Genomic DNA, 72,089 nt, shown 5'->3' on the forward strand with positions numbered 1-72,089 from the left:
AGGGAACATAAAGAACACTGCCCTTCTGGTTTCAAAAAATGCGACAAATGTTCTCAAAAAATGTCATTGACTGACAGTCACACCATGCCTGTCCTTGGCATATTAGTGGAGCGGCGGTCCTTACCCTGCTTTTTCTCTTTATATGTGCCCTTGCTGTGCACCCTTGTCAGTGTCCACCCATGCTTTATTTCAGGTAAGGTAAGACTGTCTTCTGCTGTTCAGACGTTTACAGAATGCGTTCCTGCATGGCTTAATGCACAGGGTCGGTGGATCTACAATCTGCCATAACGGCATCACAGGGGAAGATGTTCACCTGTTCAGAAGGGATGGCATTCACATAACTGAGGAGGGCATTGCGTTGTTCTTGACCAACTTCCACAATGGCGTGAGGAGAGCCATGCAAGATTGCTAACATGCAGCTTGTGAGAAGAATGGAAGACACCCATGACCAAGTCGGACCAGTATAGTAAGTAAAACACTATTATGAAATGTGTTGTGTAAAATTCATTTCTCTGAGCTTGGCAAATAACTGTTACGGAAATTATGATTTTTTTTCATATTTTGGTAAATAACTTTGCAAGGGAGCATCTGAATGTGCCAAGTAATATCTCATTTTGAATAAAGTATTGATGGCTCCAGCATGGTAAAATAATCGTGTCTGTATGTTTGACACGTGCAGATATCAAAGTTTGTTTGGGACTTACGGTTATGGAAATTTTGATTTTTTTCATATTTTGGTAAATAACTTTGCAAGGGAGCATCTGAATGTGCCAAGTAATATCTCATTTTAAAGATAGTATTGCTGGTTCGAACATGGTAAAAGAATTGTGCCTGTATGTTTGACGCATGTGCAGATATCAAAGTTTGTTTGGGATTTAGGTTATGGAAATTATGATTGTTTTCATATTTTGGTAAATAACTTTGCAAGGGAGCATTTGAATGTGCCAAGTAATATCTCATTTTGAAGACAGTATTGCTGGTTCTAACATGGTAAAAGAATTGTGCCTGTATATTTGACACATTTGCAGATATGAAAGTTTGTTTCGGACTTAGGTTATGGAAATTATGATTTTTTTTCATATTTTGGTAAATAACTTTGCAAGGGAGCATCTGAATGTGCTAATTAATACCTCATTTGAAAATATTATTTATAATTCTAACATGGTAAAAGAATAGTGCCTGTATGTTGTACTCCTAGGCAGATATCAAAGTTTGTTTCGGACTTAGGTTATGGAAATTATGATTTTTTTCATATTTTGGTAAATGACTTTGCAAGGGAGCATCTCATTGTGTGAAGTAATACCTCATTTTGAAGACAGTGTTACTCCTTACAACATGGCAAAAGAACTGTGTCTGTGCACTGTACACACGTACAGATATCGCAGTTTGTTTAGTCTTGTACGAATATGAAAATTATACATTTACAATACTTCTCATTATTATGCCCATATCTTTGCGAGGGAGCATGGTAATCACACAAATGATGCATCATTTTGAAGCTGACATTCAGATGCACAACTTCTACACTGATATGTAGGCTCTGTCTGTTACAGCTGATGAGATATTATGCTTTGTTTATTTATCAATTATGAGAAATAATATATTAATCATATTTCTGTGAATATCTCATGAAAGGAGTATCACACAGTAATGGTTAAGGTATCATTTTAAAGCTGAAATTCATACTAACAAATTAAATTCAAATTGTATGGGTCTGCATGGTACATAGACCAAGATATTGTGCTTTGCTTTTCCAAAAAGGTAAAAAATATGCACAATATCAGCATTCCTTGCCAAATATTTAATAATGACTTTGATACACACTATCAACATTTACACTGTTGGAAAGGTCAGTGTCTGCTGAACAACTTTCGTGTTTACATTTTTAGTGTAGCTCTTATATTTAAAGAGTTATGAACATTTGTTTTCTGTATAGTATTACAAATGGATTTTCTGAAAATGAGCTTAGGCTGCACTGTTGTTCCTATGGTGGCATTAAGCAGGAAGCTTTTTCTGAGCTGCTCCGGAGTGAATGAGTTAATATAGTCCCTATTTGTATTTCATGTACAATGCCTTAGTCCAGTTGTCTTATTCTGAAAGTTTGGCAGGTATGGTTACTATCTTGGTCGTACGCATGTCCATCCATGATAATCGCCTACATGACACTGATATAGGTCCCTAAGTCTTCCCCCAATGGTTTACACAATATCCAGTAGATTTATTTATTTATTTATTTATTTATTTATTTATTTATTTATCTGCAGTTGGTTTACCAGGATAGTCCATTGGGCCAAGATGAACCCATTTTCAATGGAGTCCTGGGGAGAAAAGCTCCAGAAACAAGGTTACATAGTTTTTGGATATGTATTACAATATTTACAAAATTACATAGTTAAGCATATTTCAGATGGTACATACTATAGAAGCAACTCATATTACAGTATTTACAAGATTATATAGTAAGAGTATAACATTTAGGTGGGATTACTGATGAAACTGATTAGGAGATGAAAACATTTCAGTAGAGATACTGAGAGCCATTTTGAGTAAGGAAGTTAGCTAAAAGGATACAGAGTAATACTATAGGAGAGGCAGAAACAAGGAAATTGTAGGTAAGGAGGAGGAAGGAGGTAAAGGCAGACATGAGTTCTTGTTGGTATGTAGGAAAAGAGAGGTAAAGGCAGTCTTGATTTATGAAGGGTGGGTGCAAGAGCATTCCCACTGGGTTAGTAGATGAGAGTAAAGGGATTTTTTGAATGTGAAATGGTTGAAAGTGGTATGAATAGCTGGAGGTAGGGAATTCCAGAGATGAGCTAGACTATAGGATAGGAGATTTTTACCTGGGGGTCGAATTGGTTTGTATAATTCAATTAGGTTTTGGTTGTTAGTTCTGAGTACTCTATTGGGCATGTGCATTTTAAAGGCAGAGGAGAGAGATGGACAAAGGAAGGGATTGAAAATGAGCTTATGAGCAAGAGTAAGTTGAGAATAGATAAGTTGGTTGTGTAGTTCTAGCCATTCTAGTTTGTGGAGAGAAGAACAATGGTGAGTAGATGCTTTATGACTAGTAGCGAATTTGGCTATTTTATTGTAGCATGAGGAAAGTTGTGTTTTGAGTGAAGATTGTAGGTTAGTCAGGAGTGGGGCTCCATAAAGAAGAGAGGGAATCAGGAATGTGAAAGAGAGAGTGATTTTAGTAGAGGGTGTAAGGAAACGATTTTGTCGATAGAGCATGCCTAGTTTTTGATGAGTTTTTTTTATGTTAAGTAGTATGTGGGAGTTGAACTTAAGCTGACTATCAATTTGAACCCCAAGTAACTTAGCCTCTGGCACCAATTCCAAGGTTGTGTTGTTGTTACGAGTGATTAAAAAAGAGTTTGGATTGATAGAGGTGTGTTTAGAGGGTGTAAATACCATTAGTTTGGTTTTAGAAACATTTAGTGCTAGGTGGTTTTTTCTCATCCATTGTTCAGTGATTGAGAATGTGTCTTGTGTAAGCTTTTGGAGTGCAGGGATGGATGTGGCCGAGCCGATAATAGTTGAATCGTCTGCATATTGAGTAATATTAGAGAATGGGATGAAATTACGGAAGTCATTTATGAAGATGTTGAATAGAAGAGGACCCAATATGGAACCTTGGGGGACCCCAGTTGGGGTATTAAGGAATGAGGAGGTGGCTTTTTTCCATTTAACTGCTTGAGCTCTATTAGATAAGTAACTAGAGAACCAGTTTAATGAGGAAGGAGATAAGTTAAGTTGGGAGAGTTTCTTTAGGAGTAGTTTGTGAGAGATAGTATCAAAGGCCTTTGAGAGGTCTAGTAGAAGGGTAGAAACAATGTGTCCAGAATCCTGGGCTTTATTTATAGTTTCTAGGAAGGAGAGGAGGGATGTCATAGTACTATGGCTGGGTCTAAAGACGTGCTGAGTTAGAGTCAGCAGGTGATTGTCTAAGAGGTAAGGTAGGAGCTGCAAATGGATAAATTTTTCTAGGAGTTTGGAGATGGGAGACAGAATAGCTATGGGACGGAAGTTTGTAATATTGCTATAATTGTCACCTTAATGCAATGGTATGATAAATGCCTTTCTCCAAATTTGGGGTACAATGCTTTCTTGGATAGAGCGGTTGATTAGAATACTAATAGGGTAGGCTATAGCTTCTGCGGTTATGCTAAGGAAGTAAGAAGGAATATTGTCTGGGGCATTAGAGCATGGCTTTACTTTCTGGAGGAGTTTTTTTATGGTAGATGTGGGAATAGGTTTAAGTGAGAAAGGTTGAGAAAGGGGGGTAGGGTATTTGAGGGTTGTGGTATTGGAGAGGAAGTAAGAGTGGTGGTGGGAGTGGAGGGAAAGGTAGAGGTGGATGAGGGTGAAGTTGAGGATGTAGTGGTATCAGAGAAAGAGGAGGTTAGTTTGGAAATAGAATTAATGAAAAAAGAGTTGAATTGTGTAGCCAAGTCCATATCAGAAACATTGGGGTCTGGGCTGGGGTTGGTTATTTTGCCAGGATTGATAAGGGAAGAGATTCCTTTCCAGAATTTTTGAGGATTTGTGTTGTTAGTGTTTTGGAGTATGGAAAAGTAGTTTTGCCGATCAGTGATGACAAGCCTTTTTACTTTGTTTCTAAGTGTTTTGAATTCATTGTGGGTGAGTGGAGTTTTATTTTTCTGATAAAGTGTCCAGGCCTTGTCTCTGTGTCACATGGCTCTTAGTGTGTCTTTGGTTAACCAAGGGCTAGTTTTTAGTTTTATTCTTTTAGTCCTTATAGGAGCATGGTAGTCTAGAAGGTTCAAGAAGGTTGTGTTTAAGTGGGCTATGGCATTATCTAGAGGTAAAGTTTTTAGAATGTTCCAGTCAACTACTTTTAGAGAGTTGGAGAAAGCTATTGGGTTGAAATTTTTATGGTTGCGGGTAGTAATATAATTATGTGTTCTCTATAAAGGTGCTGGTATTCGATATGTGATGATAGGTAGGTGGTCACTAAAGGAGTCTGGAAGGGTACCACTGTTGGAGAAATAATGAGGGTGAGAGACTAGAATCCAGTCTAGAATGCTACCCTTTGAAAGAGATTTTGAGGGGCGGGTAATATTATTAATTAGTTGTGAGAAGTTGTAAAGGTTGATATTAAGTGGGTTTGAGGAAGAATGAATGGATGACCAATTGATATTGGTGTCACCCAAAATTATGATTTCATTGCTAATGTTGGAGGAGAGCCAGGATAGGATATTCTCTAGTGTGGTAATATTATCTCCGGGGGGAATGTAAAGGGAGGCTATACATATGTGCTTGTATTTATTGACTTGAAGTACTGATAGGAGTAGTTCAGCATTATTGAAACTGGGAATGGGTTTGTTATAAGGGGTGACTGACAAGGAGGATGAGTATAGTAGAGCAACCCTGCCTCCTTTTTTTTTGGTTCTATCTTTTCTGATGATTGAGTAGTTGGGTGGTGTTGGGTGGAGTTAGCCTCTGGCACCAATTCCAAGGTTGTGTTGTTGTTACGAGTGATTAAAAAAGAGTTTGGATTGATAGAGGTGTGCTTAGAGGGTGTAAATACCATTAGTTTGGTTTTAGAAACATTTAGTGCTAGGTGGTTTTTTCTCATCCATTGTTCAGTGATTGAGAATGCATCTTGTGTAAGCTTTTGGAGTGCAGGGATGGATGTGGCCGAGCCGATAATAGTTGAATCATCTGCATATTGAGTAATATTAGAGAATGGGATGAAATTACGGAAGTCATTTATGAAGATGTTGAATAGAAGAGGACCCAATATGGAACCTTGGGGGACCCCAGTTGGGGTATTAAGGAATGTGGAGGTGGCTTTTTTCCATTTAACTGCTTGAGCTCTATTAGATAAGTAACTAGAGAACCAGTTTAATGAGGAAGGAGATAAGTTAAGTTGGGAGAGTTTCTTTAGGAGTAGTTTGTGAGATATAGTATCAAAGGCCTTTGAGAGGTCTAGTAGAAGGGTAGAAACAATGTGTCCAGAATCCTGGGCTTTATTTATAGTTTCTAGGAAGGAGAGGAGGGATGTCATAGTACTATGGCTGGGTCTAAAGACGTGCTGAGTTAGAGTCAGCAGGTGATTGTCTAAGAGGTAAGGTAGGAGTTGCAAATGGATAAATTTTTCTAGGAGTTTGGAGATGGGAGACAGAATAGCTATGGGACGGAAGTTTGTAATATTGTTATAATTGTCACCTTAATGCAATGGTATGATAAATGCCTTTCTCCAAATTTGGGGTACAATGCTTTCTTGGATAGAGCGGTTGATTAGAATACTAATAGGGTAGGCTATAGCTTCTGCGGTTATGCTAAGGAAGTAAGAAGGAATATTGTCTGGGGCATTAGAGCATGGCTTTACTTTCTGGAGGAGTTTTTTTATGGTAGATGTGGGAATAGGTTTAAGTGAGAAAGGTTGAGAAAGGGGGGGTAGGGTATTTGAGGGTTGTGGTATTGGAGAGGAAGTAAGAGTGGTGGTGGGAGTGGAGGGAAAGGTAGAGGTGGATGAGGGTGAAGTTGAGGATGTAGTGGTATCAGAGAAAGAGGAGGTTAGTTTGGAAATAGAATTAATGAAAAAAGAGTTGAATTGTGTAGCCAAGTCCATATCAGAAACATTGGGGTCTGGGCTGGGGTTGGTTATTTTGCCAGGATTGATAAGGGAAGAGATTCCTTTCCAGAATTTTTGAGGATTTGTGTTGTTAGTGTTTTGGTGTATGGAAAAGTAGTTTTGCCGATCAGTGATGACAAGCCTTTTTACTTTGTTTCTAAGTGTTTTGAATTCATTGTGGGTGAGTGGAATTTTATTTTTCTGATAAAGTGTCCAGGCCTTGTCTCTGTGTCACATGGCTCTTAGTGTGTCTTTGGTTAACCAAGGGCTAGTTTTTAGTTTTATTCTTTTAGTCCTTATAGGAGCATGGTAGTCTAGAAGGTTCAAGAAGGTTGTGTTTAAGTTGGCTATGGCATTATCTAGAGGTAAAGTTTTTAGAATGTTCCAGTCAACTACTTTTAGAGAGTTGGAGAAAGCTATTGGGTTGAAATTTTTATGGTTGCGGGTAGTAATATAATTATGTGTTCTCTATAAAGGTGCTGGTATTCGATATGTGATGATAGGTAGGTGGTCACTAAAGGAGTCTGGAAGGGTACCACTGTTGGAGAAATAATGAGGGTGAGAGACTAGAATCCAGTCTAGAATGCTACCCTTTGAAAGAGATTTTGAGGGGCGGGTAATATTATTAATTAGTTGTGAGAAGTTGTAAAGGTTGATATTAAGTGGGTTTGAGGAAGAATGAATGGATGACCAATTGATATTGGTGTCACCCAAAATTATGATTTCATTGCTAATGTTGGAGGAGAGCCAGGATAGGATATTCTCTAGTGTGGTAATATTATCACCGGGGGGAATGTAAAGGGAGGCTATACATATGTGCTTGTATTTATTGACTTGAAGTACTGATAGGAGTAGTTCAGCATTATTGAAACTGGGAATGGGTTTGTTATAAGGGGTGACTGACAAGGAGGATGAGTATAGTAGAGCAACCCTGCCTCCTTTTTTTTTGGTTCTATTTTTTCTGATGATTGAGTAGTTGGGTGGTGTAATTTCGTGGTCCTTTATGTGGGGTTTTAACCAAGTTTCAGAGATAGATAGGATATCAGGTTTATTATGTGAAAGCCAAGCATGGAGGTTTGGTACTTTGTTGACTATGCTTTGGGAGTTTAGAGAGGTGAATAGTATAGAATTATCGGTGTTGGTAGAGGTGGAGGGGCCTGGGTTGGGATGGATACCTCCTGATAACAGAGTGGTTATTAGATATAGGGTAAGGTTGGTGAGGTATTTGGAGTGCTTAAAGTTTAGGTGGGGCTTTATTATGTAGGTAAAGAGTTTGTTAGTTACTATGGTGGTATGGTTAATTTGAGTGTTGATGAGTTTATAAGTAAAGAGTAGATGGCTTTGTATAGGGTAAAGATGGGGAGATATTTTGGTGTGTGATTTTAAAGGAGTTGAGTTGAGATGTATTGTTATGTGGAAGGCCTGTGAGTGGTTAATGTAATTGGGCTGGGTGAGATAGTAAATGTATACTATATTGAGGAGAAGTAGTAGTAGAGTGGAGGAGGACAATGGTTTTGGGCGCATTTTAAAGATGGATCTGAAAAGCAAAGTAATGAAGATGAATAGTAAAGAGTTGCTAAGTTGTTGCAAGTAGAGTTAGGAGGGTTCTGTCAACTGGAAGTAGGTTTGTCTCTGAATAATTGTGGGGGGAAGTATAGAGTAAGGTTATATGGGTGGAGTTAGGTAGAGGGTGTAGGCTTGAGTAGAGGAGACTGATTAGTGAGGTAGGGTTTTCTAGGAGGATGAGTGATGATTAGAATGGACAGGGAAGGGAGTGGATATACAGAGAGTTGGGAGTGTAATTGGATAGGTGATATAGTGGGTGTGGTTATGGAGGTATAAGTGTAGATGTAGTGGGGGCGGGTGGGAAATGGGGGCAGGGTAGGGGAGCGGAGTGAGCCCGTAGGGCGAACGGAGTGGGAAGAACCAAGGAAGACAGAATGAGGGCGAGAATCTATCAGTAAACAGATGAATGGAGAAGGTGAGTACAAGGGACCAGAGATTTAGTGGGAAGGAGTTGGTAACAACGTTTAGAAGAGGGAGAGAGAAAAAGAAAGATAGAGGAGTTGAAACATGTATGAGATACTGGCGAGTAAAGGAAAATATATGGGAAGTCAGGAGTAGTGGGGAGAGTGTGCCACCTAGTGGACAAATGCTGAATGCACTTGTGGTTTCCCCAAGGTAGATCCCAAGGCTGGGTTGTGTAATAGGTAAAGAGTCTGGTAGAGCAAAAAGTGGCCTAGAGGAGGGCTAGTATTGGAGGTACAGGGTTAAATTAGCATTTGGCTGCTGGGTTTCCTGGCAAGGGAGCGTACTGAATACCTAGCAGGGCTTTAAGATTCTTTAATAATAATACAAGGAGTAGCAGCTGTTGTACATACTTTCTAAGCTTTTCTATGAGGAGCTTAGTCCTATTCCCATGCAGGGTTGAGGCAGTTTAGTTTGTTATGTTTTAGGTTAGATGTAGGCATCCAAGCCAGGAGCAGTCAGAGTATTGCAGGGTAGGAAGGCTGGAGAAGAGGAGAGAATGTGGAGAGAGAAAATTGCACTTTAGATACACAGTTACCCAAACACATTGGCTCACAATAGAATATACTTTAAAATATAACAGTTAAAACACAAGTATTCTAAATCAGCAAAGGCATCCCACTTCAAATAGTCTATAAAATAGATGGGTTGAACCTTTTTGGAGAATATAGGCGTGTGCTATACCCACATAGGTATATTGATCACTCCCATGGGGCGTACCTAATAGATCTGTGCCAACCAACACCTAGGCCCATTTCTGCATACCCATGATTCCCATACCTGACATCCCTCCACAGTACCCATTAGACATGTTTAATGTGAGCGATAATAAAGTGTGAAGACACTTCTAAGCACTCCCCACTCTCCGGATATCAGGTCGTATGTCATACATTCTATCGACCCATGTGTTATTACCCTTGCACCTGCTATTGTTGCATGTACAACTATATCATAGTTGCAGCTGTGACTTCTTTTGCGTCGATGATGGTTCGCACTTCGTACGGGATCAATTTCTGGGGTCCTGCAAAGGACATCTATATTCATGTTTAACGTGTAAAACTTGCAGGCCCTGTCACACTGGTACTTTCTGGGCAATGGTTTGGAAAACAGCAGTGTATTCACCTTTCATGCATGTCTGTCTGTCTATCCATAATAGCTATACCGTGACCTATTTATGTACATGTGTTATATCTACAGGGACATATGTTTGTTGTGTATATATCTATTCATGTATCGTGTGTGTATATATATATATATATATATATATATATATATATACATATATACATATGTCTGTACATTCCTCATTTCATAATTTGCTTTGGTTTAAGTCTGTGGATATATGTGTATATATATATATATATATATATATATATATATATATATATCCATATCATAGCTTTCAACTGTACAGATTTTCGCTGAATGTACAGCTGTTTGCCTCTTATCTTTGGTCCGTTTTTCATAACCTTGTGTCTATCTGGCAATTTAGTGGCATATCATTAAAGACTGACGTTGGTAAATAATGACAAGCATTTCAGGTTACGACTTCATACCCTTCAGAGAATCCATGCTAGTGACACACCTGTTATTCTATCCACTTTCTATGTTTGTTAGGGCAATATCTGGGGATTGTCCCTATTTGTACCAGTTGTTTTCATGGCTTTGTCCGGTTTCGTACTTTACGAGGTTAACAGGTATGAGCCATGTATATATAACGTGGAGAAAACAGCATTCATTTGCTATGCTGTGAGCGGATTACACACGCGCAGGCGCACTTGCATATCCTTATTGTGGGTTACATATGTTTAATAGATATTTGTGCTTACGTGGCCTTTCATAATTCTGACCGTAACAGTTACATATTTGTATTCCGGTTTACGGACTGATGCGAAACACACATTCACCTTTACATATTTAAATGTGTGTACAGCACGAACGCATTCATTACACTTTAAAGTTATATGTGCAGTGGTCATAGGTCAACCGGGACTGCATTCACGTTGGCTGGATGCCGAAACCACTATTCTATTGGTGTTCTGCCTCATTGATATGCATACCCATAGTACTTAGCTATATCAACATATGTCTCACCGCTTCACTTACAACATTGGCATCCATTCTCCAGCTGGGAAAAATGAGGTGCTACATATTACACATTCCCTATTGCCTACTGCTGTGGACCCCAGCTGCATTGTTAATCACTCCAAGGATATACAGAACACCAAGGCATATAGTCCTGACACATACAGGTCTTTGATTGTCAGAGCGTTCATGTAGTGATCTGGGTTTAGGCTTGTCCACCTGGTGAACGGAACTTCCCTGGCCGAGTACAAATGTCAGATGAAGCATATGGACAGGGAGTTTCTCCCTATTATGAATTTTTACCTGTGTTTATAGACACAGGTGTTTGGGCACCTGTCAGCAGCTTATTCTGTTGACAATACATATTATGGGTGGGGTTGTTACAGTCCATACTCCACAGTGAGGGGTGTTCCCATTCACATTTGACTATTACCTGTATTCAGTCATATGGAGATTATTATTTTGGACATGAAGTGACTACAGGTATGCAGTTGTATATTACACAAACGTGAAGGGTTGTTACTGTAAATATGTACAGACCATACCTCTCAACCTCTTAGAGCACCAAATCTGCGCAAAACCTACATGATGGGGGGACAAATAGGAACACATTTTAACTATTGCTCTTACAAGCTTAGAACGTTGATAGAATACTAGGTTTTGCATTAGCATGACTTTTCTGAAGGATGTGGAGTCTTAAACTCAAAGTATTTCTCATTATTTAGTGATGTCAATCCACAGCTATTTACCAGACAGCTGCAGATTGTCGGAGGCACACAACAACAATATGAGGCAAAACTCTGGTCATTCTGCGAATATCTGGACAGTTGAGTGGTATGGTACGGACCTCTATAATACGCTGTTGCATTCTTGCACAGCAGTAGCTCATCATTAAAGACTGAAGTCAGAACGTGCTGACAGACAGTTGGGTTTCAGACTTCATACTCCGGACATTAATGCCAATGTGCAAACTGTTATTCTATCATATTTCTATGTTTCCAAGAGCTATCTTTACAAATTGTCCCTGCTTTTGGACCTTTGTCTCACTTGTATTCACGGCTCTGTCCAGATATCTTGCTCACACAGGTTGACAGATATGGTCAGTCATGCCTGCACACAGTCAGTGTCCCTCACACTTGATCAGGGTTATCCTGTTTACATCAGTGTCTTCCTCACCCTCATGCCGTTTGCCACTATGCAAATGTGTGCATTATATTCTCCCTCCTATTCGTGTCGGGACACGTGCATCACTGGAAGGTGTTTTATCCTGGGTAGTAGGTTATGCATGACCACTTAGGGCTGGACAGTGTCATGGACCTCTACTGCACGTTCTGACTTGTGTCCAGATATCTACAGGATTAGACATCATGTTGTTATACCCATTCTACTATTTACACAGGTTGGTTATCCCATGAGGGATATCCCAAAAATTGGACAAGACCAAAACAAGTCAGATACCGAAGATTTTTGTGGCTTTATGAAAATGTGCAGGGGGGTTTACATGCAGGGGATACATGGTTTGCAATCCTGACACTGCCTAGGGTGACAATACCTACTACATATGCGTAGGGGTCACTGTGTGTAGCTGTGTCTGCAACGAACCAGTAGGCCAAGTACAGCTGGATTTGGTGGACGTTCTGGTATGGAGGCGGGTTGTGTGATGTGGAGGGTATGCTGGGTAGACCATTATGCATCCAGGTGTGTTGCATTTGTTATGGCCAGTTCCATCAGGACTCATCTGTGGGTATGTGACAGTGACATAACTATACATTTGTATCGCACATTTCCATATTCATATGTTTGTGGGATTGTGTTCTACACTATGGCCTGTCTGCTTGTCTTGCAGCTGTTTCTATATGTGTTTGTGTTTCTTTCCACTTCACCTGCTGCCCCCTCGTACACCTCCGGTTCACCTTTTCTGCATATGACACAGTGTCGCCTTTGAGGATTTTACCATTACCCACCCACTTCTTACATGCAAATTCATCACACCCCATAGATCACTACTTTGGTTGTTGGCCCATGACACGGCCGGAGTAACACACTGACTACCCTACATGTGTCAGGTACCTTTATGGTTGTGTGGACTACCCTGCCGTGTTTGCTTTCCACATGCTATACCTCACACACATAGGTACATGCCCATACTTCACTTTCATTACTTGGTTGGTATACCCGGGAACTACCCGTTCGACTGTGTCACATACAAGTTCAGATTATACTGCTGACTTCCGGATTTTGCCAGCTTGTTGTACTCATTGGTAGGATGGCACATTTTCCTATGTCCAAGCTATTCCTTACACATATCCGACTGCTGTGGACAATGCCTCCCCACAGTCGATGGTTGCGTTTCCACCTTTTCAATTGGCCACAGTGTGACATTTGCGGTGAACACAGCACATTTTACAGGCCGACACATACCCACGGTCAGTTCGGCAGATAGAACTTACAATTCTTGCCTATATCTAAGCTTATTCTTGTAGCATTTCGGTGTCTTATTCTGTTTCTTATGACATTTATGTAATATACTTACAGAAGAAAACTGTTTAATGCAACTATTACATGACGTCTACGGAATAATTATGTCCTATAATCTCTGGACATTTGCCATTTTTACAAGTTTGTGTCAGGACACATCTGCCCACAGAGGGACTGTCGCTCGCAAAGTGGGACAGGTGGTAATCTTAGTCGACGGTATGAATCATACTGTTCCTTTCGGCCTACATGTGTCCTTATTGTTGTAGCTGTTTATATGCCCCTTCTGTTTTGTTTACATGCGTATTCTATTTCTTATCACATTTGGTATGTGAAATACGGACATACCTTTTGTATGTGACTATTACATGCCTTGTGGGATATGATTCAGACATACGGTCACTACATATATCTACATTTCTCCTCGTGTATTTTGTTATGGACACATCTGCACAGCTATGTACCCTCCCTCACATTATGGGTCAGCTGGTGACCCTCTCCATTGGGCTGGACGTACCTACTGGTGGCGCGCTAACATATGATACATTTCACTTCCACATGGTATAGCTATCAACACTACGTTGGACTACGGGCACACGGTTTTCATGTCATTTGTTCAAGGGTAGGGACCCGTTATTCCCTACTGTGCATTTGTGTTTGCTTCTTCATTTTCTTTTCACAGGGACTATCTTGCATGCTTTGCATACGTTTCAGTATCCACGGACACTGATAGGTGCGATTACTATTGCAGGCGGAATATAATATTCAGCAGTTTAGGTTGCTCATTGACAGCCGACATTGACACGCCTCCATGCGCAACTTCGATACTCCCCATGCACTCGCGCACGTGGCTGTGGTGGCTGTACGCCTTCATTAATATGCATATGGCACGACTACTCCATATATACGCCACACGGCCGGTGCAAGCCTTACGCCGGCCTTGCGCCGAGCATCATGAATCCTGGGGATCATCTACAAATCGACCATAGTATAAAACCTTATCAAAAAAAGGATTAGATGAGTCAAAGACATAGGTAGCCTCCCAATATGCAAGCACCATGTTCACATAACTATTAGTGCACATGGTGCCCATAGCTACCCCTATCTTCTGAATAAATAACTTATCTCCAAAAACAAATGCATTAGTATTTAAAAATAACTCTAAAGTAGAACATAGACTAATTCTACATGTTGAATAATCGGTGTGCTGACTAAGAAATAACCTCACAAACTCAATTCCGATGTCATTCGGAATTACAGCAAATAAAGAAGTAATGTCCATGGTTACTAAAAGAAAGTCAAATGAAGTAGATTCCGCAGACCATTTAACCAGTCTCTTAAGGTATTGCTTGGTATCTACCAATATATTCTTAACCTTCTGCATAACTGGACATAACTGTTTTTCCACACATATATGGAGAGGGGTTCTGTAGCCCAGCCCCTTCCTGACACAATAGGTCTCATGGGAGGATTGTTCAAAGTCTTATGGACCTTAGGGAGTCCATAGATCGTCAGTAACAAAGGATGTTGAACTATAAAGTAATCAAATAACTCCTTCTTGATTGACCCATCTAAAAATATATCATGCAATGAGATGTTCAATCTATGTAATAAGTAATCTATATCACTCCTTGCACATTTAAAATACATAACTGAGTCTGATAACATACTTAACATAGCATTCACATAGTCACTAGTATTCATAATGACTATCCCACCCCCCCCTTTATCTGCTGGGTGAATGTACAGATCATCACGTTGAATCAATAAGTTCAAAGTTTCAAAGTGTGCCCCGTCAAAATTATAGTTGAAACCACTATGCCACTCATTACACAACTAATATAATTCTTCCTCACATAATTTCGTAAGGACTTCAACTAGAAGTGAGTTTAATTGTATAAAATGACTCTGTTTACTCAAATGAGATATACCTCCATTATTACCAAAAATCAGTCATAATGCTATATGTTGTACAAATAGCTCTAGATCCAATAAACATCAAAAATATTAGCTCTTTTTGTAGGTACAAATGAAAGTCCCAAATTCAGTACCTCTCATTCTATTTCAGTCAGTTCTATGCTGGAAAGATTAACAATTAAGTCCCAGGTATTTTGGGATGTACAACAGGGCCGAATTCCAACTGCCCCTTTATCTGCAGTTGTTTCCTATTCCTGCTCTGGGAACACCCCCTCTCTTCCAGCCTGCCTAGGTTCACACCCTTTCGTAATTTCAGGTGTAAAACAGAAGAATGATTGGTTGGCACTAAAGTATCACTATTTCGTTGTGAGGGATGAAATACATTCATTACAGATATAATATTAGTAAATAATGGTAATACTTTTATGTTTAAAATGTCTAGATTTCATTCCCTGTATCACACTATTCCTAACCAATTTCAGCAATAGTACAGAGGGAACTTCATATGAATGGTAATAAGAGTTGCAAAAGCGCTGGTAATAATTTACATAAAATTGAAAAAAAAAGCATTGTTATCACTAAAATAATGACAATATAATGATCATGCAATCAAATATGGGTTGGGCAGTCATTGTATGGGATGTGTAAGAATATGGTACAGACATATTGTGTAAATTAAATGACATTTTTTGCTATTTTAAGCTAATTTTGGCCCCTGAGATGGATTGTATGGGAAAGGTAGACATGTTTGCTAGGTATTCAGTATCTAAAAGTATCAGTTGACAGTTAGAACTGACAGTAGAAACATCTAAATCACAAAGCTTCTATGTATTTCCTAAGATAAATAAATCAATACAAAATTCTCCAGTACAGTAAAGAGAAAATGGCCAAAGATATATGATAGAACCTCGTTCAATCATTGTGAAAAAATAATCTGAAACCTGTTTTACCTCTTCTAACATGTATAATTAAGAACACAACAGACTCCTCAAAATTAATGGATAAAGTATACATGGATAACACATTCTAAATTAGTATTTTAGATATACAGTTTTTGATCACCAGTATATCAGCTAAACAAGGTATAGGAGCTGTAATGCACATGTTGGATATATTGAAGCCATGTATACCAGAATGTAATATTTATTTTTACAATTGCTACAAATAGTGTTAGAAATAGTTGTAATGTAAAGTTAACTGTTTTATACTGCTAAATGAAACAGCAGTGGAGATATTTGACACAACCAATGGGGGTATTCAGAACATAAGATAATTTACAATACAAATTTAAATAAATCTGTGGCACATCTGCATGGACAAAGGATTTCAAAATGAGTGCTAGCTACTTTTAAAGGGAGAAGATGCCAAGATAGAAATGTTGTTAAATATCTGAATTCTAATGTATTGAGTATTAAATTTATTTGGAAATTTGAGTTTTTCTTTGATATTATTTTAGTTGTTAAATTAAACAATATATTGGCCATGTCCCTACAAACATCATCTAGAGAGCAACATATTAAAAATGTGATTTTGACAACAGAGAGTTGTCATCCTAACTATAAAAGCAACAATTTACACAAATTGCAGTATTTTAATGTTTTCAATATATGTAATGACATCATGAATTTTCTAAAGCAAACAAAAGATGAAGATATGAGCTTTAACCACAGAGAGTAAAACTGAATTTATAGAAAGGGGTAGAGAACATGTCATGAAACTTAATAGAAGAAAATAAATGGAATGCAAAGCAATTTCAAACATTAACAAAATATTACCACAGTTAAGAATGGTAACCATTATGAGCATAATTTCTTTAAGATTAGTGAATGTATAAGCAAACACTGGTATTTATTGAAGAATGATTTTTTTAAGGAGATGTAATGCCAGCAAGTTTATCTATCTATCTTTTATCTATCTTCTATCTGCTGATTTGAATTTGCTTTCCAGGGTAGAGCACTGATCATTTCTGATCAATATCAGACTCATCCCAGTGTCAAAAACTAACCAGACATGCCAAAATAGACAAGGGTACAGTAACGCATAAGTAAAAGTAAAGCAGCATTGTGATAGAGTAGTGGTTTGGATGCATGGGAAATCCAATGTTATTAATATACAACATGTACAAATGTTTCAAAACATTTAAGAAATTAGACTAGAATAAATTAGAAATGTGAAAAGTAGCAAAAGATCTTAGTGGGTGAGTTAGATTGGAGAAGAAATAAGATAAACTTACATGATGTAACCTGTGGGATGACAGGTTGTTGTTGTTGTGTCTTTCGGCTTTTCCCGGTTAGGGGTCGCCACAGCGGAACTTCGGTCCGCTAATGTTTGGCAGTAGATTTTTACATACCAAGTTGCCGGCTCTGACGCACAACCTTCAATTCAGGTATGCTCATTCACGCATATCTCCACACAGAAGACGCTCTAGCTGAGAATCAAAGAGGACAACATCTTACTGTGAGGTGACAACGCTACCGCAGCACCACCAGGGATGACAGGTAACTTGTAAGTACAACTGGCATTGAATTAAAACAATAGGTAATACCTTAGATGTTATTTCTGTTAAGACTGACAGAGCATTTGAAATTATGGAAATGATTAAATGCAACAGACAGTGGATGAATTGTGTGTCAGTATGTTCCTGCATTGCCTTCTTTATAGTGTAAACTTCATGCAAATGAAAACAACATATCTTACTATGTATGATTGACATCAATAATAATCAAGGGCAAAGCCCTTTGTACAAACACATTTTATATCACATAAGTGTTATTATTTTTATATAGGAGTGCCTTCTGTGTGAAGTCTGCATGTCCTCCCCGCGGTTGGGTGGGCATTCGAAAGACATGCGTAAATGGGCGTGCCTTCGTTGAAGGTTGAACGTTGAGCTAGCACCTCAGCGTTCATGAAAATCTACTGCCAATCATTAGCAGACCGGAGTTCCGCTGTGGCGACCCCTAATCGGGAAAAGCCAAAAGACAACAACAATATTTTCTGAAATAGGAAAATTGAAATAGGTGAATGCATGCAGCAGAATGACATCAAAGGTTAGATAAAGAAGAAGTAAATACATATAATGAATTCAAGGGCACTATATCAACCAGGCTTAAATTAAAATTTATAAGCTACAGAAATATAAGCATGCCTATGCCAGTTTTAATCATAATATTGTTACTGTGATTAATGTAGTGACTATATAGCATTATGAGATATGACATTATATGTTCACCCACTCATATTTCAGATATCAATGCACAAATAATAAAATAAAATAAAGAAAATGAGTTGACTATTAGTCTTTGGTATGTGCACAAGAAACTATACACTTGCGTATTGATATTCACGATTTCATTAATATGTACAATTTTATAGTGGTTCTTTAAGAGAAATGTATAATAATGGAGTATTTAGAAAGACTGTTGTCATTTTAAGCTATGTGGTATAAATGCATTTTGCTTGCAGATGTATTTGCCCATGTATGCCTGCATGGGTGTATGGGGGAAAGCATTGTTTGTTCAGCTATAGCATGTGCTAGTTAAAGTATGGGAGGGTTTAGAGTAGTTAAGGATTAGTAAGTGTTAGTGGGTGAGGGAGAGTCAAGAAGGGAGGTAAAGAGAGGGGAGTGTCAAGATAGTTTATTTATAGTTATGCTTAAGGAGGAGTTTGCTCCTTTGGCAAGGGTGTTTCGTGAAAGTCCACCATCCCTCCCATCTTTTTGTATTGATGGGTATGTTAGGATGATGGCAGAGTAAGAGGGGTTCATTTAATGAATTCATCTTCTGTTTCCCAATTTTCATCTAGAAAATGGTTGGATATGTCTTGCAAAGAGTTCTCTGGTCCTGGTTTCTATGCCTTAGGCACAGTGAACGGTAGGTTTAATGCTGCTAATATTCATGGGTTGTTTGGGTAGCATTCCCCCACACTGCCAAGGAACTGTTATGCAATTAAGTATCTGTGTAATTTTTTATGTTAAATTGAGAATGGTTATGGATGTTCAAGTTTTCCAAATGTGTTTAGAATTTTCAATAAAATGGTTGCAGTGGCATATTTGGTATAATTTTTTTCCAGTTCGGAAGGGGTTATGGACAGAGAAATAGTATGTGAAAAAAATTGTTTTGTTGTGATTAAGCATGTAGTAGTGCATGAGCTGCACAAAAATTGCAATTTTGTGTAGTACTTTTATCTTGCACTGATGGCACTTATAGTGGAATTGGTACTCTATGACTGCAGGACGATTTAACCCCGATTGAATTGAATACACTTTCCAGTTTAAGTTTACATGTATTGTCTATGGGAATGGTTAGTGGACCCTGGACTATTTGACCCCAATTATATAAAAAAAAGTTTTTAAAGTTTTTTAAAAGCATTTTAATGCTTAATATTTCAATCATGATTTTTTTCTATAGGAATTTAATATATTATTTAACTTTTTTATATGCAAGTGTTAACTTATGTAACATTTTATTTAATTTGTAAATATAATTAATTTAATTAATAACTGTTTTTTAACTTAACTTTAAAATCAATATTAATTAATATTGCAAACATTATTTTAAATTAACATTAATAATAGTATTATATGTATTTCAAATGCAACTGTTTGTGTGTGTATGTGTGTATATATATATATATATATATATATATATATATATATATATATATATATATATATATGGGGCAGGATTCACGATAGCTGGCATGGAGTCTAAGAGTCGTGTAAGACTCCATGCAGCCATCGCGATCCAGGAACAGCCCAAAATCCCATGTAAGAGACCAGCTAAAATGACTCTTACACGGGCAGGGCGTGGATATGCTAAACACCTCACTTGCAGCCAAAAGGCATGCAAATGAGGTAGATTAGCAATCCATGAAGCTGAAACCAGCCCGTGTAAGAGTCGTGTCAGCTGCAGAAATGTACTCAGTTGGCAACTGATTACGTTACTGCAAATAACACAAGGGAGCCATGACAGCTACAAATAAAGTGTGCAAATGTTGCAGTCAGCATGCCAATGGCCAAATATGTGGCCATTGGCATGGTAACCCAATACAAATATGAAATGATTTTTTTTTTTCGGCGATCGGCGAGGTTTAAACACAGCGCAGCCCTGCACAAACGGGCTGCGCTATATAAAACAGAAAAATAAAGGTTTGAAACCCACAAATGTGGGTTTTATGTAATGCATGGATTTGCAATGCAGGGACTAGCAGACCAAAAACAACATGGCCACCTTCTAATGGTTGCTAAGGGGGGAAGCTGAGTGTAAGACATGTAACTAAGCATTAGTAGGCAATCCTATGTAAATGAGTGGTAGGATAGTGAATCACACTGTCACATAGCAAATGAGCACATTACGTGTAGTGTAAGAGTTAGATAAGGGGGAGTAACAGAGTAGGAGATAGGTGACATCACAGGGGGGAATGTCAGGAAGAACTCAAGCTCATTGGAGCAAAGTGGTATGTGAAAGATGTCAATCACACAGCATAAAAAGAGGAGTGTCAACAAATAAGCATGGGAAAGTCAAGAAATGGAAGGTGTATACTATGGCCAACACCAAAGTTTCTTGCTGTATGTGCATCTGGCGCTGTCTGGGAGCCACGAGTAAGACAGAGTGCGCACGTGTAAGGCAGAGTAAGCATGTAGGAGCCTGTTTAAAGATATGTAAACCTGTTTGTGCTGGTTTGCATGTGTTTTAATCTGAATAAGTAGATTCTAGTCTGTGTAAGCATGTGTGCACGCGTGGTAGCCACTGTGAGTGTGTTTTCGCTGGTATGCGCGCTGCTCCCCCCTGAGGAAACAGAGAGGAAAAAGGAAGCAGAAGAAATAGTTGGAAACTAGCAGGGAATACTGGTAGAGGTAGCAGGTGAAAACAATTAGAAGCAGGCAATTACACAGGCAGAATACAAGCCCAGCCCAGCACTTAAAACACTGCAAACAGCATTGCAGTATGTTTTTCTCAAGAGACACTGCAAGACAGGAGTAAGCTAGTAGAAGTGAAAACTGAAAAAGCTGCACTCAGACCAAACATGCTAGGGGCTGCCATAGCTGTTATAAGGAGACATAGGAGACTTGCTGAAGGTGGTGACAATGCAAATGCTGCCAGACAACTCACAGTGAGGAGACGGAGAAGAGTGTACAGGCCCAGGGTCACCTACCAGGGGTTACATGAGCTGGAGATAGTGGAGCGCTATAGAGTGGACAGAGACCTCCTGCAGCAAATTGTTGAGCTGTGCAGGCCATGCCTCAGACACAGAACCAACAGAGGGGAACCCATCCCAGTGGAAACCAAGGTATGTGTTGGCCTAAGAATACTAGCAACAGGTACCTTCCAGAGACCAACTGGTGATATGATGGGGATATCACAGGCATCAGCCTCCAGGGTACTGCACCAGTTCCTGGATGTCGTGTCAGCACATGTCGGTGAGCATGTTTATTTCCCCAATGCCCGTGAGGTATTGGCCAGCAATATGCGTCTCTTCCAGCAAATAGCGGAATACCCTGAGATAGTGGGTGCAATAGACTGCACGCACATACGCATCAAAGCACCAGCCGGTGAGCGGGGTAGGGCCTACATTAACCGCAAGGGCTTCCCCTCCATCAACTGCCAGGTTGTGTGTGATGCCCAGGGCATAATAATGAATGTGTGTGCTGGCTGCCCTGGGAGCTACCATGATTCCCATATCTGGCATTTGACGCAGCTGTACCAGACATTTGCCACTGGGGACATCCCACATGGTCACCTAGTGGGGGATGCAGGATATGCACTGGAGCTGTGGCTGATGACACCCATCAGAAACGCACACACACCCGAACAGGAACACCATAATGAGGCACACGCACAAACACGTAATGTAATAGAGCATGTGTTTGGGCTGCTCAAGTCACGGTTTTGATGCCTGGACACATCTGGTGGAGCCTTGCAGTACACACCAACTACATGTACTCAAATTGCCATGGTATGTGCTATGCTACATAATATGATTCTGTGAAAACAGCTGCAGCAGGACCAGCATAGGGCAGGGACAAACAGCCCCCCACCATTGCCAAGGCCATCACAGGCAGAGCGTGACTCAGAGGAGGAACAACCTGAGCCTGCCCCAGTAGGCAGAAGGACTCGTGCCCAGTATGCCCTGGCCTTGGCAAAGAGGCAATGCATAGCACATACACTGGCTCAGTAGGAACCCTGGGAATAATACCCCTCTCTGACTCACTCATATAGTAACAGGGACTCCTAACATGACACAACCTGCTCTCAAACATGTACAGGGAGTGTAGTATGTGCATCCGACAGAGGCAGCCCTGCAGCACCACCGGAGGCATGATTGCCATGTGTTAAGCAATGTAACACCATCTAGTATATGCAAACATGAAGACCCTACCTAACATCTCACACTCACCAAGCATGATGCCACACTATGAAGACAACAAGATCAAGTACGATAATTGGCTGAGGTATTGCTGTTAGCAAGGGGGAACACATGGCTGACAGCCTGGGCTGACATGCTGAGCAAGACATGATGCTCCACCTGCTAGGGATGGCATGCACCCAGCACACCTGGCTGTGTGGATACTGGCAAAGGCTGTTGTCACCCCCACTGTGCCTGGAATAGGTAAGTCTGGAAACACAAACCCACCACCATAGGTAGCACAAGGGATAATAACCTGGACGTAATGCTACCCAATGCCAGAAGTCTAACCTGCAAGGTGCATGCAGAGCAAACCCACCACAGCATGGAGAATGGTAATATGTGTTCTGTAACAGAAACCTGGGCAAGGCCCAGAAGAGCACCCTAATACTACCAGGTTATGCCTCATACCATGCTCTACAGCTCCAAAACATGGAACACATGACAATAGGAGTGTGGCTACCAGTAATTATCAAGGATAACCACACCCCCAGGTTGGTACCACAGCAAGAAGCAGCATGGACTATCCACGGGCAAGTAACACTGGCTCAAACTGTGTACCTGTTTGAAGCCTGCTACAGACCACACACACAAACCCAGGTACCCCAGCCAGCCTTCCTGAAGACACTGCAGAGTATGAATGTCTCAAATACCAAACAAGGCACACACAAACTATGACATTGGTGGCAATCCATTATGTATGGAAGAAGTAATCACATTGCCAAGGTGGCCAGGAAGGCCTGCTATATTGCCCACCTTAATATGAAAGGATGCACATGTAGAGCTAGAGAGGTCACTGTGCCCCCATACTCTTCCCTTATCAGGCCCATACGTGACAGCAATGCCCCAGTTCAGATATACCTTACCTTACACCTGCAGCAGTTAGAAAGACCTCAAATGTACCCCACCAACAGGATAAAGGGTCCAAACATTGGACATCTGCAGCCTGGCTGAAGAAACCACAGCCCAATTCAGAAGCATACTGCACAGTCAGAGGTGATGTATGCCTGATGTACAAGGCCATGTCCAATCCAGAATGATTGGACATGCTCCACTGCAGAAACCCCAAATCCAGCAGACACACCACAGTGAGATATCTGAACCTCCACACATAGATTATTAGGATGTGCTGGAGGGACAGATCCATAACCCAGAGGCTCCTGACACTCTGGGACAGAATCGCAGTCCATGATAGGCTGAGCTCCACACACAAACTCAACAAGAGAAATCTGGTGAAGTGCATGGAAGATAGTAGGTGTACACTGGGGGCCATCCCTGTGTCACATATAGTAAAGTAAACCCTACGTGGGCATAATATGCACATTGCAAGGGGTGTCGAGACCCACACACAGTCTGTCCGTGCTCAAACAAGGCCAGGGCAGATAGCCTAGTATGAACCTATGAACCTATAATGATACAAATTGTGCAGGACACAAAGGATTATCACACAGCTGTCCTACCTGATGGTAGGAACCATGGTGATAATCCACAGATATGCTCTGCAGCACTCTAATATCACAAACAATACACCAAACCCACACACATTGCCAACAGCAAAACCAAACAGATTCCTTCCAAACTCCCCACCAGCACCTAACTGCCAAATATCTATCCCAGGAGAGTGCTGGCCCCCTGACATTGCAGATGCTGAGGTAACAGCCAGCATCCACAAAGCATAGCACACAGCATCAATGGTACCAGATGGTGTCCTGGGTTGTGTCTAACAAGTACTGTAAGAAGAATGGAACAGCAAATAGCAGTACTGCGCACTATCAGTCCTACCACAGGATATGTACCCAAAGAGCAGTGTACAGCAACAGTGGTCCCACACCACAAAGGGGGTGCCTGAATGGACACTGCAAACTATCACCCCTCAACCCGACTATCTAGGTTGGCAAAGTAATGGAGAGGATGATCATGGATCCCATGAATAACGAGATTGGGTACCTACAGACATTGGACCCTACCCAGTGTGGCTGTCATAGGGCAGATCCTGCCCCTTACACATGTCTGACTCATGTGAAACTTGCACCAAGGCCATTGATATGGGGAATGTGGATCACACAGCCTATCTGGACCTTGCTAAACCCTTCCATACAATACCCTAGTTGGCGGTACAGATAAGCTCACCAGCATAACTATAAACCCTATGCAAGTAGATGGGTTGCAAACCAGCTCAAGGACAGAACTAACATGGTCTGACATGCTGCAGTCATGGCAGACTGCAAACCAGGTACAACTGGCATCCCACAAGGCATGGTCCTGGGACCTCTCTTGTATGCTATATATGTCACATAGGTACAGGCCAACATGGAAGGACTCTGTCTGAACAGGTTCACAGAGGACTACAAACTGCCCACCATATCGGACCCTCCAGCTGACAAAAGCAACCTACAAAAGGCACACATAGAAACAGACAAGTGGTGCCACAGCCATGTCAACAAGCTAAATGCAGAATAGTGTATAGTCAACCCCTGTGGAAACACAGTACATGGCCAGAAATGACCACATAGGTGTTAACCCAGTAAGTACATCAGGAGCAATAAAAGACCTGGGGACACAAGGTGATAGATATCCTGCATGTGACAACCATGTGTCTGTAGTGGTTACAGAAACATACCATATACCCACCTAATCATGAAGGTAAGCACAGCTTGGTTAGGGTAGGTCAATGTGCCTCTCAAGTCATCCATCAGCAGCCTCACAATTGTGTACAATGGCCCTTCAGGGATGTACCATAGCAGACACCTGCAGCAACTGGAAAGACCACACAAATACCCCACCAGGAGGATCGCAGAGCTGTAACAGATGCCATGTGTCGCCTGATTAAAGAAACTGCAGCTCCACACAGTGCCATACTGCCAGGCTGAAGGTGAACTGTGCCTGATGTATAGAGCCATGACCAACCTGGTATCAATGGACATTTGGCACCATGTAAACACTGAATGCTGGTGACCTATGCAGCTGACAGGCCTGAACCCCAGCACAGACATAAACAGGGCATGCTGTACCAATTGGTCCATAACCGAGAAGCTCACTCCACTCACGACTAAACTCCCACTACAGGATATCCAGTGAGTCCTTCAGTGACTGTCATCCAGAGGAATCATGATGACTGGATGGGAGATGGTAGGTGTACCCTGGATATCACCTGTATGTCACGGGTAGACAGAGACACAGCACACTAACCGTGACATATGTCATGGTAAACACCAGTAAATGTGTGTTGAAGGACAAACACTCTCTGACTAGCATTACAAATGGACTAGGGCACATGGCCATTGTTTGTCACTGTCCACACAAGTTGTGGAATACATTAACAATGTCGGACAATCATGTACTATGCTGTCCATATCTGAACAAAATGCAACATGGTCATATCTGCACACCTGGCCCTCAACCAGTCTGGTGTGCTCACTATAAATATTACAAGCAGTGATAGGACTGAAACCGATTATACTGTTCACCACAGTGAAAGTTCTGCACCAGTACACTATACGACAATACAACTGTTTGGTCAGCAGGAAAGGATGATGACAACTGTATGCAAACTATCCCATGGCGACCCTGCAGGCACAGCATAATGCCTGTTAGGTTCAGACACAAAGCAGTTGGGCAGTAAGAACACAACCTGATGTCCAACACTCAACTGTACATGTGATATATAGATGGCGTCCACACAGAAACACAAATGTGGTGGTCTACAGATCCCAACATAAGGAAAGGTCACACTGGGCATGCTTGCACACTTAGATAAATGAGACGTGTCAGTCAAGAAGCCATACAAACTGCGAACTGGGCATGCTCACACACTTAGGCCATGTCACAGTTCAACAGTTGCACACATATATCTGGCATTTCTATGTGTTAACACAGGAACCTCCCACAATACAGACATCTGCCCAGTGCACACAGTGAAGTTACAACAGAGACATAAGTAAAGTACTGGATCCCACTCATATGCAAACATCTCCCACAGTACACACGTTGTTTATAGAGATAGGGAAGGCTATGGCAATAAAGACCCACAAACAGTATATGAGCAACAGATACTTGCATCTGACAGGTAAACATATGGCCATAGAGTGCAATACTAGACTGTCATCCCTAGGGAATACAGAAGGCTATCCACAGTGTATTTGGCGTCTGCCTCCACAGTATAGTAGGCCACTGTGCCTGTGCAAAGTTAATGCATAGATATGTTCTCCCCTGTACTGATGGATAGTAACAGATGTACATACCTCTTCATCCATAATGATGTCAGCACACTATACATATGTCAGGAGCAGAAATTATACCCAGTAATGTGAATAGCGCGCTCTGCTACTGCATCTCTAAAAAGTGGCATAACATAGTTAGGTAGAGGTTTGAATCTTGCAAGTACACAGTGTGTGTGTGGGTGAGTAGTGTGTGCAATTCCATGTGTAAAAGAAATGTCCCTTTTGGCAACTATTACTACACAACACATGCTGCATATTCCACTGTCTAAACACTGATGATGTCAGTACCCTATAAGTACAGCAGGAGAAAACAATCCCCCCTAGTAATGCAAATAGCATGCTCTGCTACTGTGTCTCTCACAAGTGTTATAACATAGTTAGGAAGGGGTTTGAATCCTGCAAGTGCACAGTGTACGTGTGTGGGGGAGTATTGTGTGCAATTCCATGTGTAATAAAAATGTCACTTTTGGCAACTATTACTACAAAACACATGCTGCATATTCCACTGTCTAAACACTGATGATGTCAGCACCCTATAAGTACAGCAGGAGAAAGCAATCCCCCAAGTAATGCAAATAGCGTGCTCTGCTTCTGCGTCTCTCACAAGTGTCATAACATAGTTAGGTAGGGGTTTGAATTCTGCAAGTGCACAGTGTGTGTGTGAATGTGTGCCGGGCAGTAGTGTGTGCAATTCCATGTGTAAGAAAAATGTCCCTTTTGGCAACTATTACTATACAACACATGCTGCATATTCCACTGTCTAAACACTGATGATGTCAGCACCCTATAAGTACAGCAGGAGAAAGCAATCCCCCCAGTAATGCAAATAGCGTGCTCTGCTAATGCGTCTCTCACAAATGTCATAACATAGTTAGGTAGGGGTTTGAATCCTGCAAGTGAATGTGTGTGGGGGAGTAGTGTGTGCAATTCTATGTGTAAGAGAAATGTCCCTTTTGACAACTATTACTACACAACACATGCTGCATATTCCACTGTCTAAACACTGATGATGTCAGCACCCTATAAGTAAAGCAGGAGAAAGCAGTCCCCCATTAATGCAAATAGCGCGCTCTGCTACTGCATCTCTCAGAAGTGTCATAACATAGTTAGGTAGGGATTTGAATCCTGCAAGTGCACAGTGTGTGTGTGGAGGAGTAGTGTGTGCAATTCTATGTGTAATAAAAATGTCCCTTTTGGCAACTATTACTACAAAACACATGCTGCATATTCCACTTTCTAAACACTGATGATGTCAGCACCCTATAAGTACAGCAGGAGAAAGCAATCCCCCCAGTAATGCAAATAGCGTGCTCTGCTTCTGCGTCTCTCACAAGTGTCATAACATAGTTAGGTAGGGGTTTGAATTCTGCAAGTGCACAGTGTGTGTGTGAATGTGTGTCGGGCAGTAGTGTGTGCAATTCCATGTGTAAGAAAAATGTCCCTTTTGGCAACTATTACTACACAACACATGCTGCATATTCCACTGTTTAAACACTGATGATGTCAGCACCCTATAAGTACAGCAGGAGAAAGCAATCCCCCCAGTAATGCAAATAGCATGCTCTGCTACTGCGTCTCTCACAAATGTCATAACATAGTTAGGTAGGGGTTTGAATCCTGCAAGTGAACAGTGTGTGTGTGAATGTGTGTGGGGGAGTAGTGTGTGCAATTCTATGTGTAAGAGAAATGTCCTTTTTCGCAACTATTACTACACAACACATGCTGCATATTCCACTGTCTAAACACTGATGATGTCAGCACCCTATAAGTACAGCAGGAGAAAGCTATCCTCCCAGTAATACAAATTGTGTGCTCTGCTACTGCGTCTCTCACAAGTGATCTGACATAGTTAGGTAGGGGTTTGTATCCTACAAACGCCATGTGTATTTTTGTCACACAGTTTGTCCATGTGTGTGGGGTATTGTTCCCAATATTGCATGACATACATTATATCAGTAATGTCAATGCACACATGATGTATGTGTGTACCATCTACACATATGTACCTGTGAACTGCAATAGTTCCCATGTCCGAAGCCTGCCTCATGTGAATACATGGAATATGCATCAGACAACTGTACGACTGTGATGTTCTGTGCAGGGGCTACATGTGGTATGTGACTAGACAGTGTGGGTTGTAGATGGTGTCATCTCACCAGCGAGGGATACATGACTGGTCTGGAGCATATAGTCCACATGTTGGTGATGAACAGGTGCAGCATGTTGTCACCTCTTGTGGGAGTGGTAACAAGTTGTTCCATAGCAATGCAGGGAATGAATGATAAGAACCCTTCAGATAGGGTCTTGGAGCTAGAGTAATGCTCACACTCTATGTTTGGGTAGTCGCAGTACAACCATATAATGGTATGTGTAGAGACCGTCATATTCCCAGTATTGTCAGGAAGGCCAAGTGGGTTTCCTGGGTATGGGAGTGTGATGTGTGCCATGCTATGAACCTGAAGGCAGTCTACCCACTGTTAGTTGCACATGGATAGGCTCTGATGCTTTGTGCAGTGCCACCAACCTGGGGGTGTGAGTATCTGAGGTGCCTTTGGATACATCCCCCCTGTTCTGGTTTGCTGCATGTGTAGGGGACGACAAGCATGGTATCAGGAATGACCTGGCACTGATGGTGTGCAGCTGGGAGCCTTGTACCAGGAGTCTGTTACTGCACGGATATTGCTGTACCCCATGCTAAGGACAGTTTCCACTGCATGCATCTTGAGGTTTACACTGCTGTTGTTGAGTAGCATTTCTATTAGTGTCCTATCCCGTGTGATACCTGTGTAGGTGGCTATGTAATGTCAGCCTTGCATACAAAGGCACTATGTGTGTAGCAACAGCCTCTGCCAATATACAACAGCCCATGGGTGACAGGTGCAAGCTGTCCCAAGCAAAGCAATGTGGCTTGTCCAGCATGTAATCCCACACTGACAGGCATTGGATCCCCTTTGAATGTCACTGAAACATACATTAATTGCAGAAACTGATGATCCTGTCTACATATTGTGGAAGCATTCTTGGTGAGGGTGAGATGCTACTCAAGGCCAGGGTCATACTAGCCTGTGCCACAAGCTCTGAGAGCCCCTCTATGTCCCCTAACATGTAATCCAGGGAGGTGAGTCAGAGGTCATACACACTGGCACAGACAATGACTGAGTCATACTTCTACATGCCTTGGAGTGACCGGTATGTTTGTATTATGTGGTGGATCATAGTGCCCGATGGGCAGCTCAGCATGACCGTCACCTTGTTCAGCCTGGTGAGCAGGACCTCAGTGTACCTGACAATAGATGTACCTCATACAACTGTAGCAGGTGTGTTGTCAAGCCGTATGGCCTGTGACTGTTTGGCACACAGGCTTTGTGAGCTATGTGTTGCACGTGCTCTACTCTGGCTTAACGTTTGCTTGTGTGTCTGCTTTGCAGGTGTCAGCTGCTCAGGCAGGATGCTATTCTGAGAGTCCAATAATGTACCTGTGTCTTTCTGTGTTTGGATTGTGGTTGTGGCAGGTCTATGGGAGACTGGTACTGTATTCACTGTAGTATCCCACTCCACCTGACAGGGAATACCAGTGCTGAGTTAACAGAGCTTAGCCCCCAGTTTGGCTATGTGGTTGCATCTCTCACATGTGTTGTACGTGTTTGGGAAGGGGAGAGGATTGTCTGTGTACATGAGGCAGCTGTAACATTGCCACATGACTCACAGTTTCACCAACTGGACCTGAGAGTAGATCGACAGGTGACCTTTGCACATGCTACCATAGCATTGTGACTCACATACTAAGTAACGACACATAGGGCCAATGGGGAACAAGGTACTCAAGGTGACTATGTGAGAGTGTAGTGCTCCTGATTTGTTAGTGCTAGCATATATGAATGCTGTCTTGAGCAAATGCGAGGTAAGTCATATGCAATGTGTTACAGGCAAGCTACATGCAAAGAGGACAAACAGTGATGTTCTGTCAAGTGAGACATGGACGTCAGTACAGTAAGCAATACAGATGTCACTAGGGATCCACAGAGGCACTGTAAAACTGCACTGCAGGTGGAATCAGTGTTTCAGGAACATAACAGGCAAACATGCATACAAACAAAGCTACAGTCAGCAGGCCTGTATGTAGACTATGCTACAACAAACAAGGTGTACGACTTCCAGTAGGTAACAGCGCATATATGCAGGCACTATAAGCCAGTACCCAGACATTCATAGGTCAGATGGGCTGGGTCCAGCCGCACCCCACACAAGTGTATAGACCACGTACATTCGTAATGTTGAATAACTGGCCTGATGCCCAAGTGCTCATACCTGTAATAATACACATGTCAATTAACAGACACTGAGCCCTCACTCAGCAGTTCCAGACTTAGTATGATGTATGCTACCTGTCCTGGCACCACAGTATCCTTGACATGTATGGACACTCTCCCTCCTGGCATAGTTAGTTCTGTGTTTTGGTGCTGTCATGCATGGTATGAGGTGTGACCTTGTAGTGCTAGTGTGCTCTTGTGAGCCTTGAACCTGTTGTGTAGTACTGCACAGATATCAACATCCTGAAACATCTGCATTGCAGAGTCGTGTGTGGACAGCATGCAACTCGCAGTTGACATGACCATCATTGAGTATCAATATGTACATTGTTGTATCCCCTGTGCTACCTATGTAGGTGGACATCCCTTGACAGCCTCACCACCAGTATGCAAAGATGTGCAGACAGAACACTGTGGTAATTACTATGGGTGTACAAAACAATACAATGACATTCATACTGTAACTGCATCAGGCATGCTGGTATATATCCACAATGATATCATTACACTGTATTGTTGTCAACATCATACTATTACAACACATCTATGTAGTCACCCTGTGCATCAGCACCATGTTAACCTGTTCCTGCACCGATTTTACAGATTGCAGGAGGTGGCACAGTTTCATCATATGCACAGGGTGTGTACCTGGTATGCCTGAGTCTGCCACTGATACAACCAATTGACATGTCTGTGTGTGTGTGTTGGTGAGGGACAGCAGTACAAGATGGGGCAATGTTGATGCAGTGTGTGCGTGTATGCGTTAGCCCTAGGTGTTATCACTTTGCATGTGTGTATGAATGCACACAGTCCCACCACATGGCTGCCATATACAGGTGTTTGTGGACAGCCACAGACTGTACCTGCCAGATCATACAGATCACTGTCTGTGGCCACGGATATGGTACCTGTGCCTGGCAGGGGTGCTACGGACCATATCAGGTACTAAGCCAGACTGGGTACTGTCATCAGAAGCAGGTGGTTGGTGACTGGAGACAGGTCCCTGTTGGGACAGTCCAGCGCCACGTGCACATGGTCTCCTGGGGCGGTCTGATGACAGCACAGACCCAGCATTGCTGGGGCTGCTGCTGGCACTATGTGATCGACCGCGGGCCTGTTGTCGTCCGTGATGGCTGCCAGTTGCTGCTGTTGCTGGCATACGGCCACATCGACGCCTCAACCATCCACCATTGCCCTGGCTCATGGACATGTAGTTGTGGAACAGATCTAATGTGTCCCCCCAACGTCTGTCAATGACCTCGGTGAAGTTACGGATGGCAGCCGCAACATCACGCATACTGTCACTCATGGCTGTGCGACATGCTCTGAGCTCCCTCAGACCATGTCTGGTGTACCGTTCCATACGTGACTGTGCCTGCATTACAGCCCGAAACATAGCTGAGGTTGAAAGACCTCTGTGGGCACATCTGACAGGGGCAGTACGCCCACGGATGCTCCCACGAGAACCCCTGGACATCTGCCTGTGTGGTACCATGTCAGGACCCTGGCCATGGCTGCTGTGTGGGGATGCATGTACCACCATTACCACATTACCCTGGTCAATGCCCACTGTATCCTGTCCATCACCTAGGGACATTGGTGACAAAGGATGTATTGGCAGGATGACTGTGCGCATTGATGGGGTCGACAGCTGTGTAGTGTCAATTGGCTGACCAATGACGGACCCTGGCACACCTACCTGTGCCATTACACAGGTATCATCATTATCACTATCCACAGCAGCTGATTCAGGTTCCCTGCTGCACAACACCAGAGCAGCACCAGAACCTGTGGGAGTAAGACAGGAAACACAGTTTACAATGTGTACACAATGTCACCACTGATACACACATGCACATATGCACACATGCACACATGCCCACATGCGCACATGCACACATGCACATATGCACACATGGGCACATGCACACATGCACACATGCACACATGGGCACATGCACACATGGGCACATGCACACATGCACACATGCACACATGGGCACATGCACACATGCACACATGCACACATGCACACATGGGCACATGCACACATGCACACATGGGCACATGCACACATGCACACATGCACACATGCACATGGGCACATGCACACATGCACACATGGGCACATGCATACATGCACACACCTCAGTATATGAGATATCAACCCACAGACACAAACACACCTGCAATCAAACACATAGCAGTACTGCTTCAGCGTATTATTACTATTAGTATCAAGATTATTGAAGGTAATGGTATTACACACTCACCAGCATGGATAGGCTGTCTTGCTGTTACACCAGAGGGACCTGCAGAAAAGAGACATTTATTGTCAGTGGGCACAAATGTGCCATTGATACTGTGGGCATGATACAGTTCAGTAGTGCAACAGTTAGCTTCCACAGGTGTACTGTTGATATTGAGGATATCACTCTTGCACAATAATTACCAAGATTACAGTTACAAAACCAGGACACACCTCACACATGCATAACCTAACAGTGTACAGAATGGTCAACTATACACATGGCATGTTACCTGCATGCTCCGTGTCCTGCTGCTGTGTGGCTCCAGCCTCCATCATTACACATGTATGCTACTGCTGTTGCTGTTGGGCTGGAGCCACAACACTTAGGAGTAGTCCCTCCAGTCTGGTGAGGGGGAGATGTCTAGACACCCCACCACCTGTGGCCTAGCTGCTGCCTGTGGATATCCAAAGCACGCTGATGGACATTTCTAATTAAATCACTGCAGTGATGGCATACCTGCTCATATGTCCGGTTATGTGTGCCTATGTCATTTACCCAACGGACCAGGTCTTGGCACAGTGCAGCCCTCTCCTGCTGGTTCTGGCTGGTGCGGGAAAAGAGTACAGCGAAATCCCACACCAGGCTCTGGTGTATCTCTTCCTCCTCTGCAGCAGAGTAGACAGGGTTCCGCTGGTGAACCATAGCCCTGAAAAGGAGAAGGAAAATATGTCAGCAATATCTGTCAGCAAACTATGGCACACATAATACACATAATACTCGACTGCAGTGATATAACTTAACCACCATATATAGCATCTGTCTGTCTATTGGGGGATACACATGTAAATGACCAGATATCAGTGCTCATCCGACAACTGTGCAACAGTACCTGGTACACTCCATACGACAGACTAATATACTGCACCAGTCAACACACTGTTTCAGGTACAATACACAACCTCACACTGGGGGTTTGTATCAAGGTACTGTATGGGGAACATTATCAGCCCATGCACTGCACACAATGCACGTTACATATTTCACTGGTAATGTACACTACTCTTACTTGCCATAACCCTACCTACACCACAGTGACATACAGGGTAACACAGCACAACATATTGCAATGTAGTATGTGTTGATCGCAATACCTCACACACCTGTCTCTGGCTTCACACCAAGGACACACACTACCATGACAGGCAGACAGTCATGGTGAGCAATCTCACCAGTACACAACATGCACCCAGTCACTGGCACACTCATTCCACCTCACATATTTCATTTGCAATGTGTTCATGGGTGTGCATTGTGTCTTAGGTAGGTAGTGTGCTTTTGGCCCTGGGCCTACAGCAGCATACTGTTATGCTACCCTGCCCCTTGTGACAGATGTGTTATGATCATACCTGCTCCTTACAAACAGTTACACAGGGTGACTCATATGGCATATTACCTATCTGCATAACATTCAGCAGGGGTATGTCTGACATCTACTCATGGGAAGCCTTGCTTCTTAATTCTGTGTGGTCTACTACAGGGTATGTCATATCTGTGGGTAGGGTCCTGTACCTCCACCATGTGCTCTATACTGCAGTGACAAGGATGACAGACATAGGTAATTTGTGTTGTGGATGTTGGAGGTGTTACCATGGTTTTTAGACAACTGTCATGGGTGTGACCGAACTATGTATATCCAGCAGTGGTAACCTCTATGTAGGTAGTCTGTGTGTGCTCTGTGGTCTTGTCAGTCACTCTGCATAGGTATTCTGTTTGAGTGCATTGACACAGTTACTTGCATATGTCTGTGTCCTTCTCCATATCTGTAGCTGTCATGGGAGGTACATACCATGTAGGACATTGTGGGGTGTGGAGGGGTACAGTGACCTACATGTTCATAGCTGACACACCATGTCCGCTGACACATTCCATGTACAGGTATTACAGGACTAGTGTGCCACTGTGTATATCAATGGGGAGCCTATTGTACACTTGTTGCCCCTGTTCCCCCCTGACACATCCAGTGGTGGGCAGGCATGCACATATGTGGTGGTTACTGGTGTCAGTGTTTTTGAATGGGGTATGGTACTTCAGTATCCACACTGGTGTTCACTCCATGCCTTTGACACCAGGCACCTGGCCTGTTGCAAGACATCTGCACACATGTGCCTCACACAGTATATATATATATATATATACATATATATACATATATATATATATATATATATATATATATATATATATATATATATATATATATATATATATTGATATATTTATATCTGTATATATATATATATATATATATATATATATATATGTTTGTATATATGTATATAATATGTATATATAGATGTAGATATATACATATAGATGTGAGGAGAGAGGGGGAGAGAGTGACAGAGAAACAGAGGGACAGTGAGAGTGAGAGGGGGTGGGACAGAGAGAGAGAGATAGTCATATACAGACATATCTGTTGTCAGTCAGATCTATCTGTATATGTATATGTATCTATATATATCTATATATGTATGTGTGTATTACATATATCTGTACGTACATATTCTACCAATATCGATGTCTGTGCAGTAAGTGAGAACCTGGTTCAAGGCTCCTGAGAGCACACCAGTGGTACCAGGCTATACCCCGTATCATGCTTTTTGGCCCCAGGACTCGGGACAAAACAAAAAGGGAGGGGGTGTGTCCATATTCATGAAGGTCACCCACACCTCCAGGTTAGTGGCAACGCATGAAGCATCACAGACCATCCAGGTGCAGATAACAATAGGCAAGCGTGCTATACAACTGGTAGCATGTTACAGACCACCCTCCCAATCTCAGGAACCACAGTCAGCCTTCCTGACGACATTGGAGGATATGAATGTCCCACCACACACAGACTTCAACTACCCTAACATACACTGGGTGCATTATTCTACCCCAAACACCCTAGCCCAAAGGTTCCCGGAATTCACTAAGTCAAATGCAATGGAACAGCTAGTCACCTCTCCCACAAGGGGAATTTATATACTAGACCTGATCATCACAAACATGTGGACAATGTGCTACACACCAGAAGTATACCCCTCACTAGTCACATCTGACCACAGACTAATCCCCCTGGATATACATATCCCACCTCCCCCACAACACAAAAGACTACAGTGGGAAACCTCTCACATGCTGGCTTTACACTTCTTATAACTGAGTTGGTATCCTTTATGCCCACTGGGCCAGTGGAAACCACATCCCACAATGCAGACACCTTCACATATGCTTTCTACGGACATCTCCAAGAATGCATGGATCATGCAATCCCAAATAAAACCAAGACCCTCTCGACCAAGGGCAGGCATCCTGTCTGGTGGACCCCAGCATTGAACAAATTGTATAACAACAGAAGGTAGCTACTGCACGGCAGAGCAGAATTCCATAGAGCTAAGGCATCTCTGATCAGCACTAGTAGAAAGATACGTTTTGTCGTACAAACATGCAAGGCCAACAATGAGAGGGACATCGCTATGGACACTACAGATAACCACAAGGCCTTCTTCTGCTATGTTACACACATGGGTGGGAACCCTCAGATATGTTCAAAGTTAGTTCACAGTGACAAAAGCTACACTGAACACACAGATAATGCCAACATTCTGGCAGACAGGTTCAGTGCAGATTTCTCCCCTCCCTCACCCACACATGAGGAATTACTTATCCCAGCTGACTGTAACCTCCCTGTCATCTCAGATGTCCAGCTGGGAACCACCCTCAGCAAAGCTGTAAACACAGTATCAATGGACCCGACGGTATTGCAGGTTGCATGCTACGTGAACTCGAAGAGGAGCTACACACGCACATTAAATGCTATTCAACTGTAGCCTTACTACAGCATATGTACCTGGACACTGGCATACAGCAACAGTAGTCCCACTCCACAAAGCAGGCATCTCTACAGACCCTGGTAACTACCGCCCCATAAGCTTGACCAGCCTGGTCTGCAACGCTATGGAAAGGATCATTATGGAACTCACACACAGAGACATTGGGGACTTAGACACTTGATCCCACCCGGTTTGGCTTTGTAGAGGGCAGATCCTGCCTTATGAACCTGGTTGACCTTTTCAAATCAGTCACTAGAGCCATTGACGAGGGCACAGCGGTCCATACAGCCCCATAAGCTTAACCAGCCTGGTCTGCAACGCTATGGAAAGGATCATTATGGAACTCACACACAGAGACATTGGGGACTTAGACACTTGATCCCACCCGGTTTGGCTTTGTAGAGGGCAGATCCTGCCTTATGAACCTGGTTGACCTTTTCAAATCAGTCACTAGAGCCATTGACGAGGGCACAGCGGTCCATACAGCCTACCTGGACTTGCCTACGGCTTTCGACACAATACCACACTCTGGCATCATAGACATGATCAACAGCTGAAATGTAAATCCATATGTCACAAGATGGGTTGCAAACCGGCTAATGGATAGAAACCCTACAGTTAAACTCACTGGTGCCATGTCAGACTCAGAGCCAGTCACAAGTGGTGTCCCACAGGGCTCTGTCATGGGACCGCTCATGTTCGGCATATAATTCTCAGATGTGGAAGCAGACATGGGAGGGTAGTGGCTGACAATGTTCAAAGATGACTGCATACTAGGCGCCATAGTCGATACACCAGCTGACACATACATCCTACTGAAAGACCTCATGGTCACCGACAACTGGTGCCGGAGTCATGGCCTTAAACTGCATGCCACGTAATGTATAGTCGTACCCTTTCGGATGGACAAGGTACCCACATATTATCACATAGACAGTAACCCACTGAGTACAGACAAAGTAATCGGAGACCTGGTGACACTGATCAATACTGACTTCTCATTTGACACCCACGTTTCCAAAGTGGTTGGATAGACTTCCTACCTTGCCCACCTTATCATGAAGGGATTCACATCCAGATCAGAAGGGGAAATTGTACCCCTATACCCCTCCCTTATCAGGCCCATGACTGTGTACTATGCCCCATTTGGTATGTACCTCACCTGGCACTTGCAACAGCTAGGGGGACCCCATAAGTACATCACCAGGAGGATCAAGGGTCTCCAACAACTTTCATATGTTGCCAGACTAAAGTAACTCATGCTCTGTTCCATAGCATACTGCCTACTTAGGGGTGATCTGTGCCTGATGTGCAAGGCCATGTCCAATCAGGTATTGATGGACATGTTCCACCTCATACAATCCAAATCCATCAGAACCACAACAGCTACAGATTTAAACCTCAGCACACATATGAATAGGACATACTGTAGGGACAGATCAATCACTAAGAGGCTTCCCATACTGTGGAACAGGATCCCAGTTCATGTTAGGCAGAGACCCTCACTGACACTCTTCATGTGAATTCTTGACGAGTGAATGGGAGATCATAGGTTTACACCAGGGGTCATCTCTGTGTCACTACTAGACAGAGGCACAGTAAACTAACGCTATTATGTACGGGGGTCTTCACTGTGTCACTACTATACAGAGGTGCAATTTTATAAATCTATTCTATACACTGTCTGCAGATAGCCTAGTACTAAACTATGACACTGTGAAACTATATATGTCTATGTATTTCTACATCCCTCTCTAGCTATGTATACACATATGCATATTATATATATATATATATATATATATATATATATATATATATATATATATATATATATATATATACATGTTATATACATGCATATATATATATATATATATATATATATATATATATATATATACTCCTTTTTAGTTCCACATATGTATACACACAGTAACGTACTGCTGAACATCCATTACTGTACAACCTACTTGTACATTGCACTACAACCTACATTGCTATGTGCACATAGCTACCTTCACATACATATGTATGTAGAGCCTTCAGTGACAGTTGCAGTATGTCCCTGGCCCTATGCACATCTTCTTATACATAGATACAGACCAATAACACATCTGGAGGGTTCACATTATGTAGAGTATTATAGTAGTACTTTACATTACCTGTGTTTGTTGCAGCTGTTTGTGTAGGCTTGCATTTGCTTGGCCTGCTGTCAGCCTCTTTGTTTTGTTGTTTCAGGTTTTTTTTTCTTTCTCTTTCTCTCTTTCTCTCTTTCTTTCTTTCTTTCTTTCTTTCTTTCTTTCTTTCTTTCTTTCTTTCTTTCTTTCTCTCTCTCTCTACCTCCAGCGGGTGCAATGAAAGTATTGCATGTGTGGACTGGGAGTGCAGGATGCTTTTGTAGGTATCTGCACATGCCCATGTGATGGCCTCTGCACCAATTGTTAGCCAGCATTTACTAATTGCATGCAGCCTGTTGTGTAGTGATTGCAGTTCTCACTGGGATTACAGGACTGTGCTATAAAAAGGTCTGTTAGGTAGGCGTAGACCTTTCAGATTATCAGGGTGGGGACCATGCTGGTTTGTTGTGGACACTGTTTTGTGAGTGTAAGGGTTGGTATGTCTCTCATATTTCAGGCTGTGTTGTAGACACTGCAATGCATGTTGTTCTGTAAGCTGAGTATTCCTTCCTCCAGTATCCTCTTCTCCGTGTGTATGTAAACTGACACCTACGACTAGTAATACTGTGTATATGGGTGTGTGTGCTTTCCTGTGGGGATTGTGGTGTAACTGGTATATAGCAGTGGCTCTTGCAACCTGTTGCTATGGCTTCAATATTTGGCCTTTACATTCACTCCTTGTATGCCTGCTAGGTGTCTTTCCTGTAATGTGTTGCTATGGCTTTCCTATTTTCCATTTACATTCACAGCTTGTAATGCTTGCTAAATCTGTTTGGGCAGCAATTCCCTATGTGTTTGTTGTGGTAGGGTGTTACTGCATGCAGTGTGGTCTGGTCATGGTGTGGGCCTTGACACTTACAAGGGTATTTGATCATGCTGCTGAGCAGGCCTCAGATACTCTCAGGTGCATCTTTTATCAGCCTCATGGAGTGGTACATAGCAGTGGGATACTCCAATGACATATTCTGATATTCTGCAGTTGTGACTGTGGGTTATTTCAAGCATATGTATTAGTACACCATTTGTGACATGCAGGTGGTGCATACTTTCAGTCATTCATAGTTACCATTGCATGTGTAGTTACACCTTCCTGCCTACTGTTAGTACATTTGACAGGGAGTCAGTGGGGCACAGTTGACATTTGTTTTCACATCAGGGACATCCCTGTAACTCAGTCACAGTTGCTATGTCTGATCTCTTAACTATTCAACTATGGCAGTGTTTATCCTTCTCTGAGTATGTGTGTGGCTTGCCAGATGCTACTGTGACATTATTACCTAGTAGCTAACAACTAGCATGACTGTTTCTCAGCACACAGTACTATTTTACAAATCCACTAGATTTGACAGTAAATATACATGACATGCTTTGTGTACTGGACTTGCTATATTCCCTTTACATTAATTCCTACTATTTTATGATATATTTCTTTCAACACAACGTTCTTGTATAGCAGTCATGGCTTAGTGGTAAGTCATGCAGACTAGTGTTTCCAAGGTCCTGGATTCGAGACTGCGGGAGGTATTTTATTTTGCTGCTGAGAAAACTACAGGCCTTGTCATTCAGTGTGACTAAGGCAGTTTTAAGCAGTTGTAAGTGGGTTAGCGCTGGTTTGTGCGGAGGTCATGCATGTGCACTGCTGCTTAGCTTCGTGCACACATGCTTAGCTAAGCGCACAGAAGCTTGCACCCGCTTACTACTGCTTAAAATTGCTTACTGTCGCGCACACCCACGCTATTTTCTTTTAAAGAAAAGAAAAGAAAATGGGGAGATAGGAAAGTGGTGAAAAAGGGGGCACAAAGAGGGTAGAACAGTAGAAAACAAGCTCGGGTTTTGCGGGAGGGATGTAGGAAAGGCCCATAGCTGCCCATTTCTTTGTCAGCAACAGCTGTGCATATGTTTGTAATTTGGTATGAAATTTGAAACCTTCCACCCCTGAGAGAGGTGTGAGGACAACAATAATATTTGTTGTACAGCCAATTGTAATTGCCAGTTTACATGTCCAGCAGACATGTGTGCAAAATGGGCAGCTATGTATGGGGTGTAATGTTTTTTGTGAGTACAGAGTGCCCTTTTTTTTTTTTCAGGTGAGAGTGGTATGTCAGGTATGGGAAGTCGGTATAACTGGAGAGGCAGGTAGGGAAGGTTAACAGACAAGACAAACAAGACGCATATAGGGGTGGTGTATGACACATGTGGGGGGTTACACAATTGATGGGGACAGATGTTTGGATATCTCGAGCCCATGATCCCACAGATGGCAACAGTGGAACTGAGATCCCCACCCATGGGCAGTTGCCACTGTGCCTTCACTGCCCAGGATGGGGCTGTGCTGGGGGCTGTGTAGGCCGAACAGCAGGCACGCCCATGAGTTGTGCCACCCGTGCCTCAAGCTGGCGTAGGGGCCCAAGCACAGCATGCCGGATCTCCCTACCCACCAGAGTCCGGACACTACGGAGGGTGAGTGGATGTTCTACTCCATCCACGCTTGCAGAGGGGGGATGAGCCCCATCCCCTGCAGCGCTTCCACCTGCAGGTGTCACAGGGCCACCGGAGGAGGGTCCGGCCTGGGCACTACTGCCAGGTGCACTCGCCAGCTGAGGTGGGAGAGGTGGGTCCGCTGGAACCCGCCTTCCCTGTCATCCTATGTTTTGCATTATTTAGTGACAGTTTGGGTTAGTAACGTGCAATACCATTCACAATTAGTTGTAACAGCATGCATTAGTATTCCCATTAACCAAACACCCATAAATTCAAGCCTTTGAACAGCAAGCATAACATATGCATAATTTGAACAACAGTACACATTCCAACAACATGCAGGGTTGAGTGATGGCAACAAGCCATCAGATTTGGATGTATGAACAGGGCAAATGCATGAACGTACATGCAAATATGCATGAACCAACAGGACAATTGTCCAGGGGTGTTAATTGTGAATACACATACCCATTTCACGTGGAATGGATTATTTGTGGTTATAGGGTAGGGTGAAGAAATATTTCATTAACAACTTCAAATACCTATACATATGCTGTACATTTCTACTAGCTGCAGATACATACACACTACAGGTCTGACTACAGTTTCCTATGTGACAACTTATTCATGTTGGTGATAGGAATGTTACTGCTACATCAATATACATTTCATTTTTATTCATACACATTCATATCTGGCTCTGTTCAGCTACATCATCCTGCTACATTTGCTTTATATGGCTCTAGACAACTGTGGATGTTTGGTATTTCATACAACCATACTATCTGCATATTGCAAACTGAGAGTAACATATCCAGATTTTGGGACACACATTCCAGCTTCAGCACTTTTTTCAACACATGTTGCTGTTTGGTTGTGCCTGTCACATTCATTTCATTCTGTACTGACTGCAGTATACTTTATTCAGGAGTTATTACTACTTTATTGGTGGATTCATACCTCTTTCTCACACTCTCTCACTTGTTTTATTTTTACAATTCAGGATGGTACTTAATTCTAGGCTTTATTGACATGTTTTACTTAGTTATAGCAATCCTTTCCAACAGTCTCACTTGTGTCATGTTTCAGAATTTAAACAGGGATATATTTCACACATGTGTTTTACTCAGCTTCTGTAGCTGTACTTTTCAGCCTGCTGCAGGTTATGTACTATTATATTACAGGTGGAACCTCTTTATTTCAGACTTGTTTCATTTTTATTTTTGGATTACAGGCTGCATCACACTTATGTAATCAAACAATACTAGCAAAATCTCTCTTACACTGTTACTTGCACTTTTTATTAATAAGTGACTACACTGCACTCTTTTGCAAGCTGTCATACTTATATTTTTTACAGTTACAGGGAGAGAATTACTGACCTGCCTGGTGGCGCAACTGCACCAGCCTATCGGCATAGGCTCGACGGTTCATGGAACGGACACCTGCAGCTGTAATATAAATGAAGTAATATTGGAATACACATCTCCATAATATCAGCTAGGTTAATTTCTTACATAAATAATTACATGTAACTTATTCAGTAGTGGGGCGCTGGGCATTTGCCAGGCCTCCTGGATCCAACAGTTCAGTTGGTCCTGCTTCCATCTCTTCAGGTCCGCATGGTGGTGATGGACCTGTTCACCAGTCCTTGGTATTCCTGTGGCACTGGTGAGATCATGTGCCAACCGGTCCCATGCCTCAGCCCTATATGCTCCCCACAGGACCTGGCCCTGCATGAGTTGGGCCTCATGATCATGGACGAGGAGCCAAACCATATATTTGGACTCCTCAATCCCCCACCTCTGTGCTCGGAAGCAACTACCCTCTCCTACACCTACCATCCTGACTGCAACTCGGTTCCACAATCGGTTATGCTGTGTATTCCCGCCTATGGGGCTTATATATGCCGTTTTTCCTGCACTTATCTGTGATTGGCCATTTTGGAATTGTATCAGCTTCACAAAACCTGCTTTGTCATGCTCCTCTTTTCATTCATTCCAATATATATGCTATTACTGCATTTCTAAGAGCAACTGTCATGGCTTAGTGGTTCAGTACTTTGACTGTGGTGCATGGTATTCTGAGTTCGAGCCTGGCCATTGCTTTTTATATTTTATGACTGTCTACACAGGCCAGGAGGTGTGTCTGTGTAAAGGCAATTTTGATACAGCTTGCTCAACGTTGCTCGTCGGTTAGCTTGTTGGCGCGGTGCGCAGCTCCGCGCAAACGGGGCACGCTGGCTTACACGCCATTTGGCTGTCAGCACGCATATTACGCTCAGCTCAGCTACGGGCACACAGTTTCAGCATTTTGGAACTCTGCTCAAACCCAGCCACTCCTTCTACACCTGTTAAACCACTACTCACCTACGGGCACTCATTTTACACCTGTTAAACCACTACTCACCTACGGGCACTCATTTTACACCTGTTAAAACACTGCTCACCTAAGGGCAGATATACTCAGCTTGTTAGAGTGTAGCTCAGCTATGGGCATTTCTGACATTTCTTCTTTATTTATTTCACACATTTCTTCACAATACATGGCCCATTTAATTACATTTTACATAAAAATAATTTTATACATGTACATATATGTCAGGGAATTGTTTCGTGCTTATTTCACTAAAAATAAAAATTGATGTTGTGGGGGCTCAAACCATGACTGCCTCCTCTTCAGCCGATGTCTCTGCTGCTACGCTATTGCTTCTTGGCTTACTTTGCATATTTAGTTCTTATATGCTTTTCCACTGACTGCTAACTGTGGCTAAGCGATGGGCACGCCCGCACAAACGAGCGCACTCACAGGCAACCATCTTTAAAACTTATAAAAAATATATAACATGTTCATTTTTACATTTTATGTTCATAGTCTGTGGGGGCATGTGTTGTGTTGTGTTCATTCACATTTACACGGACTCTGTCGTGGGGGTTTACTTTCAGGACTTTTACTGTTCTGGGGGTGTGTCCATTTGCAGGGCTCGCCCTATGGACACGCCCCCTACTGTCTTACATGGACCGTGTTAAACTTAGGTGTGATTCAGCATGCCCTCATGCATATGCATGGCATGCTGACGTCACACCATTTAACTGCAGCCTCCGTGTAAGCCTTGCAACTCTTACACAGAGGCTTCGTGAATCCTGCCTTTAGTGTGTATATATATATATATATATATATATATATATATATATATATATATATATATATATGGAGTGCTTATGCTTTTAGCCAAGTGCACATTTGGTCTAGTTTATATAAGGTTAAGTACACATTTGTTTGAGTGCACATTCAATTGAGTGCTAATGATGTTGAATGAAGATATTGAAAGGATTTTTTACTGGAAACAGACTGTCTTCTCTGCTTGGATTACATATGAATACTTAGTAATTCTGCATATTCCTTTTTCAAATTATATATTTTTTATTATTTTTTGACTCTTGACAAATTTAAGTTCACTACATCTACTAACATTATTTGATCTGATTAATATATAGTGATTAACTATCTATCTATATATATATATATATATATATATATATATATATATATATATATATATATATCTAGAGTGCTTATGCTTTTAGCCAAGTGCACATTTGGTCTAGTTTATATAAGGTTAAGTACACATTTGTTTGAGTGCACATTCAATTGAGTGCTAATGATGTTGAATGAAGATATTGAAAGGATTTTTTTACTGGAAACAGACTGTCTTCTCTGCTTGGATTACATATGAATACTTAGTAATTCTGCATATTCCTTTTTCAAATTATATATTTTTTATTATTTTTTGACTCTTGACAAGTTTAAGTTCACTACATCTACTAACATTATTTGATCTGATTAATATATAGTGATTAACTATCTATATATATATATATATATATATATATATATATATATATATATATATATATATATATGAAGCACAGTCTCCCAAACGAATGAGCAAACAGCAGTCAAGATAATAGAGTCTAAGCTTCAGTTCACAATTCGTTTGAAATATATCCAAATAACTGCACGGTCAAGAAAGAAAAATCCAAAAAAATTTATTGTTGTAACAACAGAGCGTAAGCGCTTTCACGGATCAACTGCTTAATTGAGACTGTTTCATTCAGACCTAGTAGTATGGAGAATTTGAAACAAAAAGTAGTGGGAAGTGCCTTTATTTATAACGTGTTTAGCAATGGCATTATATAATTCTCCTCTACCATTGCTAAACACGTTATAAATGAAGGCACTTCCCACTACTTTTTGTTTCAAATTCTCTATACTATGCCCACTAATCCACGGTTAGGGAATTTGGTGAATGACACTGAGAGTGCTGAAACTAAGTGGATACTCAGACTAGGTGCACATCGAGGCCTTGGTCTGAATGAAACAGTCTCAATTAAGCCCATTCTAAATGCTAGACCTCTTAGGTAATTTGTTATATATTTAGACATACATTTAGATTTTAATAAGTGCATGCTTATATATGTATTTCATAGATTTTATTATATGTTATTGTCGTAGATACATGTTTTTAGGATTTGTTGTTGTGCTTTTAAATTAATTGCTTAACAAGTACCTAATTATTAGGTGCAATATATTTAATTGATATCAGGGAGATGTATATATATGAGGCTTTTAGTTGTTTGAATATTCATCTGATGAAGCGGGCAGTTGATCCGTGAAAGTGCTTACGCTCTGTTGTTATAACAATAAATTTCTTTGGATTTTTCTTATTTGACTACGCAGTTATTTGGATATATCTCAAACGAATTGTGAACTGAAGCTGGGACTCTATTACCTTGACTGCTGTTTGCTCATTTGTTTGGGAGATTGTGCTTCATAAATTCTGGTTTGGTCCTTCGGTTGTTTTATATATATATATATATATATATATATATATATATATATATATATATATATATATATATATATATATAGATATAGTTTGAAAATCTTCCACACAAAGAGGTTTCTTTTTGGTTTTGGACCCACTACACGGTTTAGTGGGTTGTTTGAGATTTTGAAGATACCACGGAGATTACTTATAGATAGATAGATAGATAGATAGATAGATAGATAGATAGATAGATAGATAGAAAGATAGATAGAGAGAGAGATACATAGATAGATAGATAGATAATGTCCAACCACTCAAAAAAGGAGACAGTTTTCTTTTTCAATCAGTTTTGGTATTTAATGAAATTTGTTTTAGATGAAAGCTAAGTTAATGTCAGTTCCCTTTTGTAATTTGTGAAGAAAACCACATTGATATCTTCAAACATAATTTATCTGAACAGTGGTAGCCTGCTGCATAACTTTTATTATTTCAAATAGGTTATGTCAGGATACCTCCACCCATTTGTTAACAATGTAATGCAAATAGCATCCTGCCAATGTACCTTTGTTCATAGGTTCATAGGTTCATACTAGGCTATCTGCCCGAGGGCATTTATAAGCCTAGCCCATAGTTTTGTGGCTTACGCCACCCCTTTAGTTTGGAGAAGCTATGCCCATTATTTAGCTGTGCCTCTGTCGAGCAGTGACACTGAGGTAACCCCTGGGGTGTATCTGCGATCTCCCATCCATTGGTCAAGATTCCTCTTGAACAAGGCCAGCGAGGTGCTCTGCCTCACATAAACCAGGATTTTGTTCCACAGCATAGGGAGTCTTTGGGTGATGAATCTATCCCTCCAGCACATCCTATTAATAACCGTGTCGAGGTTTAAGTCTCCCGCCCTTGTGGCTCTGAGGGATCTAGATTTTTTGAGATGAAGCATGTTCATCAAATCTGGGTTTGACATGGCCTTGTATGTCAGGCATAGGTCACCTATGAGCAAGCGGTACGCAACTGAATATAACTGGAGTTCTTTCAGTCGGGCAGCATAAGACAGATTTTTGAGACCCTTTATCCTTTTGGTGAGGAACTTTTGTGGCCTCTCCAGCTGCTGCAAGTGTCGGGTCAGATACATTCCGAATGGGGAATTGTACTCGATCATAGGTCTGATGAGTGAAGAGTATAGGGAGACTATGACTTCCCTTGATCTAGATGTGAATCCCTTCATGATAAGGTGGGCAATGTAGAAGGTCTTCCTAACTACTTTAGCAATATGAGTGTCGAATGACAGGCTGCTGTCAACCTGGGTTCCCAGGTCCCTAATAACTTCTTCTGTGTTCAGGGGATTGCCACCTATATGGTAGCTAGGGGTAACCTTATTTTTCCTGAAGGGTATGACTATGCATTTCTTGGCATTTAACTTGAGGCCATGGCTCTGGCATCAGTTATCTGTTTCTGTGAGACCCTTCTGAAGGATATCTGTGTCGGATGTGTTTTCAACTACGGCACCCAGTTTGCAGTCATCTGCAAACTTTGTCAGCCATAACCCTCCTGTGTTTGCTTGTACTTCAGAAAAGTAGATGCCAAACAAGAGTGGGCCCAGGACTGAGCCCTGTGGGACACCACTTGTGACAGGCTTTGAGTCTGACATGGCGCCAGCAACTCTGACCCTGTGGGTTCTGTCACTCAGCCAGTTTGCAACCCATCTTGTAATGTATGGGTTTACATTTAAGTTGATGAGTTTTTCAATGATACCCGAGTGGGGTATTGTATCGAAAGCCTTTGCCAGGTCTAGGTAGGCTGTATGGACTGCCTTTCCCTCATCAATGGCCTTGGTGACTGTTTCGAAAAAGTCAACCAAGTTTAAAAGGCATGATCTGCCTTTGACAAAGCCAAACTGGGTTGGATCCAAAGTCTGCAAATTCCCTATGTCTTTATTTATGAGATCCATTATGATCCTCTCCATGGCTTTGCAGATAAGGCTTGTCAAGCTAATTGGACGGTAATTTCCAGGGTCGGTGGAGGCACCACCATTGTGGAGTGGGACCACAGTCACTGTGCGCCACTCCTGGGTAATGATCCGGAGGTGAGACTAAGATTAAACAGCTGTCCTAACTGTGGGTTTAATTCCTCATTGAGTTCATGGAGCACACAGCCGGGGACACCATCAGGTCCCATGGATGCTGTGTTCTTTGCCTTGGAGAGAGCGTTCTCACCTGAGCGTTAGAGATGTTTGGGGGGCTACAATCATTTGGTATAGATATCTCTCCTTTAGGCGGGGAGGGGGGGGAGAAGTTTGCACTGAACCTATCAGCCAGTATGTTGGCAATGTCTGTAGGATCAGTAATCTTCACATCATTTTGAACTAATTCTGAGCATATCTGGGAGTTTCCTCCTAGGTTTCTGACATAGTTAAAGAATGCCTTATGGTTGTCTTTAGAGTCCTTAGCTATTTTTTTCTCAAAATTAGCTTTGGATGATTTTATGAGAGCTCTTAGCTTTTTACTTATACTGATCAGCGGTGTCTTACCTTTTAAGGATTTTGCTCTGTCTTGTAGTAGCTTTCTCCTTTTGTTGTAGAGTTTGTTTATGGCTGGGGTCCACCAGACTGGACGCTTGCCTTTGGTACAAAGAGTCTTTGTTTTGCTTGGGATTGCCTGATCCATGCAGCCCTGCAGGTGCTGGTAGAAGGCATTTGTAAGTGATTCAGCGGTTTGAGTAATGTTAACCGCCAGCTCAGGGGCCTTAAAGGAGTCCACACTAGTCTTTAGAAGTGTGAAGTCGGCTTTCGAGAAGTTTTTTACTGTGGTCTTTTTCATTTCGGGTGGGGGCGGGATGAGGACCTCCAGCGAGATTAGTTTGTGATCAGATCTCACCAGTGAGGGGTATACTTCTGGCGTTGAACATTGTGCTCCCATGTTCGTGATGATGAGATCAAGTATGTTCTCTCCTCTTGTGGGGATGGTGACTAGTTGTTCCATGGCATTTGAGTTTATGAATTCCAGGAACTTTTGGGCTAGAGTATTTGGGCTTGAGTAGTGTTCCCAGTCTATATTAGGGTAGTTGAAGTCACCTAGTATGATGGTGTTCAGAGTTACATTTATCCCCTCCAGTGTTTTCAGGAAGGCCATATGAGGTTCCTGAGTTTGCGAGGGTGGCCTGTAACATGCTACAATTTACAGAGCAGTCTTGCCTATGGTTACTTGCACCTGGATGGTTTCCGATGCATCGTGCGATGCCACCAATCTTGAGGTGTGGGTGTCCTTATATGGATACCCCTCCTCCTTTCTTGGTATTGTCCGGGTTTTGTGGCCGGAACGCATGATATGAGGTAAAACCTGATAGTGCTGGGGTGCTCTCAGGAGCCTTGAACCAGGTTTCTGTCACAGCACAGACATCGATGTTCTCCATACTGAGAAGGGCCTCGAGTGCGTGCATCTTGAGGTTGAGACTTCTGGCATTGAGCAGCATTACCCTTAGTTTTTTTTCTTTGTTTTGTTCTAGGGTGGTAGGTTTAGAATTTGAGCCTTGCCTAAAAAAGGCACTATGGGGTGGCAAGAGCCTTTGCCAAAATCTGAATCCCAGGGTGACAAGTGCAAGCCGTCCCTTGCAAAGCAGCGTGGCTTGTCCAGCATGTCATCCCAGGCAGACAGACATTGGATCCCCTTTGAATGACACCAGAGTTTAAGCCAATTGTTTATCATGTATATGTCTAGTTACCTTCTTAATCACTATTTGGATAGATGCAACAATGGTTTATAATATATATATATATATATATATATATATATATATATATATATATATATATATATATATATATATATGCTGTTGTAGAAACACCCATTTCCAAATGTCTACAAACATCATCATGCTGCACTCCCCACACTCCCTGCTAATTTAATATACTAATTCTGAAATCACACTACAGTGAGGGAAGGGGTACATTTTTCAGTCCCCACTGTAGTGCGATCTGCACTCCGAATTGCTGAATTCACATGAGCGAATGCACACTAGTATTCACTCAATTGTGAATTCGGCAATTCGGAGTCGACATTCCCAACTTTGAAATCGTTCTTTCACACATCTGCCCTCACAGATGTGCACTTCAACCAAATGAAGGTAAATTCTACACACATATATATATATATATATATATATATATATAATATATATATATATATATATATATATATATATATATATATATATATACACACACACACACACACACACAGCCTGCCTATGACTGTGGTCATAGCTAGAAGAGGTATAAGGACCAGTCTATGTACTTGATTAACAAATAGAAATAAAAAAACAATAAACCCATATTGATTCTTCTTTCTCAAGGTGCACAGTTTAGGCAGTTATTTACAGAGAACTATTACCAAATCTTTTACCACCTGCTCCGAGGGATACAAACCAGATGATCCCTCCTCTTTATCTTATAAAAGCCCTCTGTTTTGCTGTCTTACTTCTTTCTGGTGACTATTTCATCTCTCCAGTTTTTGTAGTTCCTATTTATCTCATCTTACCATCAAAGTGTCTGATACTGTATCCTAGTCACTTTATGTATTGTTTACTTTTGAAGTAAAATGTGAATTAAATAATCATTGCTACTTCTCAGAATTAAAGTTCTCCGATCTTCTATTTCCATAATCCATTATCCTACTTAAAGAAATGGTCTTTAATACATCATATCAACTATAATACAATTATAAATTAAAAAAATTCTGTATCTACTATGAAATGTTGAACTGCAAATCCCCAGGCAACAGAAATATCAAAACTAATTCTTGAAACATGGAAGTCAAAAAACAAATGGTAAGTATTTTATAGGGGTAAGCAAGCCTCACAAACTTATATATATATATCTACTCCATGGTTGTACTATCTCAAAGAAGAGAGAAATCTCACAAAAGAAGGGCTTTGCTAAATGTGCAGTGATCTTCTATGTTCAAAAGTGATCCATTTGTATTCCTTGATATTTTGTATGCCAGACAACTGATGTTCAGGGAATTACACTTCAGCTACCTGTAGGTATACAAAAAACATTTATTTACTTACCTGGGATAGCTCTGTTGAGCGAAAGCTGTATGTGAAACCAATCAACCTGCCAAACATTAACTAAGAGTTGTGAAACTCAATGCAGTTTCACTGATAGGACACAGCTTGGAAGTGGATGATATGATGGTACGGAGGAGGTTGGACACTCATCCAAGAGACAAGATGGAAGGACAGTGCAGCAAAGACACTTTGCCAGGGGCTCCAGAGTCTACTACTCAGGAGGAGGACAGGCTAGAAATGTTGTAGGAATTGTGGTGAGAGAGAAGCATCAGAAGGCAGTGAGGGATATCATCAGAATTAGTGACAGACTCATGGCAATCAGACTCCAGTGTAAAGATAGGGCAGTATTCATAATCTCAGCAAAGCTGTGATAGTTATGAAAAAAGTGCATTCATAAAGCAGTTGCAAGACAACATTGATGTTGACAATGAGTAACTTGAATGCACATATTGGGACAGACAGAATAGCATATGAGGACTGCCTACGTCCACATGGGTGGGGAAACATTGCAAAGTCATCTGCAGTGAAACAGTCAGCCCACAGCATAAACCACTGGTTGCCACAATCAGCTGCAAACAATAGTCAGAAATGGCTCTAAGGTCAATAGAGACTGGGTTGATGACCTAGAATTTGACTGGAGGAATTGCTCAGGGCTCTAGTACCCCAAGAAGGGGAGGAGGAGCTAGATGGAGTTGAAGACGAATGGCACCTTAAAACAGCATCTGTAAGAACTACAAAACAGATATGTGGCTGAGCCAGATATGGAAATAAAGTACATAAGGAAAGCTAGTAATAGAATGCAGAAGTCCAGGAATCATCAAAAGAAAGAAGGAGTTCAGGAAAAAGTAGGAAATAGAAAAGATGGACCATGCTAGGAGAGACTACTGGTTGGCTAACAAAGAAGTTAACAAAGGAGTGGCAATAGCAAAGAACTGGGCATTGGAGGCACTCTGCCAGCTTCTGCAAAGTGACTCAGTTGGTGGCACAAAGAAATTATATCAGATTGCAAGGCAAAGTCAGAAAGATAAAAAAGAGAGATAGACACACTTAATAAGGGATGCCTTCAACAACCTACTTACCAGTCTGCAATACATCAAAACTGGCAGAAGGAGTACTTCCAGAAGCTTCTGAATGAAGAAAACCCCACAGAAGCTGTACTGTCCCAGATACAACATACAATGATAGAAAAAGAGGAGCTGACAATATCAGATGTAAGAATATCACTAAGGAAAATTAAGTCAGGGAAAGCAGCAAGCTCAGAAGAGGTCACAGCAGATTATTATATCTTTATAATAATAAAGATTTTGGGTGAGATAGGGGAGAAATGGTTCCTGATGGTGTACACAGAAGTGTGGAGAGAAAGGCATATCCCAGATGACTGGATAATATGCATACTAGTGCAAGTGTACATGAACAATGGGGTCATCCACAACTGTGGCCAGTATAGAGGTATCAAACTCCTGTCACACTGCAAGGAAGTTCTGGAGAGGGTAATTGATAAACAGATATTCAGAGTAGCAGTAAGTAAGAAGGGAGATGAGCAGTTTGGATTTGGATCAGGACGCAGCACTATTGACCCAATGCTTGCAGTTAGACAGATAGTTGAGAAAAATCTAGAGATGAAGAAAGACTTGGAGAAAGCACATGACAAGGTCCCAAGAAAGCTGATTTGGGCAGTGCTGTGGTGGTTCCAGGTCCTAGAAACATTGGTAGAATTAGTGCAGGTTATATACAAGGACCCAATGACTTACGTATGCACAGTTTCAGTCTCCCAGAAGGGTTCTCAGTGGGAGTGAGTGTGTACCACTGTACAGCTCTGAGCCCACTGCTGTTCATACTGATGAAAGACTACATTACCAAACAGGTCAGAGGGGATAGGTCAGCAAACTTGCTGTATGCAGATGATGTGGCATTACAGGCAGACTCTGAGCTAGAACATCAGCAAAGGATAGGGGAATGGGATGCAAGACTGAAGGCACATATATGAAATAAAGTACAAATAAGACAGTGGTAATGGCAGCAAACTGGGGAAATCAGAAGAAGCTGAGAACTGAGATAGAAGGGAAAGTAGTGGAACAAGTTAACAGCTTCAAGTATCTGGGAGGAGTAGTTGAAGGAAGGGTATTCTGAATGAAGAGGTCAAAGCTAGAATCAGGGGGGCTGCAACCAATTGGCATAGCGTGTTAGGCATACTACATGATAGAAAAATGCCAAAGAAACTGAAAGTAAGGTTTACAAAACAGTGGTGCAACCAGTACAACTGTATGGCACAGAAACCTGGACAGTAAAGGCAGAGCAGATGAGAAAGTTAGAGGTGATGGAAAAGAAGTGGCTGAGAAGGGTGCTAGGATGCACACTATGGGACAGATGTAGAAATAAGAACATATGAGCAGAAGCCAAAGTATCTCCAGTTGCAGAAAAGATCAACGTGGACAGATTACAGTGGTTTGGATATGTGTGCAGAAAAGCAGAAGACAATCTGGTGAAGAAGATTTGGGACAGACAGGAAGAAGGGAAGAGGAAATTAAGGCATCATGCAAAGAGGTAGATGGATTGCATGAGAGAAGATCTGCAACCATCAGGCATGAGTGTTGAAGAAGGAAGGACTGTGGCATTAAATGAAGAGATATGGCAACAGTTAACAAGACAGCCTGGCCCCATGTAGAGAATGAGAAGAAGGGGGTTGATGATGACATTTTACAAATGATAACTTATGTGTACCACCCTTAGGGTCTCTTCATTTCTCCTCTGTCACCCTAAATAACTCATTTTCATGTCTTGAAAAACAAAAAAACAGTGTTTTGGGAGAAAAGCACTTAACTTTTTGTAGTGAAATAAAGTGTATTAGAGAGAGGTTTTATCTGCTAGCTGGCTGATTTTGGTTTTTGTTTTTCTAGTTTTGTTTTTACTAATTATAATTTCCATGTCTTATTTGAGTAACCAAGGCAGTGCGTCAGATTCATGATGGCTTTCACGGAGACTAAGAGTAGAGTAAGACTCCATGCAGCCATCATGTCCAATGAGCGATCCAGGAACAGCCTGCAGGGGCGTGCAAGAGAGCTCCTAAAATGGCTCTTACATGGACAGGGCTGGGATATGCAAATTACCTCAATTGCAGGCGAAAGGCATGCAAATGAGGTAGATTTATGATTCAGGAAACCCGAACCTGTCCAAGTAAGAGCAGTGCTATTTTCAAAAATGTACTCAGTTGACAACTGAGTACCGTTCTGCACATAGCAAAACGGAGCCGTGACAACTCCAAATAAAGGTTGCATCTAGTGCAGGAAGCATGCCAATGGCCAAATATACGGCCATTGGCAATGTTTCCCAATGCAATATGAAAAAATAATAATAATTTTTTTTCTCCGATTTCCAATGTTTAAGCCCAGCGCCATGCAAACGGGCTGCGCTATAAAAAATCAGAAAACTAAAAATTAAAATCCACAAATGTGGATCTTATTTAAATTGTTAATGTACAATGCAAGGGAATGGCAGGCTGAAGACAACATGGCCACCGAGTAGAGGTTGCTAAGGGGGGAAGCTCAGTCTAAGAGATGTAACCAAGCATTAGTAGGCAATCCTATGCAAAGGAGGGTTAGGATAGTGAATCACAAGTTTACATAGCAAATAATCACAGTCAGTGGAGTGTAGGAGTAGGATAAGGGGAGTAACAGTGTAGAAGATAGGTGACATCACAAAGGGGGGTGTGTATGAAAAAAGTGAAGCTCATTGGAGCAGAGTGGCATGTGTCAGTTGTCATTTACACATCATGGAAATAGGTGTGTCAACAGGTAGGCTAGCTAAAGGCAAGAAATGGAAGGTGTATGCTGTGGATAACACCAAAGTTTCTTGCTGAGCGCGTATGCGCGCGTGTGCTCACCTGTAAACCCGAGTAAGACAGAGTGCACGCGTGTAAGCGTGAGTGCACACGTTTAAGATGGATTAGGCATGTATAAGGCTGTTTAAAGAGTTGTAAGCACGTTTGTGCTGGTGTGCGTGCGTTTTAACCCGAATAAGCAAGTTTTAGTCTGTGTAAGCATGTGTGCGTGCGTGTGAGCTGCTGTGAGCGTGTTTGCACTTGTGTGTGCGGCGCTGCCCCCCCGAGGAAACAGAAAGGAAAAAGGAAGCACAACAAATAGTAGGAAGCTACTAGGGAGTACTAGCAGAGCTAGCAGGTGAAAACAATCAGAATCAGGCAATTACACGGGCAGTACACTAGCCCAGCCCAGCCTAGCACTTAAAACTCAGCAAACAACAGTCCATTATGTTTCTCACAACAGACACTGCAGTAAGCTAATAGAAGTGAAAACTAAAAAAGCTTTACTGAGACAAAGAAATGTTAGGGCTGCCATTGCTGTTATAAGGTAACATATGCAACATGCTGAGGGTGGTGACAATGGAAATGCTGCTGGACAACCCACAGTGAGGAGACGGAGAAGACTGTACAGGCCCAGGCTAATCTACCATGGGCTACATGAGCTGGAGATAGTGGAGCGCTATGGAGTGGACAGAGACCTCCTGCAGCAAATTGTTGACCTGTGCAGGCCATGCCTCACACACAGAACCAACAGAGGGGAACCCATCCCAGTGGAAACCAAGGTATGTGTTGGCCTAAGAATATTAGCAACAGGTACCTTCTAGAGACCAACTGGTGATATGATGGGGATATCACAGGCATCAGCATCCAGGGTACTGCACCAGTTCCTGGATGCCATGTCAGCACATGTCAGTGATGATGTATATTTCCCCAATTCCTATGACGTATTGGCCAGTAATATGCGTCTCTTCCAGCAAATAGCGAAATACCCTGAGGTAGAGGGTGCAATAGACTGCACGCACATACACATCAAAGCACCAGCCAGTGAGCAGGGTAGGGTCTACTTCAACCACAAGGGCTTCCCCTCAATCAACTGCCAGGTCATGTGTGATGCCCAGGGCATAATACTGAATGTGTGTGCTGGCTGCCCTGGAAGCTACCATGATTCCCATATCTGGCATCTGATGCAGCTGTACCAGACATTTGCCAATGGGGACATCCCACATGGTCACCTAGTGGAGGATGCTGGCTATGCACTGGAGCCATGGCTGATAACACCCATCAGAAACACACATACAGCTGAACAGGAATGCCATAATGAGGCACACGCAGAAACACGTAATGTAATCGAGCTTGTGTTTGGGCTGCTCAAGTCATGGTTCCAGTGCCTGGACACATCTGGTGGAGCCTTGTAGTACTCACCAACTACATGTACCCAAATTGTCATGGTATGTGCTATGCTACATAATATGATCCTGCGAAAACAGCTGCAGCAGGACCAGCATAGGCCTGGGCCAAACAGCCCCCCACCATTGCCAAGGCCATTACAGGCAGAGTGTGACTTGGAGGAGGAACAACCTGAGCCTTCCCCAGTAGGCAGAAGGAGGCATGCCCGGTATGCTTTGGCCTTGGCAAAGAGGCAAAGCATAACACATACACTGGCTCAGTAGGAACTCTGGAAATTATACTTCTCTCTGACTTGCACATATAGTAAAAGGGATGCCTAAGTTGACACTACCTGCTTTCAAACATGTACAGGGAGTGTAGTATGTGCATCCGACATAGGCAGCCCTGCAGCACCACCTGAGGCATGATTGCCATGTGTTAAGCAATATAAAGCAGTGCTAAACAGCATTTACCACCATGTAGTATATGCAAACAAAATTGCACACACCAACTAGCACAACTGTGGTCAATGTTGAGTAATACTGGGCAACATCCAGCAATGTTGGTGAATATTGAGCAATGTCGGACAAGCCTGGTCTAAGTAGGGCATAGCTGAAGAAAAGCCAACATGCTCATATTTGCTTAACTGGCCCTTAAGCAGTCTGGTCTGCTCAATATGCAAATATAAAGCAGTGATGGACCTCGAACCCAGGATACTGTGCACTATAGTTAAAGTACTGAACCACTAAACCATGACAGTATTGCAGTGGTCAGCCTGTATGAAGGAATGTTGATAAGTCTATGCAAAGTATCTCATGGAAACCCTGCAGGCACAGCATAATCCCTGTCAAGTTATGACACAAAGGTGAGTCCTGCAGTGAGAACAGAACCTGACTTCCAACACACACAGTATAAATGTTAATATTGGTCATGTTCACACACATCAACAAATGTAGTGGACATCAGATAGCAACATACTGAAAGGTCACACTGGGCATGCTCACACACTTGAATAAATGAGACAAATGTCAGGCAACAAAACACGGAAAGCCTGAACTGGGCATGCTCACACACTTAGTCCATGTCTGAGTACAGCAGTGGGCCACACATATCTGGCAGTTGCATGTGTTAACCCAAGAACCTCTCACTATCCAGAAATCCACCCTGTGTACACAGTTATATGACAACAGACACATATATAATATAGTGGAACCCTGTCATAGTCAAATATGTTCTGCAGAAACCAAAGTTATTCATAGAAACTGGTAAAGCAAAGATGATAAAGACCTGCAAACAGTATCAGCAATAAACATTGTGCATCCCGAACATTAGCATAGGTTCAGAGTTCAATACTAGGCTATATGCCCTAGGGCATGTACAAGCATAGTCAGAGTGTGTTTGGCATTCGCAACCCTGTCAGATTACTACACTGTGCGTGTGAATAGTAGGTCACACAAGATAGCCCATGTACATTTAGGCTAGTGTGCCTTTGTCTAGCAGGGACACAGAAGATATCCCAGGGGTAAACATACGATCACCCATACAGTCATCAAGATGTCTCCTGTATGTGGTCAGTGGGTGGCTCTGCCTATGTGAAACTGGGATTACAATCTGGAGTGAGTGTAGCCTCTGGGTGAAGAATCTGTCCCTCCAGCATGTCCTATTAACATCTGTGCTGAGGTATATGTCCCTGGAGTGTGTGGCTCCAAGGGAGTCGGATATCCTGAGGTGGAGCATGTTCAGTTATTCTGGGTTGGGTATATCTGTAAACAACAGGCACACATCATATCCGTGTAGGTGGTAAGCGACTGAGTAGAGCTGGAGTTACTGCATCCGAACTGTGCAGGGCATCTGTGTGAGCCCCTACATCTGCTTGGTGAGGAACTTCTGTGGCCAGTACAGTTGCTGCAGGTGTTTGGTAAGGTACACCCCAAATGTGGCATTGTAACCAAGCATGGTTGTGATGAGTATAGGGGCACAATGACCTGACTCAATCTACATGTGAAACCATATGGAATAAGGTGGCCTATATAGAAGGTCTGTCCAACCAATTTGGCAACGTCATTGTCAAAGGCAACAGTACAAACAAGTCATGTCTCCAAACCCCTAACAACTCCTATGTAATGGAGTACTACCTATGTGGTAATGTGTGGGCATGTTGTTATTCCCAAAGGGGATGACTATGCAACTAATGGCATTTATCTGTAGGCCATGGCTCAGGCACCAGTCATCCATCTCTGTGAGACCCTGTTTGAGTATGCATAAGGCAGCTGGAGAGTTGATTATGGCACCCAGTTTGCAATCAAGTGCGAACATGGTCAGCCATATTCCCCCTGTGGTAGCCTGTATGTCAGACAAATATATACTGAACAAGAGAGGTCCCAGGACCAAGCCGTGTAGGATGCCACATGTAACTGGTGTATAGTCAGACATGGCACCTGCAATTCTGACCATGTGGGTGCTATCCCTGATCCAGGTGGCAATCCATCATGTGAGATATGTGTCCATATCGACACTGGTGAGCCTATGCATAATGGCCCAGTGGGTTATTGTGTTGAAGGGTTTTGCAATGTTCAGGTAGGCTGTGTGGACAACCGTCCCTATGTCAATGGACCTGCTAACCGTTTAAAGAATACAAACAGGTTCAAGAGGCAAGATCTGCCCACAACAATGCTGAAATGTGTAGGACACAGTGACTGTAGGTTCCCGACGTCTATGTGTATGAGTCCCATGACAATACGCTCCATAGCTTTGCAGAACAGGCTAGTTAGGCTTATAGGGCAATACTGTCTGTGGTCCATTGTGGCACCAACTCTGTGTAGTGGGACCACTGTCGCTGTACGCCATTCCTTGGGTACATATCCTGTAGTAACTCCGATATTGAACAGTGCTGTAATGTAAGGGTTACATCTGTCATGAAGCTCGTGTAAGATGCAGGCCGGGACACCATCTGGTCCCATTGATGCTTTGATGTACGCTTTGTGGAGGGCAGCACTCAGCTGTTACTGTGTGATGTCAGGGAGGTTACACTCTGTTGAGATGGATAGTTGCTCCTTAGGGGGGGGATGGGGGAAGACATCTGCACTGAACCTGTTTTCCAGGATGATGGCAATGCCAGTGGATTCAGGGTAAGTTTAGTCAGTATGCTGTAACTCACAGCATATCAGTGAGTGTCCACCCAGGTTCCTGACATAACTGAAAAAGGCCGTGGGATAGACCTATGTGTCTGGTGCAATTGTCCGGTAGAAGCGGCCCTTAGAAAAGTTCATGAGTGATCATAGCTGTCTGCTAGTACAGATCACAGATGCCTTCCCCGTCTGGGATTGTGCTCTATGATGTAGTAGCTTCCTCCTGATGTTGTACATCTTATTAATGGCTGGGGTCTACCAGACAGGTCCCCTGCCATTGGAGGAGTGAGTCCTGTTGTTATTTGGGATAGCACAATCCATGCAGTCCACTAGGTGTCCATAGAATGTGTATGTAAAGGATTCAGCAGTCTGAGCCATATCTGCCACTGTCTCAGGGTCTCTGAAGGATACCACCTGGCTTTCGTGAAGTGAGACATTGGCTCATGAGAAGTGAGACATTGGCTCATGAGAAGTTCACCAAGATTACCCATGATGGGTGTGTGGAGGGTATATGTTTGTCCAGTGAGATACATGTATGTTCTGACCTTACCAATGAGGGGTATATCGCTGGTGTGGAACATAGAGTCCCCATGTTGGTGATGATCAGGTCCAATATGTATTCCCCCTTGTGGCTGTGCTGACTGGTTGCGCCATAGCATATGAGACTACAAATTGTAGCGACTGTTGGGCGAGGTTGTTGGGGCTTGAGTAGTATCCCAAGTCAATATTTGTGTATTTGAAGTCACCCAATATAATGGTGTTTGTGGAGACCTTCATATTCTCCATAGTTCCCATGAAAGCCGTGTGTGGTTCCTGAATTTGGGAGGGTGGTCTGTAGCAGGCAACAAACTGAAAGGCAGTTTTGCACAATGGTAGTTGTATATGTATGGTCTGTGATGCTTTGTGCAGTGCTACTAACCCGGAGGTGTGTGTATCTGTGATGTATATGGATACTCCCCCTAGTTGTGTTGTATGTTCCAAGTCTTGTGGTCAGAAAGCATAGTATGAAACATAACCTGGTAGTGCTGTTGTGCACAAGTGAGCCTGAACCAGACGTCTGTTAGTGCACAGATATCACTATCCTCCATACTGAGGAGAGTCCTGAGTGGCCGCAATATGAGGGTAACACATCTGGCTTTGAGCAGCATTACCCTTAGTTTCATTTAACCTGTAATGTCTATGGAGGTGGGTCTGTCTTTTGAGCCCTGCTTAAAAAAGGCACTATGGTGGTAGCAAGAGTCTTAGCCATCATTCGAAAGTCCAAGGGTGACAGGTGCAAGCTGTCCATAGGTGAAGCTACGTGGCATGTTGAGCATGTCACCACAGGCTGACAGACACTGTATCCCCTATGACTGACACCAATTTGTTAGCCAACTTTTAAACGTGATATGTTTGCCTGTATACTGTGACATCATAATTGGTGGTTGTAAGATGCTAGACAAGGTCACGGTCATACTGGCCTGGGCTACATGATCAGAGTGTTTCTCCATGTATCATGTCATGTGGTCCGGGGAGTAATGTCTGAGGTTTTACGCACCAGCATGGACAATGATGGTGCCAGTCCTGTACTTGCTTTGGAGTGACCTGACTGCATGTGTTATATGGCAAATCCTGGCACCCGACAGACAGCCCAAAGTAACTATTCCCATGTTTGGGCTGGTGAGTGGTACGTCAGTGTGTCTGACAATAAGTGTTGCCTATTACAAGCGTATTAGGTGTGTTGTTTAGCCCAAAGGGCAGTGACTGTGTGGTACACTGACATTGTGAACTATGTGATATGTGGGTATTGTAGTGGAGTAGCAGTTGTGTGTGTGTCTGGTTTGGAGGTCTCTGCTGCTTAGGCAGAGTTCATTTACAGCATCCGAGTATGTCTATGTGTGATAATTTGGTTTGGGTGCTGTCGCTAGAGGATATGTGAGACTGATATGTGGTGTGTGTGGTTACCTTCACCACCTGATAGACTGTGCCAGTCATTGGTCGAGAGAGTTCACCACACTGTATGTCTATATAGGAGCATCTCACGCATATATCTGAGTTTGTTGGGAGGAGGAGAGGGTTGTCTGTGTCCATGAGGCAGATGTGACATTGTGTCAACATCACAATATTCACCAGCTGGACTGGAGAGTACACACAAAATCGACCCCTGGACATGCAAGGATATTATGATGACATACTCTGCAGCCTGATTACAAAGGATCAGTAGGGTGTTAAGTGAGTAAAAGAGTATAACAGGGATTAGTGCTCAGGTTCGTTGGTGTTTTGTAAAGAGTAGCTGAGAAGGAGTCCAGACTGAATCATGACACCTCCTTCAGCTATGTCATAAATAGCGATGTACACCCATTATATGTCCTGAGTCAGGGCCAACTGTGCCTGACTGACAATGCCGACATCCTGACAGACAGGCCCATATGTACATACCCACCTCCCACTGACAATAGTCCATATCATCATACCAGGAGATATCACATGTAGAATGGATGAGCAGCTGTCCCCAATGCCAAAAGCATGTCAGCAACTGAAATACATTGATTCCCAATATGTGTCATGCATAATCTACAGAACAAACAGATCCTGCACCTGAACAGTCATCTGAGCCTCACCCCCTACATAGGATGTGGAACCATTGAATGTGTTACAGCAACATATGGCATTCCCCACAAGTGTTGGTGCACAGCACACCATGGGAAGTACAGTCCAGTACGCCTATGAAGTCTGATCCGCAAGGTCATGGAGTCCATCATGGTTGGAGTCATAAACAGAGCTATTGGAAGCTGACATACACACAACCCTACTGACTGTGGTATGTTCATGTGCGGATCATGGTTCCCAAATATGCTAGACTGTTTGCAAGGCAGCCACCCAGGACATACATCACTGAACACAGCTACACATGTCTCATATAGACTTTGAATAGCCCTTTATCAATATCCCAGACACATTTAGTATCCACAAAACCAACAAGCTGTGAATAAACATGTGTTGACATATGAAGGAATGTCAATGTGTCCACAGATAGATCAGACAAGGTAAGGATTATGAGGTCCTGTTCAAGCTATTGACACCTGCTGACCCACACGGACCATTCCTGGAATGGAATAAAACAAAGTGTACACACATCACCATGTCCAGACTGATGATGTCACCATCCTACAAATACAGCAGGAGAAGGAAAACCAGACAATAAAGCAAATAGTGCGCAGTGTTAATGCATCTTTATATAGTATCATAACATAGTTAGGTAGGGGTTTGAATACTGCAAATGCTGACTGTATGTGTGCAGTTTCCTTTGAGAGGAGTGGCCTTTTTGGAGACTGGGAAAACTCACTAAAAGAGGTACATTCCTCTTTGGAAAGTCTGATGATGTCACCATCCTACAAATACAGCAGGAGAAGGTAAACCAGCCAGTAAAGCAAATAGCATGCCATGTTAATGCGTCTCTCTCCCTCTAGTATCATAACATAGTTAGGTAGGGGTTTAATCCTGCAAACACTGACTGTGTGTGTGGGGGTGTGTGTATGTGTGCAGTTTCCTTTGAGAGGAGTGCCCTTTTTGAAGACTGGGAAAACTCACTAAAAGAGGTGCATTCCTCTTTGGAAAGTCTGATGATATCACCATCCTACAAATACAGCAGGAGAAGGTAAACCAGCCAGTAAAGCAAATAGCGCGCCATGTTAATGTGTCTCTCTCTAGTATCATAACATAGTTAGGTAGGGGTTTAATCCTGCAAACACTGGCTGTGTGTGTGGGGGTGTGTGTACATGTGCAGTTTCCTTTGAGAGGAGTGCCCTTTTTGGAGACTGGGAAAACTCACTAAAAGAGATGCATTCTTCTTTGGAAAGTCCGATGATATCACCATCCTACAAATACAGCAGGAGAAGAAAAACCAGCCAGTAAAGCAAATAGCGTGCCATGTTAATGTGTCTCTTACTAGTATCATAACATAGTTAAGTAGGGGTTTGAAATCCTGTAAACACCGATAGTGTGTGTGTCAATGTGGTGTGGGTTTTGGTTTTACTATGGTAGGAAATATTATAATTAAAACAGTAAGGGCATTGCACACATCAGGTATCTGCGTGGCAAATATATATGTGTACATGTCCCCTCAATCAGTACATAGGTGTGAAGCCTGCATACATGAATACATCTGTTTCCTTGACAGGTTGTACCACTGCTTCTCAGATCGTAGGTCACATATGTATGTATGTGACAAGGCCGCCCACTGTTGTAATCTGTGGCCAAGGTCATCTGTGCCACACACACCCATGACAGTTACTAAAGAGTAGTGTGAGTGAGGGTATATGCCTGGGGTATATGTCAGACATGTTCATACACAACAAGGACTGGCAATAATGGACAGTCTGTATAGGTGTACAACTGCCTTGTGGATATGCATTCAGGCCTCTAATGTCATATGTGTTACACCGAGGGACTCCACAATACCTATGGATATGTGGATACCAAGGGACGCATGACATAACATGAGACTGTATGTACACATTGGTACCCAACATACATGTTGAGGTCTACCATCGATGTGGTACTGACGGGATAGTATGTATAGTAAATGTGGATGAGTATGCCATAACCGGCTTACTGCTATACAGCATATATCAGACAACAGGTGTCTGTCTGTATGATACCCTTGTGTAGGATATGCGCCCCATCCAGGGAATGCATTGTAGGCCAATGCCTGCATTTCCAGATGTGGATGGACATATCACTAGTATGTTTGCATGTACCTAAGGGGGTATATGCCAAACAGGTGTGGTCCCAGGAATGAGTGGTGGTCAATACCACTGGTTAGTGTTAGAGTATAGTACTGGAAGGATCCAACTGTTACTGAGTTCCGTACAACTGTGTGTCATTTGTCAGGACATCATCCAATGATTGCTTATAGTAATGCTGTTGAGGTTGTGTATACTACCACACTGCTAATCATTGACAGATATTAACAGTATCACCCACAGCATAGTGTCAACCCATGACATACACACATGTGGACCCATGTTAGTACATAACTGTAGTAGAATGCATATTGGCCATTGAAAGTTACTATGAGATGTTAACAATGTGTACAACAGGGTATGCCACACGTCCCATGTGTCCGCCATGCACGTACATGCAGACAGCTCGCACCCACCATGTTCACAGATGTACACTTGCTAATCTGTACTGCACACATCACACATGAACTGTCCACTCACTAACACATGCTGGCAACACATTACACTTCAGCCAAGTGGCACATGGGTGGACAATACATTCTCAGACCTAACAGTGGTGTAAACAATGCTACATTGACATTCAGAGCTTTGATGCATAATTCCTGCTCAGACATTCCTACAAGGATGTCATTACACTTTCCTGTTGACAACTTGCTAATATTGCTACATTGCTATAATGTCATGCTGTGCATCAGCACCATGTTAGCCTATTCCTGCATCAGTGTTACAGATGACAGGAGGTGACACAGGTATCATTATATGCACAGGGTGTGTTGTTGTTTGCCAGAGCCTGACATTGATCCATTAAATCGACATGTCTGTGTGTGTGTGTGTGTGTGTGTGTGTGTGTGTGTGTGTGTGTGTGTGTGTGTGTGTGTGTGTGTGTGTGTGTGATGGCCAACAGTACAGCATGGGCCAATGTTGATGTAATGTGTGTGTGTATGTGTGAGCCCTAGTTGTTTGGTTAATGTGTGTGTGTCTGCATGCACACAGCTCCACCACGTGGCTTCCATATATGGTAGTTTGTGGGACAGCCATGGACTGTACCTGCTAGGCTGCACAGATCACTGTCTCCGGCCACGGATACAGTACCTGTGCCTGGCAGGGGTGCTACGGACAGTATCGGGTACCAACCCCGACTGGATACTGTCATCAGAGGCAGAGGTATGACGACTGGACACACGTCCCTGCTGGGACTGGCCAGAGCCACGTGCAAGTGGTCTACTGGGATGGTCAATGGACAGGCCAGCCCCAGCATGGCTGGGGCTGGAACTGCCACTACAGGAGTGGCTGTGAACTGTGGGTGATCCACGATCACTGCCAGCTATTGCTGTTGCTGTCATGCATCAGCGTTGACGTCGCAACTGTCCCGCTTGGTCCTGGCTCATGGAAGACATATTGTGGTGGGCATCTACTGTCTCCCCCCAATGTCTATCAATGACCTCGATGTAATTCCGGATGGCACCGGCAAGGTCACGGATGCTGTCATTGATAGCGGTGTAATGGGCCCTCTGCGCCCTAAGTCCCTGTCTGGTGTACCTTTCCATACGTGCCTAAGCCTGCATTACAGCCCAGAACATACTGGATGATGTAAGACCTGTGAGAGTACATCTGCCAGGGGCAATACGACCAGCGGTGCTCCCCCGAGAACTCCTGGACCTCCGCCTATGTGGTACCATTCCAGGAATCTGGCTATGGCTGCTGTGAGGGGATGCAAGTGCCATGGGTACCACACTCTCCTGGTCAATGCCAACTGTATGCAGTCCCTTGCCTATGGCCATTGGTGATGAGGAATGTATTGTCAGTATGAGTGTGCACTTAGATGGGTTGAACGCTGTCTACTGTCGATTGGCAGACCAACAACAGACCCTGTCAAACCTTCCTGTGCCAGAATACATGACTCATCATCACCACTATTCATGGCAGTGGCTTCAGGTTCCCTGCTGCTTTCGGCCACCCCTTGACTCAGCACCTGTGAGAGGAAGACAGGAAACACACTTTACAGTCTGCACATGATGCATGCACACATGCACACATGCACACATGAGCACATGCATACATGCACACATATTCACTCCTCACTACAGCACATACACACACACACACCCGCAATCCAACACATACTCTATAGTGGGTGAAGGTGGGTGCCAGTATCACAAGGCAAACAGTCACCACACACATGTCAGCATGCAGAATATGTGTTGCACAAGACCATGCAGTGCAAGTGTAGGTGCCCCTATTTCATGGCAGTGTACATGGCTTTGATGCAACTGTGTAGTTGTTCAGTGATTGGCTACACTCTGGAACACAATGTGTACCTGGACACAACATTGCTGTGCAAATATTATCAGCTCTGCAATGCCCTGTGCACCATCACTCACAGGTATACATGCCATGGCTGCATGTGTTATCTGTGTGACACATAGATTTTCATGTCTGAGTACAGTGTCTGTGTCCATAGCAGATAATAGTGGGCACAGGTGTAGCACATGCATGCTATGTACATACATGGGATGAGTGGTGCATGTTGACGTGAAGGAATCCCAATGCTCAACATGGTGAGTGTACAGTGGTTATGGTGAGTGTGGGACATATTGTAGATATGTCGGTGCCAGCCATGGCATGGCATGCTACATGACTGCAACATTAAACACCACACATACCCAATGTGTGTCACGTGACCAATGCACCCACTAGCATTCCAGGACATATATGTAACACTTTGCTCGGATGGTGACTGCTGTGCATATTGTGTATACTGGCATATGTAAGCACACACACAATATGCTATGCATATTGTGTATAGGTGCATATGTTTGCACACACACAACATTGAGGTGCACAGCAATGACTGCTATGAGTAGTACTGTGGTCACTGTAACTGGATGGGGTGTAGTACCTTGTGCCATCATCATCATGCATCTTGTGGTCACTCACAGCTACTAATGTGTGCAAGACCAACGCCTAGCATGCTCTACCTGAACTGCAGTGCCGTGGTTAGGTTCACAATTACACAGCCACTTTGTACATGGGTGTGTGAGGTGCCCGATAGGAAGCATTGCCAAATATGACTGTGTTATGTGTTGAAGAGTGTTGCACAGCCCCATGATAGGCCTCCCCTGAGGTACATCATGTGTGTGTGCATGACGTGGGATACTGAAGTGTGACCTTACAGCGGGAGTGTGGTAATGCCAAATGTAGCATGTTTTTGTGTCTTGCGTATGATAAACATGTTCTGTTGTGTACAGCTGTAGCAATTATGCATATCCAATGTGCAGTACAGTGTTGCCACAAATGTGTCTGATGCTCTGTGCATTGCATGTGATTGAGGCAGCTACTGACTTTACTGAGATGTTTAATGTCTCACAGCAAACATGCACAGCATGCATTATGCGTAGGCGTGTTACGTGTACATGGCCTACACATCACCTACGACATGCACATGTCATTACCAATATTAAAGTGTTAACACACTCACCAGCATGTATCGTCTGCCCTGCTGTCACAGCAGTGGGACCTACAAGAATATGACACAGTTTGTCAGTAGCCACAACTGTGGCATTGCTACTGTGAGTGTGCTAAACTACAGAAGAACAACAGTCAACAGTCACAGGTGTACAGATACTATTCCAAATATCAGTATTGCACACAATAGGCAGCACAACTGCTGAACACACAGTGCACATCTCACATATGCATATTCTAACAATACAGGTAACAGTAGTCTACAGCTAGGGCATATTACCTGTACACTCCATGTCATCATGCTGGGTGGCTCCGGCCTCCATGATGACACATGTGTGATGCTGTTGCTGTTGTAGGCCAGGAGCCACCACGCTTAGGAGCAGCTCCTCCACTCCGGTGAGGGGGTTGTATGGCCGCCCCACCACCTGTGGCAAGCTGTTGTCTATGGATATCAGATGCATGCCGCCAGACATGTCTAATCATATGTCCAGTTATGCATGCATATGTCATTTACCCAATGAACAAGATCTTGCCACAGTGCAGAACTCTCATGCTGCTGCAGGCTGGGCCTGGAAAACAGCAGTGTATAGTGCTGCACCAGGCTGTTATGTATTTCCTGTTCCTCTGCAGCTGTATAGGATGGATTGCGTTGATGAGCCATAGCCCTCGAAGACAATTAAACAAAATATGTGTGAGCAAGTCATGTGGCACACTTAACATTATTAAGTACAGATATCACTTAACTGCCATATATAGCATCTGTTTGTCTGCCAGAGGATAGACACGTTCAATATCACATATCAGTGCTCAGCCCACAACTGGCTAACAGTGCCTGCCACACTCCATATAACAAACCAGTATACACCAGTACTCGGCACACTGTTTGGGATACAATGCACAACCTCATCACGGGGATATATATCAAGCTAATGCATGAAGAAATATGTCATCCAATGCAATGAATGTAAAGTACATTTACAGTATTACCAGTAAACCACTCTAGTCATTGATGCCATACCCCTACCTAACATATGTGCATGGTTGTTAATATAGCTGGCATACTGCTGTAACAGAGTGTACATGTTGCTAGGTACACACACACACACCCTGTAACACACATGTGATTGCAGGCATGGTACATGCATCATTGCACACACATCAGACATACATACAACAGACAAATGTATGCTGACACAGATGAGCATTACCTGTGTACCTTACAGTACTGTGTGCCCCTACTTACAGATACCTATGCCTGAGGTATGTAATCTGTGCAGACTACAGGAAACACACAAGACAGTGTTACCAGGGAATGTGAACATACACCATACTGTGCTGTTTAGGCCTACAGCTTCAGATAGTACAACAGTTCATATGTGAGCTGGATTCACCAGCAGTACCACTTACTGAGCATACATGCATTGCTTCAGCCTACAATGGGACACCAAAGTCGTACACAAGGAACTATGTCACAACATATGCCATCCTACTATTTCTGCATCCCAATAACTGACACATCTTTCTCTGGCCTCACACCTAGGACACAAACTACCATGACAAAAACAACCTCACACTAAGCTATCACACCTTTACAGACCTTGCACACATTCACTGTCACACTCATTCCACCTCACAATGCAGGTATTGCACTGAATGCATGTGTGTGTGCATTGTATCATAGGTAGGTAATACGTTATTGGCCCTAGGGCCTAGAGCAGCCTAGCCATATGCTACCCTGGCCTTTCACACACATGTAATGTCATTTCACATGCTCCTGTCAACCGGATACACAGAGGTGACTCCCAGGGCATATTACCTATCTCCCAAACAATCATCAGGGATATGTATGACATCTGCTAATGAGGAGCCTTGTTTGTTAATGCTGGGTGGTTTAGTCCAGAGTATGGCATATTTGTGGATAGGAAGCTGTACCTCCAGCATGTGCTGTTAAGTGAGGTGGCGAGGATTAGTGCCCTAGGTCATGTAGCCCGGAGGGATTGTGAGGTGTTCACATGGTGGTTGGCCGACTGCTATGGGTGTGACATACCTCTGTATGTCCGGCAGAGGTAATCTCTGGGTGGGCAGTATGCAATGCACTCTAGCTGTGGTTTTGTGAGTCAGTATGCATAGGGCATGTGTTTGAGGGCAGTATTACTCTTTGTGAGGTATGTCTGTGGCCTTTCCACTTGCTGTAGTTGTCAAGTGAGGTACATACCACATGGGGCATTGTGATGAGTAGAGGGGAACACTGCCTATATTTCCCTAGATGACACACTTTTGTGATGACACACACCACATAGACAGATTACAAGACTAGTGTGGCACTGTGATTATCACAGGGGAGGCAACTGTCCAACCATCTCCCATGTTCCCTTCTCACACCTCCAGTTACAGGGTAAAGTGTTTTGGAATGTGGTATGGCACTGCAGTACCAACACTGGTGTTCAGTCCATGCCTTGGTCAACAGGCACCCGTTGCAGTGCATATGACCCCGTGTCTCCCTCTCTCTCTCTCTCTATATATATATATATATATATATAAATATATATATATATATATATATATATATATATATATATATATGTATATATACAGATATATACATATATATATATATATATAGATATATACATATCAATACATATCTATACATATCCATATATATATCTATATCTATATATATATATATATATATATATATATATATATATATATATATATATATATATATATATATATATATATATATATATATATATATATATATATATATATATATATATATATATATATATATATCTATATATATATATATATATATATATATATATATATATATATATATATATATATATATATATATATATATATATACACACACACACGTACATGTATACATCCATTGCTGTACATATAGATGCACATATAGGCACATATACTGCCCACCTTTCATGGTGGGGATGTCAATTATGCAACAGTTGTGAGACATACGGTTATGTAATAATATTGGACAGTGTTGTGCAGAATGCATTTTGCTGTCCTCAGGCCGCATAGCTGTAGTAGGCCTCACTGCCTGTAGCTCAGTCCCACAGGTTTAACCACCACATGGCATATACCGGCACTGCTTGCTGTCTGCAATGCCACACACTACAACCTACATACATTTGTGCACATAGCAACCTTCAACAACATATATATGTCCAGCCTTCACTAACAGTTGCAGTATGTCCCTTGCCCTATGCACATGTGCATATGCATATAGATATGGACTGCTGCCACATATGGATGATTCACAGTATGTAGAGTACCCTTCAGACACATCATTCAGATGCCTGCAAATACATTTCTGTTACATACCTTACCTTTGTATTCCTCACCTCCGTCTGTTGCAGCTGTTGCTTTTTTTTTTTTTTTTGGTTCTGGTTTTCTCTGTGTGTTGGTCTTTCTTTTCAGTGTCTGTCTCTTACAGCCTGTTTGTCTCTGTCTATCTGTTTGTCTCTCTTGCTCTCTCTCTCTCTCAGTTGGTGCAATGATATTATTGCATGTGTGGACAGCAAGTACAGGCTGCTTTTCTAGGTATCTGCACATATGCATGCGATGGCCTCTGCACCAATTGGTGCCTACCATTTAGTAATTACATGCAGCCTGCTGTGTGGTAATTGCAGTACTCACTGTGATTGCAGGACACTGCTATACAATGCTAGGTTAGGTAGGTGTAGCCCTTTCAGTTGTGCAAGGTGGGGCCCATGCTTGTTTTCTGTGGACACTGTTGTCTCAGTCAGAAGGTTGGTATATGTCTCATATCTGAATCTAGGGTTGTAGCCAGTGATATGCATGTTG

Source organism: Protopterus annectens, chromosome 5.part1 (genome assembly GCF_019279795.1).
Source record: "Protopterus annectens isolate FY-2018-M chromosome 5.part1, PAN1.0, whole genome shotgun sequence".
Lineage (NCBI taxonomy): Eukaryota > Metazoa > Chordata > Ceratodontiformes > Protopteridae > Protopterus > Protopterus annectens.